Raw genomic sequence first — 63171 nt, 5'->3', positions numbered from 1 at the left:
TTTTTCTGTTGTAGGCCGTCATTGCACCCGCCACCGCTTCGGTGGTGGACGACGGCTGTAGTTTCGGCGCGCGTCTTTCTCTCCCTCTTCTTTTCCTTCCTTGTATACTTCCTGTCTTCTGTCCGCACGAGGTAGCGAAGGTTGCTCAGCTACAGAGCCGATAGCAGGCCTGTGTATTTTGTTTTCCTCGTTCCTACAGCCACAACAACAACAACCACACTCTAAGGCATCAGCGTTGGCTACGTTCTTGCAACACACAGTCATTTATACTGCTTGCGGTCTCACCATGTTACGCCGGCTGGTATCATTGTTAAAATTCGATTGTGTTCAACGCGCTTGTGTGACGTAACTGGCACTTTACCGGCATTTTGTTATTTCAGCCGTCCCGGACGAACCAAAGAACGTAAGCGCCTTAGAGGACAGCTCGTTGGCCGTGCTGGACTATTTCTGAAGGTAGGGCCGCTTGAGAATGCATTTGTTTGTTCAGCTGGCAATGGACATGTACGCAGAGAACTTGATCATGACACTACTGAGCGTAACGAGTACGCTTGTGCAAACGTTAATTTATCTTGTCTTATGTGTCGTTATGCGCCCCCATTCTACATTACGTACCTGTTACGGGCTGCATTTGCCAACATGCCTTCTCTGCCAAGCCTTCTCTGCATTCGTAAACTTTATGACCCTGAATGAAAGGTGGCGTTCGCTTTTATTAGGCACTCTCACATATGTAAAGAGGTTACCGACAGTCAACTCTTGTTTTCCAGATAATTTGGCAACTTTCAGGCTTTCAGGCAGTGTACGTTATGTCGTAGCAACGATGAATGGCACAGCAGTGGAAAATTATGCGAGTCTTTACGCGTTCTGTATTTACATATTTCTTTCGCAACAAAAAAAAAAACAAAGCTCGCAATGCGATCACTTTGGTCATCAATAACAGCTGTAAATTTTTCTGCAGTAAAAATCGCAGTACTTGTCACTACATGGTGACATCGTGTGCACGTCCACTTGACGGATGCTACGACACGTCGAACGAAATGTGTCGTGCTTCCTTAGTTTATGGCACAGACAACGCAATATGACGAGCATCCTGATTCCTGATACGCTAATTACGCGCAACTAAAGGTTTCCAGTGATGCAGGAGGAACAGTTAAGTAGTAAGCGCTAACGCTATATCCGTGGATTGAGAAGGCGGCGTTACAGAGGCTATCGTTGCAACACTCGCGGCTTTCGCTCTATTTTTAACCAGACAAAGGACGCGACACAGGGAAGAAGAGTACAGGACAAGGCTGGACTAGCAATTGAATGTTTATTGAACGAACGAAAACAACGAAGACTCCATCCGAGAAGCACGCGCACAACCCAACCGGTGATATGGCAGGAAATTGAGAAGATGATGAAGAAGAAGAAAATTCGAAGAATTCAAAGTCAAGGCCTAACTAACGACTTTTCTAATAGAGCTAATTCCTTATAATGAAAACTAACCGATGCCTTAGCCACACACTTGTCCTCAGCCTTAGCAATGCAATATGCATCAACCATCTCTCGACAGAATTGTTTACCATGCTGTAAACTACACCCGTATTACTGAAATCAGGCGTACAAAGAGACGGGTCATCCTCCGATATACACTCCCGGGATTGCACATGTAGCGCCAGATTATAATTCGCCTTCCCTCCCAGAGAATTAGAGTGCTCCGTCAGGCGCACATTTAGACATCTGCCTGTCTGCCCGTCCTCCTCCAGCCTTGTCCTGTCCTCTTCTTCCCTGTGTCTCGCCCATTGGCTGGTTCAAAATGAACCCTTACATACTTGCCCAGTCGTCAACCTTGTTGAATTTCGCTCTATCACTATAGGTTCAAGCCATGCTTAAACACCCCAATGTATTTCTTCAGTTCTTATTCGGGACCGAAGAGTCGTGTACAGTTCGATTCCTGTTCTTTCCTCCAGCATGAAATTAGCGGCCTGAATTGGCAGCTCCTGTGACTCGGCCATGTCATGCGCTCTCGTGACGAGTACGTTACAATCCATCAATGGCCGATCACGTGGACATTTTGAAGCGATAGCTTCGCTACGCTAGAGATAGAGAGATATATATTTTAATGGCAACAGGAGATGTCTGCCTGGTGGTAAGCCTAGCATGCTACTCCTGATGAGGGTTGAGGGATGAGGGTGACAGATTGTGGGAGGGGAAGGGGAAATAAATGAGAAAAAAAAAAGAGAATCGGTGTCGCACACTTTCACACGCACTTAAGCACACACAGATGAGTTTTAAAGGGTATTGATCAACCCTGTGTCCTTAAGAAAAGTTAACTTTCACACGCACATAATCACACACACACACACACGCTTTCCATATTCGCTACGCTAGGTAAAGCCAAACTCACCGTGTGCTTCCGATGACCTTCAAACAGCATTGAGGTCAAGTTGGAACTTAAACCGCAACCACTTTTGTTAGCTGCATTCCCACCAAAGGTCAAGTTCAAAGGTCAACTGATCTGGGAAGTAGCCTAAAGCGGGAGCAGCTGCGTGGAGAAACATGATCACTGAAGTCAGTCTCGAGTGTATGCCTATTGTATGTCATTTTATTGTATGTAATTTTTTGTGCTCACTCCTGCTTGGAGTCATGTAAAGACTCTGCAGTATTGTTATTAATTAAATAAATAGTATTGGTAATAAAGAAATTAATTTATATATATATATATATATATATATATATATATATATATATATATATATATGTGTGTGTGTGTGTGTGTGTGTGCGTGTGTGTGTGTGTGTGTGTGTGTGTGTGTGTGTGTGTGTGTGTGTGTGTGTGTGTGTGTGTGTGTGTGTGTGTGTGTGTGTGTGTGTGTGTGTGTGTGTGTGTGTGTGTGTGTGTGTGTGTGTGTGTGTGTGTGTGTGTGTGTGTGTGTGTGTGTGTGTGTGTGTGTGTGTGCGTGCGTGCGTGCGTGCGTGCGTGCGTGCTTGCGTGCGCGGAGAGAGAGAGAGAGGTGCCCCGCGCGCCTAAGCCGGAGGTTCGCTTCGCATTACGTTGTACCGAAGCTAAACCACAGCTGGTTTTTTTCGCTCTTGACTTCGGCGCCTGATTTTCATAACGGGACATTTAGAGCGCCCCGTTGCAGTGGCGCACCTGGTTAAGATGCTCGACTACTGCACCACACTACCCGAGTTCGATTCCGGCAGCCGGCGTCTGCGTTTCGATGGAGGCGAACCCGAGAAGCGTCCGTGTGCTGTGCAATGCAGACACACGCTACAGATCCGGACTTATTCTATAGCATCATATCTCAGTTGGTCAAAATTACTGTATAGTCCTCCACGACCACATCAATTTCCCTCTTCGCTTTTGCTCCCGCATTCCTCACATTCTCTTACGGTGTGACTCAGGTGTCCATAGAAAATTGTGACAGATACAGCGCTTTATTTTCATGTAGACAAATTATCATTATTATCATTTTAACGCTGTCGCATTAAAGTAACACTCAGTTCTATTGCGTAGAGTGAATTATTTATGGTTTCGGTCATTAACTTGAAAGGCGTCTTTACCCGCATTCAACGTTGGAAGTATCGACGCGTACCAAAGACAGCGTTTTGGTTTTTATGTGTAATACGCAACCGGGCACCTGGCTAAATGCGATAATTCATTTTAAATGGGCTACATCAGCATCCGCACAGGGAGGGAGTTGACCGTTATCAAGCGTCACGGATGAGTTACGGTGACCTGCTGTAAACCGAACGACGTTTTCATGTCATGTTTACTCACATTTGGCATGTGTTGATTTGATGCAGGTTCAGTCACTGGCGACGACCTCAACGACTGGTGAGAGAAGCCTCGCAAGATTCGACTTCGTTACTCATTTTCGGGTGCTTAGTTCTATTACATGTACGCACCTGCGTTCGATCGGATCACTTACATCGCAAAAGCAACTGCGTAAATAAAGATATGCAAACCGCCCGCGACTCTGATGGCGCACAACTCGTATTTAAGAAAGAGCTTCGTAAGTATAACTGATTTCCCAGTACATAATGATGCGGTTTAATACTTACGTGGTGGTTATTACCCTTTGAGGTAAATGTCACAATACTGTCATGGCGCAGAAGATGCAAGCCGACGTTGAACACCTTTGCAGGGCCGATAGTGCGTGCGCTGACATCGCACAGCACATTGACGCCTCTTCGTTTCGCCTCCATCGAAACGCAGCCTCCGGCGGTCGGTTGCTGTTGTGGCTATAGGAAGGAGGAAAAAAATGCACAGGCCTGCTACTGGATCTTTAGCTGCGGACATCGTGCGGACAGAAGAGAAAATAGAGATGAAAGGAAAAAGAAGAGGGAGAGAAAGACGCGCGCCGCAACAACAGCCGTCGTCCACCACCGAAGCAGTGGCGGGTGCAATGACGGCCTGCGACAGAAAATGCGGTGGCTCGCTAGCCCCCGCCGCAAGCGGCGTTGACCTACCGTCCCAGACCCGTAGAGCTAGGAACTGCCACCAGTGAAATAATTGACCATATTATACTCGAATGTAATGGTATCCATCCGGAAGTTGATGCAGGCGCAATCACTGTTCCTGAAGCTCTGGGGTTTAGAGATACCAGTGGCCGGGTGAATAAACCGGCGGTGGAAACTAGCAAAAAACGACTGGAAGATTGGTGGCTTAAAAGCAGAGAAGTGACATAATGTGAGTAATGTAGAAACAAAAATTTAATAAATATAATGATGGTTTAGTTAACCAATTTAAATCAATAATTAAGATATAGGGGGGGAAATGAGCATGATAGCTACTGCTACCACCCCGTTTCAAAGGGGACGCTCCTATATTCCATCCATTCCATCCATCCTTCCATACCGTTGAGGTAACGTTGCGTTGAGGGAACGGAATCACGTGCCCATGGGTTACAAAGGAAATAGTCATTAAATATTTATCATCATCATCATCATCATCATCATCGTCATCATCATCAGTAATGGTGTTGGCTGACTGCAACGTGACATAGGAAACACCAGGACAGGCTGAGTGATGCACTTTTTAATTAATTTGATATAAATGGCTGTGGCACACAGCGTTCGCCCCCGCGATGCAAAGGGATAGCCACAAGATCATCGTCATCACCATCGCGATGACTCATCCTAGTGAATGCCATCCTGCCGCTTGTCACGTTTCCGAACGACGCTCACAGTAACGAAGACCAGTACTTCTCTAGCCACTGTACCAGTACTTCGGACCTCCCACATACAGACGCAAGTTCGAACGCCGATATGCCGTCCGTACCGCCATCTCTCCAGCGTTGTCCTAAAGCATCTTCTTTGGACCCACCTCTGCCAAAAGCCTGGCCCTATACCGCAACATGGGATCCTGGTCTCATAGACACCTTCTGTCACATGGACGAAGTGTTTAGAATGTTTGGTCACGCTAGAACATTCGCCGAGTTCCGTTTAAATCAGCGCCACACATTTCCCTACTGTTATGACGGATGCATTGCGAACTTCAGCAACCCGGTCGCATTTGAGCGGTACGCCAGATGGAATACTATCCTGCAAGAAGATTGCATCTGGGGCTCGTTTGGTTGTCCCCCCTTCTGCGCGGACGAGTACTCCGACGGAGTCCATGAGAGCCTCGTGCGCGCCCTGGGTCACAGCGCAGCAGTGGCCGTTGGGAGGATAGGACTCGACTTCTCCCAGAAACCTACGGCCGTCTTCGAAAAGAACCAGAAGGTAGCCTTCAGAAGGCAGCTGGCTCTCGCTGCGGAGCGACGGCTGCCAGTGATTGTGTACTCCCGCAACGCGAATCACGAAACTGCAAGCATGATTAGAGAGGTAGTCAAATTTGATCACCCGATTCACCTACAGAGCTTTAATGGTGGATGGGCCGAAGCGAGGTTTTGGCTGCAAAACTTTCCCAACCTTTGCTTAGGCCTAACCCCCGCCCTGGGCTCCTCAGGTCATGAGCTTCTTGCGGAAACAGCCCGCAACGTTCCGTTGGACAAAATCGTCTTTGAGACGGCCGCGCCACAATTCCTGCCGCCGGTGGAAGCAACAAGGCTGCCAGGTTCACATCCCGGCATGGTTGTACACGTAGCTCATCAGCTGTCCGTCATACGTGGCATCGCAGCGGAAAACGTGGCAGCCGTCGTGAGGCAGGCAACTCGCCGATTGTACGGTATTTGACTTTATTCAAACGTATTCAAACGCAACTTTAATACGGTGCTTGTGTTTTGTAGTTTTGTGTGTGTGTCGCAATTTTACTTTCCGCGAACGCAGTTATAATACAGTGTTCGTGTTTTGTAGTTTCGTATATTTCGGCAATGGCTTTTGTGCGTTTCGTGAGACGATGCTAAAAAATAAAGCAAACATAGTTACTGGGAGTCAAGGCTACTGAAATGTGTCGTCCTGTTATAGAGTGAATAAATGATCTCGCAGAACAATAACAGTAGCGTACCCGCAACTTTGCGCGAAGGTAGTTATCCCGAAATGGGAGTGACGCCCGTGTGCAGTGCGATGTCAGAGTACGTTAAAGAACACCAGGTGATCGAAATTTTCGGAGCCCTCCACTACGGCGTCTCTCATAAACCGCGTCGTTTTGGGACGTTAAACTGCATAAGCCAGCCAAATGACCAATAATTGATTGATTTATAGGAAGGGAAAGGCGCGGTAACCGTCTCAATGTTACCCATGAGGCAATATTGAGGAACCTATCGGCCATAAGACCGGGGGGTAGAACCTTCCGATACATCAGATCGTTTCTGGAGGGTAGGACTGCGGAGATTACAGTCGGAGAAATGAAATCGGATCCCTTCCCATTGGGGGGCAGGGGGACACCGCAAGGGTCGGTATTATCGCCGTTCCTATTTAATCTCACCTTGATCAAGATACCACCCAGGCTGCAAGGGATATCGGGACTTAAACATACATTTTATGCGGATGACATTACTCTTTGGGTAACAAGAGGCAGTGACGCACATTTGGAAGAAACTCTACAGCACGCGGTGGATATTGTAGAGGAGCTCACAGGGGAAGCAGGACTCTCGTGCTCTCAGCCCAAGTCCGAGCTTTTTGTGCTGAGGGACAAACCAAGAGGGATACATGCGAGGCACTATGTGCCGCCACCGCCTTTAGAGGTCAAAGTGGGGGGAGTACCGGTCGCTGAGGTCCAAACGATCAGGATCCTAAGTATGTATCTGCAGGCTAACAGGAAGAATAGCGAGTCCTTGAAAAGGCTTGAAAATACGGTCAATGCTACCATGAGGCTAATCAGGAGAATCGCCAATCGTAAGAGAGGTGTTAAGGAAAAAGACTTGTGTAAGCTGGTGCAGGCGTTTGTGCTCAGTAGAACAGTGTATGCGGCGCCTTATTTGAAGTTGGACGCGACGGAAAAAGGCAAGGTGGAGGCTATGATTAGGCAGGCGTATAAAGCGGCCCTTGGGTTGCCTCACAATGCGTCTACCGAAAGGCTGCTGGGTGCACAACACCCTAGAAGAACTACGGGAGGCGCAATTGGTGATGCAGCTCGGTAGGCTTTCAAAACGAAAAGCAGGAAGGGACATATTGGAAAGGATCGGCATTGGAGTTGACGTTCCTGCTAGTAACACGAAAATTCAGATTAGGCGGGAAATTCACAAGAGCTTGTACATAAAACCTTTGCCCAAGAACATGCATCCAATACATCACGAGGATCGCAGGAAGGCAAGAGCCAAAGCTTTACATGCTAAGTACGGGAAGTACAACGGGGCAGTCTATGCAGATGTCGCCGAGTATAAGGACAAGAACGCATTTGCAATCGTGGTGGTGGACGGGCGGAGACGCTTGATCGCCTCCGGATCAGTCAAAACCCGCTCCCCAGAAACTGCAGAGGAAGCGGCGATAGCACTAGCTATCACTAGTAGTAATGCTGACCTGATCTTCGGCGATTCAAAAACAGCCATCCGAAATTTGGTGAAGGGAAGAATATCTGTCACAGCGGCGCGATTGCTGAATCGGGCCACGGGGCGAGGGACTACGGAGGCGGAAATTGTCTGGGTACCTGCACACTCTGGGAACCCTGGGAACGAGATGGCTCACATTAATGCTCGAGGTTTCGTCAGCCGAGTAGGTGAGCCGGACATTCCGGGAAGGTCCACGAGAGATCCTTTCATGACATTACTAATCATTTCAAACTTTAGCGGAGGATTTACCAACCCCTGGACAAGCAATTGGTGAAGGCGCAGGAATGCGTCTGGCGACGATTGCAGACTAGTTGTTTCTTCAACACATACGTGTTGAGCAAAATCTACCCGGACATTCAGCCGGAGTGCAAATGGTGTCAGGAATTGGCAACCTAAGACCACATATTATGGAGCTGCAGCATAGCACCGCTACCGGCGGATATTATGCGCGATCCTTCCCTCGAGCAGTGGGAAGCTGTGTCGGCCGGCTCAGACCCGGTCGTCCAGACCAGGGCCGTGGAGTGGGCCACCCTGGTCACCGTCAGCCATGGCTTGATGGCCATCTAACACGGAATCGTCCACACATTCTCTGACGAAAATAAAGTTTTTCCATCCATCCATGTCTCACTTGTTTTCTGTGGACACCTGAACCGCGCCGTAAGAGAAGGGAGGAAGGTGGGAGTGAAGGTGGAAAGAGAGAAAGAGGAGCCGTAATGGAGAGCTACGGAGTAATTTCGACCACCTGGGGATCTTTAACTTGCGCTGACATCGCACACCACACGGACGCCTCTTCGTTTCGCCACCATCGAAACGCAGCCGCCGAGGTCGGGATCGAACCCGGGTACTCCGGCACAGTAGTCGGGCGTCTTACCACTGCACCACCCCGGCGGGGCATGGAACTTTGGTAGGTTTGTACAGTCTGCCTTCGCAAAAGCGATTTAAGCTGTAAGAGACACCGTAGTGGAGGTCTCTGGAAAATTAGAATGTGCACTGACGTCGCACATTACACGAGCCCTTTGCTTCTGGATGATAATGTGACGAAAATGACTGTAATACAATGTTGAAGAACTAGAACTTGCATGAAGTTGACCATGCTTTATCTCTGACTTTTATCTCTGATGAGGAATGCTCGATACTCGCGTTTCCAAGGGCAACTACGAAACACGGCACCCAGGGCAGGTGTCTCCGGGGCGTTTTTTATCTTACACCAGTTAAACCAGTGTACAAAACCTGCAATAACTTTTGCTACGTTGGGGCAGCTGGTGTAGGTTAAAAAAATCTGCCGACGATTACGGTACTTCCTAATGCAAAATTTTAACGCAGCTTATCAGCTATTTCACCTTTTCGATAGACTGAGGCAAAGAGCTTGAGCAAGACATGTTTGTGCAATTACAGACAACGTTTTTTTTTTTTAATTTTTCACACGTATTCCTTGAAGAAACATTCCAAATAACAGTTCTCGACAGTCATGAAGGAAGCTTTGTGGTCGTCCGAAGCCTTCCACTACGGCACCTTTTTCTCTGTTTTTTCACTGCCACCTTTCTCCTTTTCTTTTCAGCTCGGTTAAGGTGTCCGCACACAATTGTGATAGATACAGCGCCTTTTGTTTGATGTCAACTAATGTTAAACGCCGCTGATGCCTGCTGTACTGCGTCTATTTCTGGAAGTGCTGCGTAACGCAAGCCCCGATACACAATTGGGCGCCTTAAACCACGCTGAAGAAGTCTCCGCAAGCCACCAGCTAACAGCCGCTTGGCTCTTCCACTAAGACCCAGTAACAGGAAGGAAATTTCCGGAGTCCTCCACTACGGCGTCTCTCATAGCCTGAGTTGCTTTGGGACGTTAAACCCCACAAACCAAACCAAAACCAAATTCAAGTGCTTTCTCTACAAAAAAAAAATAACGATACGAAGTATGCTACAGGTGTGGCGGACTTGCTCACCGCTCAGAGGTCTGTGACCATGAAGTGCCTAAGAGCCGCAGATATGGCATGACATCCCCCCCCCCCCCCCCGAGGGGCACCTGCACCTGTTAACACCGAAGTGTCCACTAGGCGGCAGGGAGCACTATACCGGGGATAAGAGGTGCAAAAATATCTTTCGCACCCCGTACATCGTTAAGAAACATCAGTGGGAGTCGAGCTGAAGAAGCGAAGAAACAAGGCCAGAGGAGCAGTCGGACTAAGGATCGATGAAGCAGCGCAACGAGGGACCAGTTAGCGTCCTTTCCCAGGCTACAAACCGGCACGGAGCCAGCTTCAAAGGTGAGCTGGTCAGCTAAAGTTTCCCAGGACTCCGACACAGTTAAAGAATTCAAAGAGCTCATTAAACAACAAGCAGAGCAGATTAAGACTCTCACTAAGTATATTAAGAAGCAAGAAAAGCGGATAAAAATACTAGAAACGGCAACTGAGAAAACTGCGGAAGTCAAACCGGAACAGGCACGGGCAACAATATATGCAGGTAGAACAGGATAAAAAAGCAGACGCTATAAAGATGGAAAAAGTTCCACCTAAAAAGAGAAGAGCCAAAGAATCATATCTCGAAACCAAATTCGAACAAATGAATGATAAACAGAAGCAGGACATAAAACTACTGAATGGAACGCTAATGCAATTCGTGAAACAAGTTAGTTTGTTTGTTTGTTTTGGAGGTTTAACGTTCCAAAGCGACTCAGGCTATGAGAGACGCCGTAGTGGAGGACTCCGGAAACTTCGACCACCTGGGGTTCTTTAACGTGCACTGACATCGCACAGCACACGGGCGCCTTACTTTTCGCCCCCATCGAAAAGTGGCCGCCGAGGCCGGGATTAGATCCCGCGTCCTTGGGAACAGTAGTCAAGCGCCATAACCACTGCGTCACCCCGGCGGAGTTCATGAAACAAGTAGCAGAAACTATCAGTGGAATTTGAAAAGCGAGACGCTACTCTCAAGGTAGATTTTGAGAGAAGGGACCAATGGATATGCGCGGAATTTCAAGCGATAAAAATGGCTTGGCTAAACAGCAGTAATGCTATCTGGCAATGGAACTGTAGTGGCTTCCTGCGTAAACGAGCTGTTTTACTATCGTTCTTTGCAAACGAAGACAAACCAGAAATTATAGCGCTACAAGATAGCGATAAAAATGCTAAGCTGTCTGGATACAAATCATACCCTGGCCTAGGGGACAAAACGCAGGTTGCCTCCCTCGTCAAACGAAACGTTACCGCACTGCAGCCCGAGACAGGACACGTCCAATTAGATCACACTCGCATTAAAATGATACGACGAAAGCGGCAAGAGAAAAGCTTATATGTTTTAAATGTATACAGCTCTCCGAAAGAGAGAAAGGATTGCGGCTTCGACAGCCTATTCGCAAAAACGAATCAGATTGCGGGCAAAAATTCAGTTGTCATTGTAAGGGCCTTTAACGCGCATCCCATGGGGGTACAAAATTACACACATTAAGGGGAGGGAACTCTGGAACAGCATTTTACAGAATGAGCTAACCTTAATCACTGACCCTATGAAACCAAGACAGGGAAATAGCGTGAGTAGGTACACTTGCCCGACTTAACACTTATCGGAGGCCAAAATAACCCGCCGGGGAGGCGCAGTGGTTACGGCGCTCGACTACTGTTCCCAAGGACGCGGGATCGAATCCCGGCCTCGGCGGCCGCTTTTCGGTGGAGGCGAAAAGCAAGGCACCCGTGTGCTGTGCGATGTCAGTGCACGTTAAAGAACCCCAGGTGGTCGAAATTTCCGGAGTCCTTCACTACGGCGTCTCTCATAGCCTGAGTTGCTTTGGGACGTTAAACCCCACAAAACCAAAACCAAACCAACCAAATAACGGCCAAGTGGTGTAACACGGGGGAGGACCTAGGAAACGACCACAAAATTATTGATATCGTGGTAGAAGCCGGATCGCCCACGCCGAAAGCCAAAAAGTTCGCAGGTGTAAAACGGATCTATTCAGTCAGAACTTCCACACAGAAGACGAAATTACAAACATAGCATCTTAGGGCACAGACATTCTCGTGGCAGTTAAAGAAGCCACCGAAGAGGTGGAAGCAGGCGAAGTGCAAGAAGGGGTAGACAAGCGCTTGATAGGTCTTTGGCGCAAGAAAAGGGAGCTAGAAGCAAAGCTCGCACAGAACAGGGGGAACAGGAATGAACGCAAGCTCCTGGCCAAACAGAACAGAGATATTGAGGAGCATGCGCTGTAATTAACTAGACTAAACTGGGGCAACATCTTCGAGCAGATGTACCGCGGAATCAGCAAAGCTAGGACGTGGAAAATGCTTAGACATCTTTTAGATCCGGATAAGACAAAACATGACGCACGACTACAGAAGCTCGTATATAAATACGAATGCACTAGTCATCAACTGATCTCTGAAGTGAGAGACAGGTATTTGAGATGGACGGCCCCCACACCCCTCCCCGAGTACAAGGGTGCAGAGAAGGCGCAGAGTCCTGGGAGGCTTTAATGATCAGCCAGAACAAAGAGGTCCATACAAAAATCATCCATCTGGCCCTGGACACCGCTGAATCCTAAGGGATTCCAGCCTGCTGAAAGGGGAGGAACCTTTTCCTTGATGGGTGTTAATAAAGTTATTCATCATCATCTCTCCATATATAAATGCTCTGTGGTGCGGCGTTCGAGGAAGCGCCTAATGTAAGGTGCCGCACGGACGCCTGGATCGAACGCCCGGCGGGGTCAGCTTCGTATATACGGGAATCTCCTGGTGACGTCATCACCAGTCATGACGTCATGACATCACGGCCGATGACTTCACCAGGTTACGAGGCCGACGGTGACGACGACGCGAAACGCAGTAATGCGTGCTAAAGAGCTGCGCTCTAAATGGCCCTTTTACTCCACGTACGTTTCGTAGCCCAAACCCATCTCAAGCCGCACTGAATACATCAAATGCGCCGTCAGTCGCGTCAACAGAGATGCGAACTAACAGAGCTCTTCAAGGACTGAAAAGGCAAAAAGCTATCTGGAGCGCCACGGTGGATCAGTGGTCAAGACCCCAGGTAGTCGAAATTTTCGGAGCCCTCCACCACGGTGCCTCTCATAGCCCGAGTTGCTTTGAGCTGTTAAACTCCATAAACCAAACATTTCTTCTATTATCGACGTCATTCCTTAAACATCGTCTTTTCAAGATGTTCCTTTATTGTACTTAAAATCCACGAACTTGAACTTATGTGCAAAGTTTCTGTTCAGTTCGCAATTTTTGTCTGTGTGCGTGTGTCAAACATTACGTGCTCTGAAACGTTGAACTGTAGCATGTTTCATAACTTCCGACTGTGGCATTTCATTTTATCTGAACTACCGTATTTCGCTGTTTTTTTTAGATATATATCTTCTTAGTCTAGAAAAAACTGCCCTACCATCTGTATCTTCTATGGTTTCTTGGTCTACTTATTTCTGCTAGCAGCTATTTTTCTGTTCTTGTATTGTGAATTCATTGTGGGTTTTTTGATGATTCCTCCCCCTCCTCCTCTAATGTCAACAAGGGACTTGGCGTTCTTGAAATAAATAATCAACAAAACGTTCTTCGGTTAGATTTGCAAATTTTTCTTCCCTTTCTTTCTTCCCTTTTTTTTTTTTTGTTCCTTCTTCGGCCTATACAGTTAAGGTGTCACTGCGAACGCCTTTCTAGTAGCTGCTTCGGGTTTATACTTCTCAGAACGAGGGGCATGAATGTCGGGATCCTCTGCATAAGGGCAAGTCAGTCGCCTCATCCTTGCATCGTTTGCTATCGCCATGCAAAGCTCGCCTTCGCAATGAGTGATGTGATGAAAACGCGGCAAGAATACGCAAAAAAGAACCCCACATGCAAGATATAAGAGACATAGCAGCGGTGCGGTCGGGCGTGCCCACGCACACGCCCGCGCGCGGAGCATTGATAAGACCACACGCCTTCGTCTCGGCCGAGGTCTCTTCAGTGAACTTGGCCTTCCGCCGGCGTCGTGTAAGGAGCGTTAACCCGCCGATGCGACTGGATAGGCGAGGTCGGGGAGGAGTTGAGGACGCGTCCGTTGACGAGGCTTGTACAGCTGATAACTGTATGAACATATGCGCCAGCCATCAACTTTATCTCTCAAAGCAGCTGAGACGGCCTGACCTCTACAGCGGCGCGAGTTTTCACTTTGTGGTCCACATAACGGATGAGATTAACCCTTGCAGCCAAGTTGTGTGACAACCCGGAAACGTTCCGCGTTTTTCCCGCCACACTTTCTTTGGAGAGTCTATCGTAAACACCACTTCGCTACTAAAATAATCGGTCGCTATACCGACTCCTACGCAGTTGAGGACTTGAAAAGAATGTCACATGGTTACTAAAGATTGCCACATGATCAGTATATAGTAAGCCCCGCCGGGGTGGCGCACTGGTTAGTGTGCTCGACCACTGTGCCCAAAGATGCGGAAATAAATCTCGCTTTTCGCTGAGAGTCGAAAAGCAATACACCCGTGTGCTGTGCGATGCCAGTGCAGGTTAAAAACCCCAGTTAGTCAAAATTTCCGGAGCCCCCCACCCAATAAACTAAACCAAATCAGTATATAGCAATTGCGTTTGAGAAACTTAACAATGTCAGTAGTCCCTAGCGACATTCGGAAAGTGTGGAAAAAGTGTCCACTGGGAGTCCCTCTCAGTGGACGCTTTTTTCTACAATTTCCGCAATTTGTTGAAATGAAGCCAGTTGCACCATGACGGCTTACACTTCCAAAGAAACACGCTGCAGCCGTTAATGGCTACGGCGTTTTGCTGCTGAGCTCAAGGTCACGATGTTAGATCACGCAACTAGCCACTGCGTTTCGACGAAGTTGAAAAGCACGAGATCCCCAGGTAGTGTGCGATGTCGGATCACGTAGAAGACCCAGAGTGGTCCTGCGGCGTCTATCGTGGCCCCCGTTTCTTTTCAGGATACTGTATTCCACGACCTTGAAGGAACTGCAGTTTCTGTTCGTTAGTTCCGCCATGTTGGTCGTTGTTGTCCACCTAGGGTGTACCGGAGTCACCCAACAATCGGTAAACAGTGCGACTCACATGAGCAACACGAACATGTTTATTACGACGCCATTTTAGCTTTATTCCCCCATCCCCCAGGACCCCACCACAGTTGCCAAACGCTTTAATTACGTCGGCCAACAATTATCATTTCCGCAGAAGCCGTATCCGTTTTGCCACCAGAAAGATTAATCTAGGTTCTTACAGGCAATCGTCAAGGCATATTCTTGGCGAGAACGTCTCATCAACATTCCAGGCAGTCATTAGCTCCCGCGTTGAACCTGCTAGAAACATACTATCGTGGTTCTTGTAATACATTTTAAAATTCTCCGCAAAAGCAATGCATAACGTTGGTATTTTGGATGATGAATATGTGTTGTTCATATACTACTTGCACTTGTACATTAAGCGCAGTTGTGTTCGTACCGCTCGTCAGCTCCTACTGGTGAGGGCTCTTTGCTGACTGTTCCCGAAAATAGACGGTGACGAGAATAGAGATGCACCATCCAGAAACAAGTGACATGACACATCATAATCGCCATCATCATCAGCCGAGCACATGTAACACTTATGGGGCTGCATATTACAGAATGAAGACAGTCAGAAAGCTGGAATCCGAATACTGTGGAAAAACGTGAAGGCCTAGCAATTGGCGCAACCAACCTTGTCAGCTCCGCAAAAAACTACAAGCAAACAAAGGACTGACGTGCAGTCTTTACCAAAAATACACAGTCCGAATACACAGTCTGCTTCTGAGCCTTGTAATGGTGATGAGAGTCATAAGCTTCAGTGTTGCAAATACGAGAATTTATCTTAGCTCCAAAAGACTCCAAATACTGGCTGCGCAAAACCAATGGCACAAGGCCAAAATGCAAGCTTAATGGTCCCTGCATTTTTGACAAATTCTGCACTATCATCGCTGAAATAAATGGACTTTAAAATGAATTTCCAATTCAATCCAATTCACTTCAATTTATTTATTTAGCATTTCTTTTGTTACAGAAACAAATGCAAGGGCAAGAACAAAAAGGTGCTGCATGAGCAGCTTGACAAGGTTCTTGCCCCTTACCTCTGAGATTGTGTAATTCTTATGCGTACGCAGATTTGCTTCACTTCAAATGAGCGGTACGTTGTTTAGTGGGGTTGAACCTAAAACCTCAGAGAATTTAGCTTGTCAAAGTGACCGCAAGAGGGGGGGGGGGGGGGGCACGTTGAATAAAGTCAAACCGGAATAAAACTGTGTTCCCATTTGGCCATTTCCTTGAAACTGAAGCGGGATTTCATTAAGCTCTAAGATGATCTCAACTTAGAGCTACCGGACTGTAATTGCGAGTGCGTCAGCCGCAAATTTCCACGGCCTTCGATGTTCGTCCTATTTGCCGCCTGTTACGACATAGCCGCTGCAAGCGAACCATAGCCGGCAGTTCGAAACACTTGGAGGCGTTGGCGTGAGCACTTGCACTTTACCGATGGAGCAGACGTCATTCCTCTTTCGTGCAAAGTCAAGCCCTAGCGCAAATGGGTCGACACAACTAATGGCTCCACCCCAGAGTGCGCACATTCTTGTGTGTGCAAAGGCTTTGTCCAAGGGCATGACAGGAACACCCTTTGTTTTCTGCGACGCTACGTGAAGCTCCGTACTTTCTCATCGAATACGTCCGGTCGTTCTGTGATGGGACGCACATTCGCGAGTCCGTTTCTATCGTCCTCGTGAAAGGGCGTGCATGCAAACAGGAGACTATCACCTCGTGTGCTGAGTCAACATCGCGAGCTTGGTCTGCAGATTTCCTGGACCTTCCATAGTTTGTTGATTTGGGGAGAGCTGTCTGAAGTCCCTGCAATGAAACTTATTTTCGCGCTCTTTTTCTAGGGCATGCCGGAAGCATTCCGCGCCGACTTAGCATTAGTTTTGTTATCACCCTACTGAAAAACCAAAATTTATACGGGGCAATAACCTCATAAAATCTCATCTAATCGCATAGACTCTCTTACGGTGCCCATCATTATTATAAAATCTCGTACACAATTTATGATAATGTACAAGAAACTATGAGACCCTATGCAATTATATGCGACTTGTATGTGATTTCTTATGTGAATTGAGTGAGATTTTGTAAGAAAATGTGAGGCTATTGCCTCATACAATTTTTTCAGTAGGGCAGTGTAACTAAATTAGTCCAGTTCATTTTTGCATTAAATATTGATTCGCTGCCTCTTTCTGGCTGCTTGTATGGCCGCTAAATACGCAGTTATCGCTGAGAAAACGAAATTTAAATGGCTTACCGTGAGCCGACTTAAATGAGTGACGTTGATATCTATAAGAATCGGCTGCCATCGTTTTCAAGCGATGAGAGGCACAACATAGTACATAAGACTGGCGACAAAAACATATGCACGCATTTTGCTTGGGACGTCAGCTTAGGAAGTCCACACCTGTATTTTATTTTCCGTTTTTTTTTTCTAGACTATGAAAGCTCTATTTTCGACTAATGCGGTCTCTTTGTGAATGGAATAATGTACTCAATAACACAAGCCAAATTCTCTCGGTCGTATGTGTTCCTTCACCTCCCTTCAATTTCAATCATTGTTTTAATTACGCACAACGGAACAATGCTGGAAGGCTCAGATATTTAATTGTGCGCATGAAGCAGATCCGCATGCTGGGAAACGCTTCAAAAACCTCAGTTCAGGTCGCCCAAATTAGCAAAGGGTGGCCTTTGATTATATAATAGCAATCCATTGTTAACGCAGATTATATTCTATGCTTTTAAAAGCGCTGCCAATGTGTTGCCGAAGAAGTGCTGCGGTTGCGAAAGAGACAATTTAGAAGCCCGGTTCAAGAACACTCCGACCGCTTGCTTGCTCTGGGGACTTGTCTACCAAAGTCAGATGATAAGGAGAACTCCTTCGACTATGAAGCCGATAAAGACACAACAACAACACGCACACTACACGCGTCATCATCTTCATATCAGGTGACCTCCGCACCCCTGCCCCTGACATCCAACCCCCTCCTCTCCAAGCCCTGCCGCTGGTATCTCGGCGGGCTCGCTTCTTCCGCACCGCAATTAAAGAGCGCCTTCCGTGCTGGCTCAGCAGCGGCAACGTCGACGACTCCCGGAAAAGCAGCGGCGCTTCCTCTATGACACGGGACACGCGGCTCGTTCTCCAGGAGGCGGAAGCGACGGCGGCGCCTCCAAGCGGACACGCCACGCACTTGACCCCTGTCCTGCACTGCCCCCTGCTGCCAGGAACTCGCGTGCGTGTCGCGTGCGCGGCCATGACAGTGGCGGCGGCGGCGACGGCGGCGGCTTCGGGTGTTGAAGCCGCTAAAGAAGAAGCCGCGGCGTGGGTGGCACGTGTAGTTCATGGCTTGCGCGGATAGCAGCAGCAGCGCGGCGATATCGCTCCTGACGAGCTCTTGAGAGATCGCTGAAACGTCGCTGCATTTTATGTTGACGGTCGTTTCTGGAGTCATTATAATGTTGTTGCTCTGGTACGGCCTTCCCCATCAGTTGGGCGCGCTCGAAATTGCTCGCTTCCCACGTTCACTGGGTACTTACACTTACGATGAATGATAACAGTAGGCGTTATGCAGGACATCTGCGATGGAGTTTAAATTTTGACGGGCCAAGTTTAGCAACTCTCATTTCCTTTCCGCTGCCGAAAGAGAGGGGACAATGGTAGTGGATAAACAGCAAAAAGACAATGCAGCTTAAAATTTTTTAACCGACTGCTACCTGCCTCCTCTTCGATCATGGACGCCGGCTTATTTCTCTCTTGTGCAAGAGATGGAGGTCATAGACCGAGGTACGTGCGTACGAAACGGAGGCGCTTACATCAATATTGTCTGCACTGAATCGGTGGCTCCACAATGTCCTGCCAAAACTCTTTTCTTGCCATGTAGCGTAACTTTCATGGCGTTAACCATCAGGTAATAATATTCAGGCCACAAAAATTGCGATTAGGCTATCTAGTGGGTCCTTTATAGCGCCTGCGATGCCAACAAAGCATTCTTGGCCTCAGCGTTCGGAAGGTTTGAGCTTCACAGGTATAGTAACCACTTCACTATAAGGCTCAGAAGCCGACCATGTATCCGAAAGGCATTTGCTTAAGGCTGCACTTAGCAGGCATCCTACATCATCTAATGTCAGCCAATGGGGCTTCCGTCGTGCTAATGGCAATTGTTTAGTTTGCTGGCATTTTTTTTTTCGACACATTCACGCATCGGGAAAGAAGTTAAGTCATTGAAACGTACTATTGCGTTAGCTCACCAGCAAAAGCAGTGGTGAAGGAAACATTGACATGCGAAAAAATGTAAAATGCAGATGCGCTTTGCGCAGGGTGCAAAAAATCAGCATCGACTAAGTTGACATCGAAGTACAACAGCACATTAGGCCACTTGTGCTTTGACCATGCATTATAGAAGAAGTGGGTTATGTTGTGCGTCACTACAATATACAGTCCATCACCTAGAATCAGTCATTTGAAAGACAACAATTATTTATTAAGGCGAAAGCCTTAATTGGCTCATACTGTCGGGGACGAAGTGGGTCCCGCTTCTGCGGCGGCTGTCGCGTGGCGTTCCTTGGCGCGCATTCAAGTGTGGGATTGCAGATGGCAGGAGCATTAGACAAGGTTAGACTTCTGGAAGAAGGCGCAGTATCCGTCAAACTTTCGACATGCGCACGTTTGGGTGGTACGCCACCGCTCCTGTCGCGTGGCGTTCATTGTGCATTCAAGTGTGGGATTGCAGATGGCAGGAACGCTAGACAAGATGAAACTTCTCAGGCTTTCGCCTTTCACTACTTTAGTCGCTAAAGTCCTTCGTAATTTTTTCCCCAACGCTACAAGTTCGGAACAAAAATGAAACGAGGTGAAACGTGTGGTATAAACATTGTTCAATAAGCATGTGGAGGAGCTATACAATTTGCGAAGCGCACGCAAGAATCTCACTCTCAGATTCATTGTTTCAACTGCACGCACTCAACACCACCGGCCATCGCCGTGAGTCTATTCGTCGTAACCCGACTGCGTCCGGCTGCCGGATTCCAGTCGTTTCCACGTGTTTCTTGGAGGCTTCTTTGTCTGCAGAAGATCGTTGGCGTGTCTCCTGGGCCTGTCGTCAGCATACGGCTTGGTGCCGGCGTACAGGCGGGAGCGCATGGGCCATTTCTGCGTAGCAAGAAAAAAGTTCCTAAGTACGTATTCCCGTGCTTGCATTCGCATTCCGAAGACATACACCTAGGATACGTACTAACCCACTCATTAACTGCCCGAACTTACAAAGGTAAAACTGAATCAGATGCTATTCTTAGACCATGCAGGCAGGTTCTCAGAGCCTAATCCTGTCAGGTGGTCATTTACACAATGTGGTGGGTTACAACTAACTGTATGCTAAGGACTATGTGCAAACCGAAGCCGAAACTGAAGTGAAAACCGGGCTACTACCCCACCGGATTCACATTTGTTCAAACCACGCTAAATCGGTCATTTATTTCGGTCGCAATGGTAGGTTGTCGGTGTCTACTTAGGTTTCGTTCATATACTTCAGCTGTAGTCACTGCCTGTCCATCGCCAAACTTATTATCGCGAAATCAATACTACGCCAGGTCTAACCGCTCGTCGCTGTGTGCAGTGTTCGTGTACGTGTCCGTGGTCCCTCAAAAAAACAAATCAGCCTGCCATGACGTCTGAATTCACGTTACCCCTATGCCACGGGCAGGAGCTGACAACTCGGGTCGCTCCTTTCATACGGGAGGGTGATATCAGAATCAGCCTGCCAGAACCGTTTGCATTCTCGTTACCCGTATACGACACGCATGCATGCACATAGGGGAATAATGTAGCAGGCAAAAGAAGCTTCCGCCGTTGCTTTGGCAATTCAACTAGGGTTCACCAGAGCTACATCACAACTATTTTTTTTTTTTTTTTTTGTCCAGGGCGTTTCTGGCGCTTTGGCTTCGTGGTAGCCAAACTGTATATTTCCTTATTTGTAAATACGATAACATTGGGTTCTCGTCATCGAACTCAGAGAATAAATTTTTAACTGGTTGATTGATGACGCCAAAGAACTCATTTGACCACAAAGCATAAAGTACAGACCACAACCTGCTGAAGTATATTACTAAAAAATTGTCTCCTTGGCCGCACTTGAAAAAGTAGGATCCTATCTTCCCTGCACACAAAACTTCCGCTGCCATGAGGGACAAAACTCCCTGATTGTTCGAAACGGTGATTGCGTCACAAAGGTCACGTGAACAAAAAGTACCAATTACAGCGCGCTAGTCATAGGAGCCAAATTCAAAAGTATTTTCCATGGAACACCCGAGAAACAACCTCGCGTTTGACCAATGCAGCAGCAAAAATATCACCAAAATACATTATGTAATTGGAGCAGACAGCTCGAATGCTGTCGCGCTCTCTCCTAATGAGTCCTGATTGATCGAATTGTTTTTTGTGCGTTTTTCACGTGATCAGATATTTTTATTTCGCCCCACCGTACTTGTATTTCTCCGTTTTTTTTTAACGACGAGATTTTAACGGCATTTGGCTGAGAGCCAAAGCACGTTATCGTAATGGGCGCGGAGACAGGAATGTGGTTAAACTTAATTGCACTGTCTTCAGTTAAAGTTGTCACTGAAGTCTGGCTTACTTTGCCATTTGCTTTAAATACAAAAATTTTCTGCTACTTTTGCCCTTCTTTTGAGATGACGTGGCTTTCTTCAGTGATGGCCAAAGCATATGAAACCGCAGGGCAGCGAGACAGTTCCTTATTATTATGCATTTAGCTTATAGAGTACACGCGTCGGGTCACTATACAGAAACTGGCGTGACTTCATCTTAAGAGCAAAGCACAGGGTCATCTTTTTTCTTTTTTCATCTATTTCTTTTTTGTACTTTTGCTCCTCCTCTCAAGATCGTGCTGCTTGTTTCCTTTCAGTTTCATTTGACTTGCATTTCCTATAAATTGATTGGCTTCACCGTGCAGTCAATCGTCCTTATGAATATATGAGGGCCTGTTGGTTTATTGCTGAAAGCAAACAGATCAAGCGTTGACATAACCAGACACCGTTCTCCGCAAATATAATGGATAGGGATTTTCGCGTGGCTCCACCGAATTACTCGTCGCAGCAAACTGCGCATATTGCTTCTTCCTAGAAGCGCAGCTGTTTTCGCCTTTGCCCTTTCCGCTGCAATCCGCATGGTTTTCGATCGACCAACGGCCCGGAGCGCACGCGTCTCTGCGTGCTGTCCGACTTCTGCGTGAATAAATACATGCAGTATTGTAAATACTATGCTCTGTTCAAGACGACATTGTCGCCTTTGAGTGAGAAAGCGATGCCTAGCTTTGACAGTGCTTTTTTGAACTTTGGCGCGGTATGGCGTCGTCCATGGCAGTTTTCAGCCACGTGCTCGAAAGTCTCAGCACTAGCTAAAGGCCATTCCGCCATCGTTTTACTGTGAAACCACTGCATTACACGGTAAAACCCTTTCACAAATCGCGCCTGACACGTGACCTTGTGAGTGTCCTTGAGTATAGCAGCCAAGTCATGTATTGCATAGCTAACTCCCTGCCCTCCAAGGGCCACTCAGGTTGATACTGCCCAAAATGGTGAAAATCACCCTTGACCGTTGACGCTTGACCTTTGACCTTCACTCCTGCACGTGAATTTACCGGCTTAGCCGAGTTTAAACCACGACCAAATTTGGTCACCCACACTGGAATGCAACACCGGCTTATTTCAACAATATGTTACCTGTTCAGAATTTGCGTAGTGCATTGAATGCACTATCAAGTAGTATAAAATGCTTTAAAATTACATACAACGTACAAAACAATAATGAACATAAGTAAGCGGAAATTGTTCGACTTCCTATTCTGATGGCCTGCGTCTGAGCAGCGAGTGTTATCAACGGGTATGCACACGGTAATGATAATAATGCGCATTTTTACATTCCAAAAGGCAACACAATTTTTGTGAGGTGTTAGCGGGCTCGGGAAAAAATTCAACCACCACGAATCCTTCGACGTCAATGACACGGCACATTACATGGGAGTGTTTTGCGTTCTGCCACCATAGGGATGAAACTGCCGTGGACATTGTTCCGGCGTGGGAGAGCCGAGCAATTTAACCGCTCATCCTCAGTTATGGGTGGACTTCCATCGGAAGACAGGTACACTGCAACCGCATTCGTACCTGCGAACTCGCTCTTGATGCCAGAACGCCGTAGTGTTTGTGCCACTGTAGTTAGCAGTTTCACAAATGCTCACTGAATTAAGAGAATCTCCTCTCTTGAGAGATATCGAACTAATATAGACCTCAGCTCATGCTGGGAATCCGGGAAATGAGGCTGCCCACCAATACGCTCGATAATTAGCCGGCCGAGCGATGGCGCAAAATCAGGAACCGGGGCGCTTCGGTGAGTCAGTCGTATCATACCACAAACTCACCGCACATTACAAAGCAACAAGAAGAACACTCCTACCACCCCGTAAAACACTGACCAGACGACACTAAGTTATACGGAGAAAGCTACAGACAGGGACCGTCCCCAACCCAAACTACATCTTAAAATTTTAAATAACGCTATGAATTCCTTCTGTCGCTTTTACGTGGGAAAGACAACTTCGATCATATTATCTGGGCGTGCAAAACCCATAAGCCTCGCTCAGAACTCTTTCCTGATCCCTCTAAAGTTAGGGTCATCGCTGGACCTTAGCTTATCTCAAGAAGCTTGGGACAAGCTAAGGTCCAGCGATGACCCTTATATTCAGTTCAAGGCCATCGAATGGGCCGGCGTCGCCAAAGCTCTGCACGGCCTTCGGTACGCTAGCTGACTTCCCCCGATTTCTCCACACTTATTGTGAATAAAGTTTTATCGGCCTCAGAAAACTAACGAAACGTCAGTTAATCATAACAAGCAAAGAAGGAAAAAACAGCTCGCTTTCTACCCTCTCAACGCCTGACGTGAGCGTGAACAGGCGAATCATGGATGTCCCGAAACAGAAGACGTCTGCAATAACCTCCAGCGTGCTGCATGCTTTTAGTAGGAGAAAACTTAGTCGAGCGTCCTCGAGGCCGGCGACCTAGAAGATGGCTTCGCGCATGGGGAGACGCCCACTCTGGTCACGTCAAGAAATGCTTTTGTCCGCCACGAGTCGATAGGGGTCTGGGCAACGGTTTAGGAAACGCAAAGGGCGCTTGGCAATGAACAGCCGCCTCGCTGTTTCGGTTACACTGCCTGCTATTCGACACATGGCGACGCAGAAGTCTTGCTACACAAAATCTTTTTTAATTTCTACCAAACGTCGGCTCTCCTTTCTTTAATTTTAGCTTGACGATCTATTTAAGGGAGTAATTTCGCCGGGCAATCGTGGAGTCGAAATAATAATAATAATAATAATTGGTTCACAAGAAAGGAAAGGCGCGGTAACTGTCTCACTTGCTTTCTGTGGACACCTGAACCGCGCCGTAAGGGAAGGGAGGAAGATTGGAGTGAAAGTGGAAAGAGAGAAAGAGGAGCCGTAGTGGAGGGCTACGGAGTAATTTCGACCACCTGGGGATCTTTAACGTGCGCTGACATCGCACAGCACACGGACGTCACTTCGTTTCGCCTCCATCAAAACGCAGCCGCCGAGGTCGGGTTCGAACCCGGGCACTCCGGACAGTAGTCGGGCGTTCTACCTACTGCACCACCCCGGCGGTGCACACACTTGTTCTGTGGGCACTTGAGCCGCGCCGTAGTTGTGCCGCGCCGTAGAGGGAGAGAAGTAGGTGGGAGAGAAAGTGGAAAGAGAGAAAAAGGAGTCGTAGTGGATGGCTGCGCAGTAATTTCGACCGACTGGATATCAGAACCACTTGCTCTCGGGTGTAATCCTCATGATAAAATAGTGCTGCAGGAGACTACCATTGTTGCGATTCTTGGACAGCGTCACGACGCTTTAACCCGTCGTTTGCTGGCTCCTAATAAAGTTATACATACATACATACTAACATGCATACATACATACATACATACATACATACATACATACATACATACATACATACATACATACATACATACATACATACATACATACATACATACATACATACATACATACATACATACATACATGCATGCATGCATGCATGCATGCATGCATACATACATACATACATACATACATACATACATGCATGCATGCATGCATGCATACATACATACATACATACATACATACATACATACATACATACATACATACATACATACATACATACATACATACATACATACATACATACATACATACATACATACATACATACATACATACATGCATGCATGCATGCATGCATGCATGCATGCATGCATACATACATACATACATACATACATACATACATACATACATACATACATACATACATACATACATACATACATACATACATACATACATACATACGTACGTACATACATACATACATACATACATACATACATACATACATACATACATACATATGCTAATATGCTATCTGTAATTTCAATAAAGAATCTGTCGAGTTGCTGGGCTTTATCTGATAGGAATTATGTGCTCTGGTATCTTTATCCATATACAACCGAGTACACAGTAATGGCATGAAAGCTGTGAACATGCTTGTAAACCATGTGTGAGAGCTTCGTGTATTTTTCACTGAAATCTCTTCAGGGCGGTGCAGAACAGTGTAAATGAAACGATCAGTATTATAAACCAAATTAGAAGTGGTGGTGAAATCTGATGACTAATTATGTTGCGTGAAACCGTATTCGATGCTCAAGCCAAGTTACCAAGTCATTTACCCTCGCAGAAGGCACCAAAAGTTCTACGAGCAGGTTTCTTAGAGTGCTGTGAATTTGAACATCTTACATGTACTCAGTTGACATCAAGAAACGGACACGCAAGGATGGGTAACCAAATTGTCCTGTTTGCTTATTCTTTCAGTAGATTTTAAATCAGCAAGTATTCAGTAATGATTTTCGCTAATTTAGCGGTGGCGCAGTGGTTACGGCGCTCGAATACTGTTCCCAAGGTTGCTGGATCGAATCCCGGCCTCGGCGGCCGCTTTACGAAGGAGGCGAAAAGCCAGGCGCCCGTGTGCTGTGCAATGTCAGTGCACGTTAAAGAACCCCAGATGATAAGTGGGAGGCTTAGCGCGGAACAGACAAGGACAAGAGAGGCACACAGGACGAGCGCTCGTCCTGTGTGCCTCTCTTGTCTTTGTCTGTTCCGCGCTAAGCCTCCCACTTATCATGTATTACCAACTAGCCCAGAACTCTACTTTGCTCAAGAGCCCCAGGTGGTCGAAATTTCCGGAGCCCTCCACTACGGCGTCTCTCATAGCCTGAGTTGCTTTGGGACGGTAAACCCCGAAAACCAACCAACCATTATATCTTCATAAGCAATCGTCGGGTAATATTTTTAATACTACACAGCTATACACCTCTACGCACTCTCGTATAGTTTCAACACGTTGCTCAAAATTAGTTGTTTACAGATTGTAATACAACTTGCGGTGAATCACTCGTGAAACCGATCTGCCAAACTTTCCTTTATGTTTCAAGACCGAATTTGAAACAAGTTCAATGGCGAAAAACGCTATCTGCACTAAGTTCATGTACTAGCATCTCGTACGCACCTCTCTCAAAATAAGCATTCGCATTGCGAAGCACACTGAATTGCCGTTCAAGTGTTCAGTTGGAGGCTAATTTGCTCATTTGTGGACAAATATTGTAATCACGTGCTCTACACGGTTCCGCGTGTCGCTGCCCACAAAAATACCTCCCACTTCCTAAGCGCTCTCATTCTAAGTGGTTTCGGGCCTACGGCATAGGCTTCGGGCTGGTGAGCAAGAGTTCAGGGGTTCAATCCTGGTTGGACGGCGTATCTTTAGGAGCAATATCTTCCTACATTGAGCCCGCTCCTACGCTTTTCATCGCAGCTACAAATTCTCGCGTAGCCGAAATTACTCCACAGCCGTTTTCCAAAGCGTCCTCCATAGCCCACACTGTCGCCCGTAAATTTCATGAACAATCATCCATTTCAAAACATATCCACCTCTCTGAAAACTGGAACTCTTGAACAATCACGAGGGGCCCTGTACTGAGATCGCTTATAGGTCATGTTCACTGCAGATGAGTCGACCCGTTTGAATCTCTTCCAGCAACACGGTTAACGCGTCTTCGTCAGCTGCTTTTATATTGCAACCTTTGTATACAGTACGGTGTGCGGCGAGGTGATGTCTTTGTATGCGTTAATCGTGTATAGCATTTTGCTGCAAGCTGCCTCTTCTGTGTTTTGTAAAATGCCTCACGCTATTTTTTTTTACCTTAGTTACATTCAGCAGGTACTCATCATAACAGTTTTATGATTACGCGGATAGGCGGCAGCTCAGTTCCCGCTACGCGCATGCGCGCGAAAGCAGAGTTAGTACAAAGTGACGGCAAGCGGAATACTTGTCGCGGTGTCTCGTTTATGGAATATCAGAAAGAATCTCCGATGACAACTTGAAACGACACCACAGAAAACTAATAAAGGATTTAGATGGTTGTAAAAAAGAGAGAAGTGTGCAGCACAGGACGCCGCTATATGTCGTCTAGAAACGCGCTGTGAAAAGAAAATTCGCTACTCGCGTGTAAGTACACATCTGCGATCATTCTGCTGTCGGAAGTTGTTTTGGTTCCTGCAGACACTGAGTGCACACTGGACCGGCGCCTCGCGAAGATTACATATTGACGTCCGTCCCACTTTTCGCCGGTTCGATGTGTTTTCGTGGGGTCCGTCCGCACGGCAACGCGTCTTTGGAGGTCGCCACCCCTATCATCATCATCATCACCGTAATGTGGCCTCGGGCTGTTCAACAGCTTTTTCTTTTCTCGAGGCTAGTGCTTGCGATGCACGTAAAGTGGCCTCAGTGGCCCGTTTATGTGAGACAAGTGTTGAGGGAGTATCGACTTCTGAGTTGTTACTTTTTTTAGGCAGTATAAAGTCAACTGGTATTACATCATCGTCGGATCCTGGTATTATAATGCTAGGCTTTTTTTTTTTTTTTTTGCCTTCAAGAAAGACCAATATTTTTTATCCTTTACGCATAATCTAAAGTACCCACCGGTGCCTCCCAAGTAGTCACCTTTCTAAGAACGCTATATCAAAATGGATGTTTTGAACAGCCTCCAAATTTGGTTGGTCCACGGCCGTGGTTGGTCACTCCAAACTATACCGCCTACCGCTGCTTCAAACTGCTGACTCCCTGGTTTTCACCGTAGTATTACTATTTACAACTATACTTTACATCTGTATTCCTCCACTTGTGCATTTAAATAAGCAAGTTTCATGGAAGCATCTTCGCGCGTTTGCAAATGCAGATAAAAGGACATGCAAAAATGCAATATAGAAGAAACAGTCGACATAACAGGCATTTTTATACTTTCGTGAGAACACCTAGATTTGAGAATGTATTTTGAATAAAGCGCTACTAAAATGAACTTCTCTCAAGATTGGCGCGGGTACTCAAACGAAAATCCAAAAGGCATTATTTCCCAACTACAGCTCGGTTTCCATCCAAGTCCGTAAACTAGCTTGAATTCTTTCGCGTTACCGGTGCGGAAAGAATTGTCGGCATCAGAATATGAGGTGGGAGAGAGTAACTGTTAATGATTCTAGCGGGGGGGGGGGGGGGGGGGGGGGGGGGGGAGGACTGTACTGGCAACCTCACCGTCGTACGTTAAATCGTTACCTTTCATATGTTCATTCAAGTTGAGCTGAAGCCAGAAGTCTATTGAGGTTCATGTTGAACAAAAGGTTGTGTGTGTGTGTGTGTGTGGGGGGGGGGGGGGGTTAGGCGAAACAGCTGCTGACGAGTCTTCGCGCGTCGGTCAGAGGCTGTGATGCAAGGTTGATGGAAGGTATTGTCACCGCTGAAGGTAATACCAAATAGATATGTCTTCCTACTCAAATAGTGAATTCCAGTCTTTATAGCTTTATTTTTAAAAAAATCTTTCTCTCATGCGAGGCGAAAAATTTTTTCAAGAAAGTAAAACCTAGTCAGAACAGCTCATATATTTCTTATGCCGAAGCCTAGGACCACAGTGTAAACAGATGTTTATTTTATTTATTTATTTATTCCTCAAAAATCCGGGGACATTACACGAGGAGTGAGCTGTGAAATTTAACATGAATACAAAATATCTTCGATGGCGGTTTTGTATTGGCTGAAGTTGGTGATGGTTGCCACTTAAGATGGAAGGCCATTCCAGTCTCGAGCTGTTTTCAAGAAAAAAGACTGATAATAAGTATCGGTGTGGGCTTTCATTGGATAGACGGCGTTAGGGTGAGAGTTACGAGAAATGCGATGAGCACGCGTGATAGTAGTAGTTTCAGGATCAAAGGTATGATAAAATTTGTTCCTGACCGGTACGCCGCTTGACTAATACGGAAGCGTCTATGGCTCGAAGAGAAAAGCTACGCGCTCTGGAATGCTTTCTTTATGGATCCAAATACCGCCTTTTCTTATTCTTCGGCTACTTTCTTTCTCCCGCAATAACAGTTTCTCGGCACGGAAATTGCGAATTGATCCTGTATTCAACGGGGCAGTGTATTTAATTACACTTGAGGGCGTAATTAGGATCCGGATAATGTTATCACAACAATGAACGATCTTGAAACGACGTCAAAATGCTTTATTTTTATCTTCTTTTTCTGCAATAGCGCGACTGATTTGCAAGCATATTTACACCAGCTTCACACTAGCACTAGCACTAGAGTCGAAAACGATGAATCAATCCCACAGTGTTTTGCCCATCTTACATTAACTTGCCCTCATTTCCATCCCTATATTGCTCAAGTGGTTACATTCTTTGGGGACACAAATTTTAATCGGTAATATCGTGATACAATATTACAATTCTAGCTTGAATCTAAAGACGCCGGTTCAAATTTCCACTGAGGTGACCGCGTTGAAGCGGCGGCAAAACGCAAAAGACGCCGCAGTGCGATGTCACTGCAAGTTAAGGAAACAAACCCCTGTGGGCGAAATTAATCGCAAGCCCTCCACAGCGCCATATATTACTGTCTCTCTCTCTCATTTCATCCTCTCAAAGCATGACTCAAGTGTTCACCATTATTAAGACAGTTACGCACCTTTTCATTCCTGGTGTATTATTATTAGTAGCCGTAGTATCACTACTACGCTACTACGAAAGAGCACAGAGCACGAGCAGAAGGGGAGCCTGTGTTCACATGGTCGAGCCAACATTTCGACAAGTGGACTTGTCTTCGTCTTGTCTTCGACTTGTCTTGTCTTGTCTTCGACAAGTGATATTGTCTTCGAAGACAAGTCCACTTATCGAAACGTTGGCTCGGCTTGCAAACTGAGGCTCCCTTTCCGCCCTTGTTCAGTGCTCTTTCACACTGTGTAGCCACATTGCCACCTTCTTTATCTCGTTCTACCTTGGATTACGCTGTTTAGTTTGTTTCATGTGCCTCCGATAATTTAGCGAGTGAGTGACATCGCTCGTTCTATATCTATCAATCGTGACCTCATCGACGGAAGCTGTCTCTGATTTGAGCGTGAAAAATAAATCGCGTAATAAATCATTACAAAATGTTTAGCTCGCAAAGCCCATTACTGCACGGGAATTCGCGTTCTGTGCGCTCCTTCACGATCAGCGCGCACGCGCGCGGCGTCCGCTTTCCGTCGATTGCAGCCACGCGCCAGCCCGGAGATCGAAACATGCTTGCGTGTCTCGCAGAATCGAAACGCCGTTCGCTGTTTGTAGCGAAAAACAATGACGGTGTACGCGACCTCGCGTTTAATGCAGAATGTGGGGGCAGTAGGTGGTGTCTCCATTAACGCTCACCGTTATCGCGAAAGGGTGTAACGAGATAGCGAACTCCGCAAATTGATCCGCACTGGTCTCACTGATGGTGAAGCGCTAATGCAACTAGGCCGCCGGCAGCAAATGAAAATCTTCAGCATTGCGTATAGCCGCTTATCGTGGCCGCCGGTAGGCAGCGAGCGAGGGGACGTTGCATACACTGGCCGAGTAGATGCACCTGGCGCTACCTGCACGTGAGAACACTTTTAATCTGGTTCCACGTAGGTTCCAGTTATAAGTGGAACATTTAAAAAAGTTCAGCTTATAAGTGAAAACTTTTTAAAAGTCGCACCTAATACCGGAATATATGTGGAACCAGATTGAGAGTGCGGCTGCTGACCGCGATTGATGGTAGACGGTACTCAATATATGGTAAAACTTCCTGATGGTGCAGAAGAGTAGCGCAAGAGCCTAGAAAGAAAACGCTGTACGGGAGTGCATGAAACCTATCATGCCCTGATACCCTCGAAAAGTACGCTTGCCTTTGCTTTTGTCAATGTTCGTTATGAGAAAACCAACCACTATTTCAAAGTCCATAGTTGGACATCTACAGATACCAGCACTACATCTGCCTCACCTGTGTCGGTGTACACGTTTTAATCAAGTGAATATGAAACTGCAGATCTGCAGTCATCAATTCGGCGCGCTTACCTTGACGGGATGGAGGTAGCTTCTGCTGTTGGTGGAGTCAAGGTCCCTCCCCGGAGAGTCGTCCGGAGTGCTCTGTAAATTGTTAAAGGCACAAATGCGTCACCTAAGCAGTGCGTCTTATAGCGTATCTATATCATATTAGGAAGGTAAATTAACCTGACCTAGCTATTAGACTATGCCAGCCTTAATTAATGGTAGCTTGATGCATTTATAAGGATACGATAGGCTGCTAAACTTTTCGTAGTGAATTTTTACAACCTCTTGCCTAAGAGTACAATTGAAACTATGTAAGCACTTGTTCACCAATGTATGACGTGTCTACCCCGCCACGATAAATAACACAAATAATTGCCGCCTCTCGCAAGTTGCTCGTCACAAGCATATGACCCGGGTGCGCTTGTTTTTTTTTTTTTTTTTTCACATCACAAGCAGGGCTAGACTTGCAAGCACTCAATGCTGCCATTTTCAGTAGTGCGTGTTAGCAACGAATTAGGGCCCGGATAAGTGCGGTTCTCAAGCCATCTGCATAGAGCTTTAGCTTATAGTGACTGTACGAATTACACCACATCGCTTCCTTTCTTTAATTTTTGCATGCTACTTGCATATCCTATTCTACGTGTGGGACAAACTGGAACAAAGTGGACAATATCAACCATAGGAACGGGTGCATGCTGTTGCTAATTGATCCGCCATGCACCGCGACACGAATTTTTGTAAAGAAATGAGGACATGCCCTTGCGCTAAATGACCGCTATCAATAAATCACCATGCGTATGCAACCAATCGCTCTGAGTAAAGCCATTGATTTGTACCTGGTAAATGTGTACAGTGGCTTGCGTAGTGGTGCTAGTCCGGACCTGATACCACAAGGTCGGCTTTTATGAACTACAGTGGTGTCTTTCAGACACTCAAAGTTCCGAAGACCGCCTCCTGAGACTTTCCAGAGGTATAGGATTAGAGGAACTGCTTAAGTCTAGTTCCACTGAATAGCGCTCTCTAGAGTTTAGAGCACAAGCGGCGACGAAAATAAAGAGAGAGAGAGAGAGAGAGAGAGAGAGAGAGAGAGAGAGAGAGAGAGAGAGAGAGAGAGAGAGAGAGAGCGGTTGGTGGCCTGCTTTACACATCGTTTGGTACAAAGGGCAGAAATCATTTTCAAGGGTACTTTCTTGCCCAGTTTATGACACAGTGCTAAAACAAGTGATAATCGCCCTTTTCCCAGTGTGTTCGACGGTCCCTGACACGCAAAACAGCTCACTGCGAAACGAAGAGGGCACACTTCCAACGTGCGTAATATTCAAGAAACCAATATGCTTAGTACAGTGGGCATTGATAACAAAGATAGTGTTTATAAAGTCTCGACGCGCTAGTGCGACGGGGACTTTGTAAAAGTGAATAAGCGTAATTAGATTTTTGAAAAAAAAAAAAGTGACATAATTCAAAGTTTTATAAAATATTGCATTTTAGTTTACCTTTAAGCAGAAAGTATACGAAGCGAGGAAAATATACAATAAATTTCTACCGCAATTGAACAAAACAAAAAGTGACAAATATAAAACAACTACTCTACATGGCAGACGACAAGTGCTGCCTCCAATCTTTTTAATACTATCGTGCGATAGTTCTAGTCAGCTCATGGCACAGCGCAAACAGTAGATCTTCGTGTCCGTCAAATCCACTGCTGTCTATTCTAGTGCAAAAAACCGTGTAATGTCATCTAGTTTTTTTTTTATTTCTCTCCGTCGCGAGTATCAGAAAACAAGTTATTGACTCATACTAAAAATCGCAGTAAAATTTTGGAAATTATATACTATAAAAAAAAATGTTGCAAGCACCATACACTAGAATAAACGGTTGCCTGCTGCATCAAAATCATGTAGTCCCTAAACGCTTGTGAAGGGGTCTCAGATTCCTTGTCAATACTAGTGGGCGCTTAGAGAACCCCTGAGGCCTTTCTGAGTTTAGACACTCTTCAAAGCGATTCATGTGATCTGAAAACATTTTGGCCCAGGCTGTGCTCGCTGCGGCCAGTTATGAATTCAGAGACATCCTCGAAGCCTGCACTTACCACGTACAAATAAATGGTCTTGCATAGAAAGTTATGCAATTTTAAAAGCAAGTAATAAAAAGAAAGCTGGATAGGCCAGTGGAGACTTCTACAGACGACTGCTAAGCTACTGGACCTCACCATTATACTGTGGAAGAACGCTAAGCGTACTGTTGATAAGATATCGACTGCGCTCTTGACTGCCAGACTACACCACACGCCCAAGTAAATCATACGATGAGCACTACTGAGCAAACATTAACACGATTTTCAAGAATTTCGTAAGGGGCATATTTACATCGATGAGTTTGAGCGTGACTGCAAATGCATGTGCGGAGATAGTGTGATGAACGCAGTGACATGGATAGACGAAATCGTCTTTCTTACAAGCGCTCCTCATTTTCTCGTCTAGACAAATCCCCACGCGAAAGTAACACAGCTTCGCGTACAGTCGCGTCTATTTTTAAGAGCGTTAGCTCTTGCTACTTACATTTGTCGGTTTTTCGTCCGTTTCTCTGTCGCTCTCAGATTCAAGATGGCGGCCAAGTCCCGTGATCATAACTACAGCATTGCAAATAATTTCTGGTAGTCACTGATGAGAAATAGTCTATCTTTCTGAACAGACTTGCACTGACTTCATGTGTTTGGGCTGCATCCAATGACGGGGTTCAATGCGGGAACGAATGCGAGTGCACAATTGTGCGAATGTTTCAGATGGAGGTAAGTTACGACCAGCGTTTTAGTGTGTGTGTGTGTGTGTGTGTGTGTGTGTGTGTGTGTGTGTGTGTGTGTGTGTGTGTGTGTGTGTGTGTGTGTGTGTGTGTGTGTGTGTGTGTGGTGTGTGTGTGTGTGTGTGTGTGTGTGTGTGTGTGTGTGTGTGTGTGTGTGTGTGTGTGTGTGTGTGTGTGTGTGTGTGTGTGTGTGTGTGTGTGTGTGTGTGTGTGTGTGTGTGTGTGTGTGTGTGCGCGCGTGTGCGTGCGCGTGCGTGTGCGTGTGCGTGTGCGTGTGCGTGTGTGTGTGTGTGTGTGTGTGTGTGTGTGTGTGTGTGTGTGTGTGTGTGTGTGTGTGTGTGTGTGTGTGTGTGTGTGTGTGTGTGTGTGTGTGTGTGTGTGTGTGTGTGTGTGTGTGTGTGTGTGTGTGTGTGTGTGTGTGTGTGTGTGTGTGTGTGTGTGTGTGTGTGTGTGTGTGTGTGTGTGTGTGTGTGTGTGTGTGTGTGTTCAGAGAGAAAGATATACAACCAAGCTACCCACCGTGCCCCCGTCCTCGCCGGGCTGGTGCTGCTCGTCGTCCGACAGCAGCGCTCCCAGGTGGGCTATGTAGTTCGAAGCCAGTACCAAGATGTCCAGCTTAGATAGCTTTGTGTCTGGAGGCACTGAGGGCAGCGAGCTCTGTAGCGCTTGGAACGCGCTGCGAAGGCTCCTTACGCGGCTGCGTTCCCGAGCAGCATTGCGCGACGTGGCTTTTGCTTGGCTTCTGGCTGCTGACGGCGAGGGTGGCTCGTTGCAGACTGTGACCGAGTGCACCACTCCCTCCTGTGTATCAACGTCTGCACAGCTGTCGGGTGGGGCTGCCTGCAACAGCTGCTCGCAGCAGTCGCTCGTGGGCACGGTGGGCACTTCCAGCAGAGGAGACAGACCTGCGTTTCGACAGACAGTGTTATAGAGACGAAGGGTAGTGTTCTTGGACGAACATTTCTTCTAGGTACTAGCAGCTGTGTGGCCATTCAGGTAGTCCCCGGTTACAAGGAGAGTAAACTTTGATAATTGAAGGAGAAAATTTTCTTATTGTTCGAGGAGACTACATGCACACCCAACACCGGTTACGATTAGTCTGTGCATCATTTGAAGTCACCAGATAAGACCCCGTCGCGACTTAAATCGACAACTTGGAGCAAATAGAATGTGTTTACCAATAGAGTGTGTTAATTCGAGGCGGGCAAAAGATTCCCAGCGGCGCGGCATCAAGTTGTCTCACCCATACGCCATTTATGATCGCCACCTGCACCAGCTGAGCAACCGGTGCAGGGTATGAGCAGTCATAAGAGAGTTTTAGCTTACCGCGATCCGCTATCATTATCCGCCAACGCGTTCTACTGCGCATGCCCAGATCCCTTTGACACCGATAGATAGCGCCACATACCGAATGTCGGCACATGGGCCTGCCGCGTCGGAACCAATCAGCTTGTGCGCCCCGCCCACGCACGGTAGAGGGTCTTGGTGGCAGATCACGGTAAGCTAAATCTCTCTACAGTCTGTTAAACAAGCTGTCGGCAATATTTGCCGGCAATAATTGTCCACCACATTTGCTGAATCGGGTATAATCGTTCCTGTCAAGACTACTCAGTGACCGCACTGACAGGGATTTCACCTTGTAATGTAAAAAAAAACGAAACAAAAAAAAAACATCTGCCTCCGCTCCTTGTCATCTTGAGGAATGGGAGGATTCAAAGGGGGGTGCCTAACAGAAATTTAAGAGCAATTCAAAGGATCTAAATACTCATATTCTTTTTGTCTACTATGCCTTCCTCTCTTTCCTAAGCACGTTTTTTAATGTTTTTTTTTATTTAGTGCAGACAGCAGACCATAACATGTACCAAGCAGGACAGTCACAGCTGATTAAATGTTCAGGAATAACAATACAAAAGAGAATTGCACAGATATGGAAAAAGAGCTCAAGCACTGAGAAAACTGTAAGGTGATTCCAATCTAACATCATCTACAGCAAAAAAGATTATAACAGTCAGTTTTCGCTAATAATGGTGTCAGTGAATGTTTGTGATCATGTCGGGTATGTCGCATGGTTAGCGAAGTCAAGTATAAGGAAGGGTCTAAAGCAAGTTTACAATTAAGTATAGAATACAGGAAATCAAGGCGGCACCTCCTTCATGCTTCAAGTACGTCAGTATTGCTGGTCGCCATGAGGTCAGTAGGAGGATTTGATACTTTGAGTAAATGAATCGAACAGCTTTTCCTTGAAGTTTTTTCGAGGATTTTACTATTTTATTTAGTAAAAGGAACACGTACTATGGAAGGATATGCCAGGTTCGGTCAGACATATGCTAAATATGTCAGGAGTTTTACATTTAGGGGACATTTTCTAACTTAATGTTTTAAAAAACATAGTGTACGGAATGGTGAGCAACATATGTTGTCAATGCGCAAGTGCCAAGAAAGATGGTTAGTTATAGTCACACCTAGATACTTGTAGCTATTAATTTGTTTTAGTGGCGATAACCGAAATTTACACGTGTGCTTTCTGGATTCTTCTTGTGTGTTATCTCGAGGAATACAGTCGTTTTTCGAGGTACACATATATTGAAAAAACGTTGCGCCATTCAAGCACGTTGTCGAGACTGGAGTGTTGTGACTAGAGAAGAACGGAATACAAGGCCTGTTAACTGGCTCTGACTGAGCCACCATCGCTACCTCGTGCGAACAAAAATTTGAAAGAGTAGCAAGAGGAAAGAGAAAAGTTACAGAGGTTCAATACAGCTGAACAAAATTTGGAGCGAAAGCTTTGGCTATAGTAGCTAGAACGGGCTGTTCCATCCAGCCCAGGTATGGGTGGCAGAGCGTTGCATCGAACACAACCAGCGGCGTTCTATGCAGCTCACTTTCATGCCCGGTGCATGCAATGCTGGCAGACTATTTCTCTCTCCTCTCGGTCTCCCTTGCTTATTTAGTCGGGTAACTCATATAGCATGTGCTCCAGACCAGGCTTTATCATTATTGAGATGGAAACGATCTCATGTCCCCCTGCATGTTTGGAGTTTGACCTGGCCTTTCTACACAAGACGTCTTCCTACAGCTGAAACATTGCATTATCGAATGCCAAAGCTATGACACCAAAGCTGTACTCGATAACGTTACGCACTCATCTATCCTTCAGAATGTTACAACCGCTGCAGCCGGCACCAGGTTGTGCAACTACTTCCGAACACCAGCTACGCACCCTATCGAGATAGTCCATTTCTCGTCTCCTCCGCTTTAACCTCAACATACCACCCATCTCCAAAAGCATGCATCCTGAGCGAGACGGGCACCGAAGGATAGCAGGACCCTGTCCCTTCACAGACAGTATAGCGAGGAGCACGAGGCGGTCTACGTGGACGCAGCGGAATATACGTCAGGTTCCCGCATGGCCTTGGAGGTAGCTGACAATCAAGGAAAGCTACCCCCCGCTCAATAATTACCAATTCCACCACAGAGGCAGCAGAAGCAGCCATGGCGCTTGCTCTCATCTCTACACCTGGAAACAAAATTATCTCAGACTTTAAATCTGCCATTCTCAGATACGTCCATGACTACTACTTATGCCACACTGCTGCTCGTTTAATACGCTTCTGGCAGCCCCGGCGCCAAATAAGCCTAACCTGGACGCCAGCCCATGCCGGCCTCCCTGGCAAAGAAGAGTTAATTCCTTAGCCCGTGGACTTACATTTCGGGCTGGAGGAATGGAGCCCCCTCTACAGGCCGGGAAGTGCCTGCTCTCCTGCGGTGATATTACCTCGTACTACTAAAGCAAGCGAAGGGAATGCATCTCTCATCATAGCGCAGGTCTCGCACTGGCGGCGGCTATAGACTCTGACTACTTCATACATCATACTACTTCATTCCTGACACCCCGTCCACGTGTATCCCTCATGCAGACTTTCCGACAAACCAGAAGACTTTCTATATGTCCTCCTTACATGCCCAACCTTCCCTCATCCCCCATCACGGGACGTCGCAGAGCCTTACTGGGAGACTCTTATGGTCAGGACTTTCACTCAAGACCAGCGTCGGATAATCCCCAGTGTCATGAAGAGGATTGCGGCTCAAGATATTTTTTAGACTGTAAGGGTGTCTTTCACAGTGAGAGAGCACCCGAGTGCCATGCAAGGGCTTCACTCCCGCCTTTTGTATATTTGGCAATTAAAGTTTCTTCCACAACCGGCCACCTCTCTGCGGCGGCGCACGCATGCGCAGTGCTGAATCTACCCTCATCTTCCTTTCCGCGCAGGTACGCATATCTGCTGGGACACCGCTGAACTTATCCACCCCTCTGTGGCGAGCACCACGAGGTACCTGAAGAGTCACTGAGTGACTCACGTGGCACAAATAGCGACAGCACGTGGGAAGGACTGTCGGCGCTGTGGCGTAGGTGACTGGGCAGCGCACAGCTATGGAGGCGGCGCCTCCCGTTAGGGATCCTTTATAAGCCTTATTTGATATTCAGGTACACATGCGAGTGAAGTGGAGCGTCGCTCGAGAAGTGTGACAGAGCATCCCCGCCGCGGTGGCTCAGTGGTTAAGGCGCTCGACTACTGAATCGGAGTACCCGGACTCGAACGTGACCACCGGCGGCTGCGAAAATATATCGGTAGAGATAATTCCCTGTTTATGTGTGGGAATGTGAAAGTTTTTTTCAAAGGCTGCGTTTCATTGAAGAGCTTACCATCTTTCGGCTAGATTATCTATCTTGGTTTGTTGTGCACGAAAATCAGCACAAGTTCGAAACATCGAACCACACAGTGATGATATGAAATAAATTAGTCTGGGAGGAGTTTGTTCTCAGGCGATAAGGTCTTCAGTGTCAAAAAATTTCAATGGAGCACTTAAGACATTTTACGCGCAGCAAGGCGAAGGCCTCTGGACCCCCTACTGGTATCATTGGAATGGTGCGCGGTAGCGGTAGACGGCCGCGGTAAGCGGCAGCGCTAACCTAAAGGTATCTAATCTGCGTGAATGGCCGCAAAGGAGAGCGGTGAAAGCTTTTTGCGTTCTCATAGCCGTCACTGCGCAGAATTTTTGATAATGCACTTGTGCAGCTGGAAAAAGGATGCGTCACTTGTTCTTGAAAACGTTGGTGTAAACCAATTAAACTCGTACAAAAGAAAAGTTGGAAATTCTAAGCAGTCTCTCTATATCTGTTTTGCTTAATGGAATGGAGTGAGCCACTGGAGCTGCGAAGTACTTTCAGTAACAGTAATTCAAAGTTTAAGCGTGTGCATGTTGTGTGCTTCCTAGCTTGGCATTAGTTAAATGGTCGTTGTGCTGGACAGACCTGCAGATTGTTTATCATTGCTTGATATTGTTACGGCGCGCGCCGAAGAGCCTCTCACTGTCCAACAATATATTGTTGGACAGCGTGTATATCAGCATGTATTCTCAGTTTTGGAGTTAAACTTCTCTTAGTGTGTCTGCTATGCGCATAATGGGCGCACACGCTCACCATCAATTGATAGTTTTCCCCATCACCTCATAGGCCAGAGGGACAACGTGGGCTGACCCCTTATTTTGTGCAGGCTCGGTAGTCACCGACACGTTCTCGTGGCCTCGGCAACAGTGGCCCTGCTGCAGATGTTGCAGCCGTACGAATGTCCACTCAGTTAGAGGAAGCCTTCCCTGATGAGGATTGGAAAAGCATGACTACGCCGCTATTGTGCGAGGCACTCTCGCTGAGCACGCTCCCACTTAGCCCTAACTCAAGTGTTCTCTCCAGTTCAACATGGCAGCACCTTGATAGTTCCATGCTATCTGACGCGGTAAAATATATCCGCTGGCTCATCGCGTGGGGAGTCTTTCCAATAAAATATCGCCTTGGAAGCTGGGGGTTGTACAGGATGACAGATGTGTCCACTGCGGCCAACCAGAGATGAACAAGCTTGTACTAGAAGAATGCGTCACTTGGACGCAGGGACCTCATCATCGCTCACTTCTGGGCTTCATAAAATCGGCCAACCTTTTTACATTCGTTTAATCATTTATTCATCCTTCATCTCATAACCTACTGATGCCCTGAGGCAATAAATATCGATTTAAAAAAAAATGCGTAGTGGCGCGAACGCTCCACCGCTTGGCTACGCAGGCGTTCACTGTGCCCTTGTCGAGAGTAGTCACACCACGGGCAGCATTTGAGCGGCTCTTGAACTTCACGATCCCGATAGTTGTCTAGAACCGCAACGTGGCTGCCCTGGTACTGACACCGCTACAATTCATGCAACCTCTCGTGAACAACCTAGCGGTGTTCATGCAGTGCTTTCTCGATGCACAGCTTATTGATCTTGGTGGTAGGTGATAGATCGATCTTGCATGATAGATAAACTTTCGCATCCAAGTGAGGAAACTCGCTAATCCGCAGTAACATACGCGTCATATGCGGATTGCCCGTACTTTAAATGTTTGTATTTGTTGCAGCTATTGTGACGCTGCTTAAGTTCGAGTGTTTTCTGGCCTGTGCATACTGCTTGGAGCATGGCATCCCGGCAGGGCGCTGGCGGATAATCTGTGAAGATTGTACGCCATTTTCACTTCTTTTTTAAAGCTCTGAAATTCCTGATTTGTTTCATTGAACAGACATTGGACTGCATGCACCTGTATCTGAAACCTGTGGTTTACCGCGTCACGAAGCAACTCCGTTGTCGCTTTTATATTGGGATGATAGCGCAGTGTGTATGTTTTATGACTATGCAAGAAGAAATTTATGTTGTTGTTTTTTTAAATAGTGACACACTGTTTCAGTATATTTTCTTTGAAGTCCCGTGTCGCAGAGCAGCCGGTGTCGGCATTGTTCTTCATTGTAAGACTGAAATTTGCGAGGAAGCAAAGAAAGAAATAAAGCTCCGAACGTACGAAGAATCAACTCCGGCCCTTGAGCTTGCGAGACGAGCACGGGACTGATACACCGCAGAACGACGCTGCTACACTGAAGTAAAGGTGCCTCGTTACCCTTTGCCGTACTAACGTATGACAACGATCAGCTGTGTCATTAGAAAGGAACCATTATAGAACTAATAACTAAGCGATAAACAAAGTACATTTCCATTAATTTTGCACTTTGCTTGCATGTAATTTTAGCACTAACTTGCTGCGCTCATAGGAAACCCGAGATCGCACTGCGCTCTCGCAACAGATGGCGCGCAACCAGTATAAAATCTACGGTGTTTTCGTATAAATGGACGCGGAGCGGACGCTTTCCTTGAACTACATGTGCGATTTGTGCGATGGATGCGCTGCCATCTAGAAGCGCGGGACATTCGTATGAGTCGTCTTCTACGAATGCGTAGACCCTGCTCGGCAGCCTTCTACGGGTGCGACGATGCCGGCCAGGTAAGTGTGAAGCCGAGAAGGTGGGGACGAAGACTAGGCCTGCAGAGGCGATGAGGGTTAGGTGGCGCGAAAATGCTGAGTTTCGGGCACGAGAGGCGGAAGCAATGCGACAGAAGCAGGCCGTACATGCAGATTATCTCAAAAAGCGCGTTCTAATTAAGACAACATGCGCATGTGTGTGTGTGTGTGTGTGTGTGTGTGTGTGTGTGTGTGTGTGTGTGTGTGTGTGTGTGTGTGTGTGTGTGTGTGTGTGTGTGTGTGTGTGTGTGTGTGTGTGTGTGTGTGTGTGTGTGTGTGTGTGTGTGTGTGTGTGTGTGTGTGTGTGTGTGTGTGTGTGTGTGTGTGTGTGTGTGTGTGTGTGTGTGTGTGTGTGTGTGTGTGTGTGTGTGTGTGTGTGTGTGTGTGTGTGTGTGTGTGTGTGTGTGTGTGTGTGTGTGTGTGTGTGTGTGTGTGTGTGTGTGTGTGTGTGTGTGTGTGTGTGTGTGTGTGTGTGTGTGTGTGTGTGTGTGTGTGTGTGTGTGTGTGTGTGTGTGTGTGTGTGTGTGTGTGTGTGTGTGTGTGTGTGTGTGTGTGTGTGTGTGTGTGTGTGTGTGTGTGTGTGTGTGTGTGTGTGTGTGTGTGTGTGTGTGTGTGTGTGTGTGTGTGTGTGTGTGTGTGTGTGTGTGTGTGTGTGTGTGTGTGTGTGTGTGTGTGTGTGTGTGTGTGTGTGTGTGTGTGTGTGTGTGTGTGTGTGTGTGTGTGTGTGTGTGTGTGTGTGTGTGTGTGTGTGTGTGTGTGTGTGTGTGTGTGTGTGTGTGTGTGTGTGTGTGTGTGTGTGTGTGTGTGTGTGTGTGTGTGTGTGTGTGTGTGTGTGTGTGTGTGTGTGTGTGTGTGTGTGTGTGTGTGTGTGTGTGTGTGTGTGTGTGTGTGTGTGTGTGTGTGTGTGTGTGTGTGTGTGTGTGTGTGTGTGTGTGTGTGTGTGTGTGTGTGTGTGTGTGTGTGTGTGTGTGTGTGTGTGTGTGTGTGTGTGTGTGTGTGTGTGTGTGTGTGTGTGTGTGTGTGTGTGTGTGTGTGTGTGTGTGTGTGTGTGTGTGTGTGTGTGTGTGTGTGTGTGTGTGTGTGTGTGTGTGTGTGTGTGTGTGTGTGTGTGTGTGTGTGTGTGTGTGTGTGTGTGTGTGTGTGTGTGTGTGTGTGTGTGTGTGTGTGTGTGTGTGTGTGTGTGTGTGTGTGTGTGTGTGTGTGTGTGTGTGTGTGTGTGTGTGTGTGTGTGTGTGTGTGTGTGTGTGTGTGTGTGTGTGTGTGTGTGTGTGTGTGTGTAACGCTATCGCATCATACCTTTAACAGTGGAACTTGTATCCCCTAATTTTCCCTTGCTGTGGAAGAGGCATTGGGTCATCCTGCCAACGCGGCAGCGCCTCCTCGCTTTATGGGGCATCGTGCCTAATGATCGATGTCGTAACTGATGAGCGTCGGAAATCCTCCAGCATGTGTCGACACCAACACGGTAGATTTGAGCAACTCGTTGTATTTCTTTATTTGGCATTGTGGCACTGCTGCTTTATGGCTGAGACCCAGACGACAGAACAATATATCCAGCGCTGCAGAACCCGCGCGTCCTCTTATGGACATATATTTCAGGCATATTAGAACTAGATGGAGAGGCACAGTTCTTGGGGCACTGGCACACCAGTTTCTTTGTTGTACAGGATGGCGGGCTTTTTTATCCTGCCATCGAATATTAGCCTACCTTATCCCCTTCCTTTGCATCACCTGCAATTTTAAACCTGCTGATAGGAGCGCCAGTTGATGCAAAGGAACATTTTTTTTTCCTTTTGTTGCGTTTGCCTAAATTCTTGTGTCCTCCAAAGGTCTTGGTTGTATATAATGATTTGCTCCGGTATGGAGATAATGAAGTTTCTGTTTATGTGCTTCATTCCTTACTTGTCAGTCCGTATCATGTTCATAAAAAATGATTTTTTTTTCCTTCTAATTCGGTCGAAACCCGTCAGAGGCGCCTGCACCATGTGTCGGAAATAATCGGGGGTTGGATTAAAAAAAATCGTATGATGATAATTTGTTAGTCAGCCATATGGAGTTTTATGGCGCATAAGCAACTGTGGCTATGGTGCGTAAAGGAAGGCACTACCGATCAAGAAAAATAAAACAAAATGAAAAAGTGAGAAACATCGTCTGTGTGTGTGAAACGCTATCGCGTCATACCCATAACAACGGTGCGTGAGCGTCTCCGTAATTTTTACTTATGGTTTCTCTGCCTGTACCTTCTTGCCATTTTCTTGTTACGCAGCTGGTTTATGATCCTTACTGTCATGTGCACTTTAGTTTGGGCCATTGAACTGCTCGAGTAAAGCGATAGTTTGCAGTCTGCTGTTTTTTATCGTAGTCTGCTAGAATCAGTGACTTGGTCGGAGAGCAGCATGTCCGAGGCCGGAAATTAATTAATACAAGAATGAAAGTAGAGGTGTGTCGCAGTAACCAAGACAGCCAAGCAGCTACTGCTGCAAAAACACTGCGGTCGAATCCGCGTAACATCAGTGTTAATCAACTGCAGAAATGCCTAATTACAAGATACAGCACAAGGGTGGTCGTCGCTGAAGAAAACGTTTTCTGCAGTCTGATTTTCATTACACCGCTTGTAAGCGGTCACGTAACAGTAGCGATTACATACGGTTAGTTTTTATAGACCATGCTCTACTGCTACCATCCCCATAATCATTCATCTGTTCAAGCTATAGGGGTATTGCGCATGCGCCACTTTTTTCTGCTCCTTGCCACAGCTGCACCGCGCGCTCGCTTATTCAGCTTGCAATCGACCGAACAGCGCGTGACGTAAGCCTCGCAATCGCATGACCGCTAGGTATGCCTAGCGCTCCTCCTCCGCCTCGTTGCTGGTTTAAACGGGCTCTGTCACCGCCGCATAACATCTTCTAATAGAAGGTATATAAACCTCTTAACAGTGCCTCGTCGCTTCCTCTGTCTAGCGAGGCATCGTGCAATGCCTGAGCCGTCGAGTCCGCACTCCGTCGCAAGCGTAAGGCTGTATCAGACCATCCTGCTGTTCTCTAGCCCATCGCGAGGTTCAGCCGGCCAATTTTTCCTATTCAGCTGTATTACTTATTACAGGTGAGGCAGATCCCACTGATGAAAGCACCGAGGAGTCTGTAGCGTTGGCACAGGCCACCAGATGCATTTTATGCACGGGACCAAGAAAGCTACCGCGAAGAACACTCGCGAGGGAGAATACGAAAGAGTGCTCGAACGCAGCAAAGAACATGCAATAATGAAATCATTCGCGTTCCGAAATAACAAAAGGCGATGTTTTCAAGAAGTTCCAGATTTGAACATTTTGCGGGGATATCGCACATTCATAAACGGTATAATTCCTTCTCATATTGTGCCTCTTTTCTAAATGTTTGCTTCAAGTGTTAAACACGATTGCGTTATTGGGTCCCTTCCGTTCGCATCGCACATTCGCTAGGTCCACTCTAATTCACTCGAACCAGCTAGCCTTTGTGGTGTGTGAGTAACTTGCCCGTCTTGCAGTCTGAAGGCCTTGAGTTTGATTGTAACTTTCTCATGCGAATGGCAAAAAAAAAATGATTGCCCATGGCAAAAAAGGAAGAAGCAGAAGCAACTGACCGACGTCTTTGTAAATAAATGATTTTGTAAGGTGGAGACAATGCAGTTGAAGCTGACAGGCTGTCTACTGAACGAATCGAAACTCAAATTTCGCTCACGTATGGTACCCTGATCACGGAAAACAGCTACGCGAGATAAGTAGACAAAGCTGATTGGAGAATGAGTGCGTGTTAAAAGCACCTCACGCTTCAGAACGAATTCTGGTGAACCTTCAACTTGAACCCAACCGCAGCGGCCACGTTTGGATGGAGGCGAAACTCAAAAAGCATCTGCGTGCTGTGTGACGTCAGTGCACGCTAAAAATCTCCAGGCGGTCGTCGAAGTTTACCTGGAATCCTCCTATACTAAGTCCCTCACAGTTCGAGCCGCTTCGGGATGTTAAATCCCACAACTCATACCATACCGTACGATACAATTATTAGAACTTTTCTTTGTACCATTGAAATCAGCGAAGTTTCTGAACACCGTAACCAGACCGCACACTCACCGAGAGATGCGTCGTCAGATGAGGAAGTGCTGAGGCCGAGGTCAGACACAAAGTCCAGCTCCAGAAGCCCGTCGAAATAACACGTCTCCTGCTCGATGTCTTCCCATAACTTCCACGAGCAGTCTGCCGCGTCAAAGTCCAAGGTGAGGAAGTCTTCCATCGCTGACCAGGCGCTTTCGTTATGCGCACGAGAGATACAAGTATCGCAACCACACCCCTAAAACGCCTCACTTCCTGGCTGTTTCGAGTGGATCAGCCTCAGAATGAGTCAGTTAATCAATAGGAGAAGATAAAAATGCGCAAAATGTATCTAAGCTTGGACTATTTCTTGTGTCCAACTGGCGCAAGATACGGTAGATACAATTTTTTCCTTTAGCTAAAGTAATATACCGTTTCATTACCGTCTCACCAGCAATATGCGGTAGCCACCCATATTTAGGTACTCCGTGCAGAAAGATGCCTAGTAATCCTTCCTCTGAACTCAGCAGCTCATCGTTCCCTTAGTTTGTCTTATATGTCTCATGACAGTGAATTCGCTTATAGATATTGTTAAAACAACAGTGCAGTCAATTCACAAGTTGGCCACTCGCACCGTTAATGAATTCCTTGTCCAGCACACCGTCACCCAGCACTGTTAAGAAGATCCAGAAGTGTCTCTCCTGCTACAGGCCAACAGCTTCGATTCTTTGTCTCGTGTAGCTATGGATGAGGCGTTCATTCCATTCATCAACAGAGGAGTCAGGTTATTTTGCGAACGTATGACGCACACGCTGTTTCGAACGGCGATGCAGTCGAAGGCGTTATCCTGTCACTGATGCGATCTAGCCACTGCACCTGCTAAAGCTGTTCTTCTGCAGCAAAGATGTTGAAGATGCCGCGACTCAAACTTTCCAAAGAGGCGACGTTGTGACCTGGTATCAAAATGGCGTCATCTGAACGTTGGATGTAGTCACGACCCCAGAGACTGAGGAAACCGCGGATTTCACGAGTAAACGAACCCGACCGCTACAACTGTTTACATGGTAGAGCAAGACATTTGTGGGCAACGGAACTCACGGTGCTTTTCGAACACGTCTTCAAGTATAGAAGTTAGAGATTCAAACTCGGCGACGCTGATGTCTCCCTTTAAAGACCGGAGCGAGGAGCAGGAAAAGGAGGAGAAAGGCGGTATCAGTTCTAGCCGGCCCTCCAGGAGTGGATGTCCGAAGCAGTCACGCAGTGTGCGCCGCCTCTCAAAGAGGTATCCAGTTACGTACCGCCCCCTAGTCTCCTCGACATGGTGGAGCGCACATAGATAACGATGAGCAGAGAGGGTAATCGGAGTGTAAAAACAGCGATATCGTCCGAGCGGGTCGAACTTCCTTATCACCTGGACGCACTTCGTTTTGGGTGCATGCAGGGTGTTTTAAACGGTTCCTAACAGCTGGCGGCAACTATCATGCATTCTTGGGCCGCGCTTGAACCAATTTCAATTTGTGCCGTCACACATGTGACATTAGCATTGGACTCTTCTAATGGCTAGTATATTCTATATACGATAAATTACTGTAGACAGATGGGTCTAAAGTTGAGGGCGTCATGGTTTATGTAGAGGGGCCCATATTGCCCAACAACTTATTGATCAGTACTAATAAATAACCTTGCCCGTTATTGGTAGTTTGTGAACCGAAAGGCGTGTAAACTATTACGAATGCTTACACATGTGATGAGCATTTGGCCATCGCGTGCATTCCAAGCCAGGAGATGAAATGGTGGTGAGGAAAAATCGGCACACAAACAAATGACTAACCAGTTCGCGATAAGAGCGATCGAGGCAGGAAGTCCCGAACCAGCCCTCGACGGTAACCATCACGCTTTTTCCGGCGTGGGTTTCAGTTTAGTATAGTTTAAACGTTGTAACGTTGCGAAACAAGGAAGTAGCTCTACGCAACCGCAGATTTTGTGCGGTTGACACGCGTGACTCGTGCGTGAGCCATTTGAGCACTTCGGTATATATTTTTACCTATTCGGGAGCCAATTCAGATTTTGTTATTGGCCACGGTGGCATTCGGGTAATTTTGCTTGTTTACTTATTTCGCAGGAAGACGGGAACCCTTAGCGCCGCATAGTTATAACAGGCAACTGGAATAACGAAGAGAAAACTGTAAACGCCATCATGAAGCTTCTGATGAATATGAGATTTAACATTTCATAACGCTGCTCACCAGCACTATAACACAGGAGAGTGCATAAAGAGTAAATGTCTTTGTAAGGAGTCAATTAGAACCTGAGCAAAAAAATCGCTGTCAGCCCCCGGAAACGTTGTGTACAAACTAGAGATGTGAAGGCTGAAAAAGAAAAACTGAAGATTAGAAAAAAGAAAGTAATTTTTTAACGAAAAAAAAAACTCCCAGGTAGAACATTTTTAATGTGATTTTAAGGTTTTACAGCTGCTTGTTTTCATTTTAGGTTTACTTATTGCTCTGAATACTGCTACAGTGTGCCTCAACAAAAAAAAATGGTAGTGGATTAGCACAGCTATGTCAGGATATACGTAGCGAGAGGTACAGTCTTGGCTAAAAGTCCTGAAGTCAAATAATTTTCGTCTCAGCTGCACAATGGAGGCGTCACGCCACCATTATTTTATTTATTTATACTGTAAGCCTTATGACAGGCTCATACAGAAGTGGGTAAAAGAGTCACACTTTTACAGACAGTCTACAATGCATCCTAGAAGACAAAAAAAAAGAAAACAACGGAATAACAAGGAACATTGAACAACAAGAAACATTAAGTATTTCGCTTAATACCGGCGATGTATGCACATGAAACACACTCAACACACTCCATGATTTGTTAGAGCCATCCGCATAAATACCTCTGCTCACATTGTTGCAGTTTGCTGGGCAAAAAATATTTCTACTTTGGTGTTGAATGCATCTGCAGATGTGGAGACAATGTCGAGTGGCAGATTATTCCAGGCTTCTATGATGAACGTTTGTTTTTTTTATTGCGCAAGTTTCTATGATGGACGGGAAGAAGGAATGTTTAAACGTGTTACAGCGGGTGATAAATGGTCTGATCGTCCTGTCATGGTTTGTTCTGGCTGAATATTTGTATGGTGGTTTTAAGTATTCTTGTTTGTTGATTTTAATACTGTCATGATAGAGAAGGTAAAAAAATTTTAAAGAAGCAATGTGTCGGCGGTTGTTCAAAAATTGGACGTCTGCATTAAAGGCCAGAGAGCGTTCAAGATGCTAGGAAACGCTTTCTTATTACACCAAGCAACCATCTCATAACATTTCACGGCCATTTAGTCTTTAATGGCGCCGTAATGGCTTCATTTTGCGTCTGGTGTGAAAATCACTTGCCTTCAGGACATTTGACCAAGGGTGTACGTTTCTCTGGCTGAACTTTTAGTGGTCTTGTATGTTTAGCAATGAGAGACATTGGGTATACACATCTTTTATTCATTTTGCTTGACAAAGAAGAAGACTGCCCGATGATCTGCAAAGTAGCATGTAGCTGTCTCAGTATTTTGATTTGGTAGAGTCTCCAAACACAAAGTGTCATACATTGGATTACTCACCGGTGTCAAGTCCATTTGGGGCCAGAGTCTCTCGCACACACTACACATGTGCCAAACGGAGTGTTCACAAAGTCTGCTTCAAACGTCCGGATCGTAGATGCTCAGTCTCACCGAAGACGAAATCATAAACTTCCACCGAATCAGTCGCATGAAATACGCAGTCCCCATAAAGACCTCACTCGCCAGGGTCAGGGTTTCACTGTATGGTGAAACATGCAAGGCGGCGCACTACCAAGCCTAACTCGACACAATAAGATTTGGCTCGCGCAATACTCCACGAATGCATGTCCGGCCCGCAGAGAAATTTTGACATCATCCACATAGTTTGGAACTGCCCCGAGCAACGAAAAGCGTGCAGGTTACAGGAACAGCTTTGAGCAGTGGGAGGCGAAGCCGGATAACACAGAGCTCCACTTTCAGTACCAGCTGATCGTTCAGGCCTGGAGGGCTGTATTTGCCAATGGTTTCTCGAACCTGGGTGAATCATCCGCGTAAGTACTTTATATTAATAAATTTGTTCTGTATCGCTCTCGCTCTCTCAGTAGACAAGAGCCTATGTCATCGCCTGTTAAAACTGCGTCTTCGAGAAGTTCGTACTACGAGAAAGTGGGCTGAAGGCAGGTCACACTGATAAGCAAGACGGAACGCAATAAATCAAAATTATTGCTCTACCTCACTGATTAAGTCAAACAAACTGGCCGAACGCGTTGAGCGTCATGGCACAAAACCACAAATACGTTAGACCACTTATGCTGCTTCATCCGAAAACAAGTCGTCTTGCGGGTAACATTGGTTGCTGCATGGGCTCTCTTCGGCAAGTCTGTGCAGTAATTTTTGCTAGGTATATTCGCGCTATACAATCTGATAAACTTTTAAGAAACTCCAGGTAAACGCTGCAGCTTATGATGCAGCGTAGTATTGTCATGTGTACTCACGCAGAGCAAACAACCGAAAGAGGGAATTTGTAGTGCATGAGAGTTGATTAGTTTGGTATACTACTGCAAATATTGAGAAAAGCTCGCCGCGGTTTTAACGTATGGAAATACTTGTGTGTGAAACCGCTACCACTGGAAAAAAAAAACAGGGAGCAGTATGCAAGTCCCATAACGTTGAGAATGTATTTCCTAATGCGACGCGTTTCACGGGGCATCTGTTGTGTCAGGAAGTTCGGCTGGCCATCGAGGAAATTTACGCGAATAAAAAACAATACTAAGCATGCGAACTGTTTATCAGCACAGCCATCGCCTGAAACAAGTGCGCCGGTACTTTGCACACACACAAAAAAAAAACAGCAACCATTGCCGAAAAAATCAAGAGAGCTACGTCTCTTCTAGGCTGTATCGCTCCGGAGCTGAAACGCCAAACTGACGCTGACAGCTCAAGTTTCTTAACTCCTGAGTGAAGATCGAAATGCATGCTAGGAGAAGGGAAAATCTTTATACAATGTAAATGCAGTCATATTATTCCCGACCAATGAAGCATCATATTGAGACCTTGAAAAATGCTTCACGTCTGACACTTTTGACAGATGGTAGCGAACCATTATTTATTTTTCGTGGCTACGCCAAATTAATTGTTCTACTATACTGAGTCGGAATAGGCAAGAATTGTCACACTGTGATGCATACCGCTGAAGAGATGCGCAAAGTGAATGAAACGCTTGGAAGTGATAACGTTGTGTCGCTTATCAAGGACCAGACCAGCAACACAGAAGCAGTCTTCAGTACTGTTACAAGTAATTTGTACTTGTTAAATGCGTCGGCTATGCGCCTCACTTGCTTAGCCTGCTTATTAATAATCCGATAAAGGTAAATGCATTATTTATGCAGTGCTTTTAATAATTCAGTCTACGCTGTTCTTGCCCTGTGTTTCCTTTTTCCGAAAATCCTCATTTTTAAAACAAATGAATGCAATCCTTTTTACTGCAGCCATTAAAAATTTTCGGAAGTTTTACATTTTAAGCCAAACACAGCTACATGTGGATCCACTGACCGGTGCAGCGCTGACCACCCATTGGCGCATATCGCTGTGAGCATGATATGTACTCATTATTAAAAGAGTGATCGAAGTTTCCGAGCACATTGCACAGCGCCCGTGCGGCAGAATGGCTTGCTGTGTCACTCCATATCTACTACAGCACTGACCGACAGACTGGACATTCTCTGATACTGTTTTGCAGTGTTATGCTAACGCGGACTCTTTTGAACTTTCAGTGAACGTTGGAGGGAATACCAAAGTAGTCACCTTAATCACTGTTCTAAGAGACATTTTCTGACCATGCAAGGTGTTCATGAAAAACTAGTCGCGAAAGATTTCACTCCACGACATCCGCATTCCGGAGTGTGTTTCATGCAAAATTTCGCCATTTCATTGTTCTGTCTTTTGTTGAGAATCCTCGCATTGAAGGAACCTCTTGCGATTGGACAATCCTCTCTTTATTTATTCATTTCCTCACATTTCCGTACAAGACCAACAAAGTTTGAAAGGGCGTACTCTCTGCGGTTAACCTGCAGTTAACAGCCAACAACAGGGTTCGGAATCACATAGTTATCAACGGATTATTCCAAATATTTGAAGCCCACCTAAATCCTTTTCGACAAACCATCTTTCTTCATAAGAAATTGATGGTCATGGAGGTTTTCTTTTTTATCTAAAAATGGTTTGTCATATAGAAAGCAAAGAATGCATTTGTAAGAAACCGGCGATATCATTTGATCATTAACTAAATGAATGCAACTGTGTTAAAGAATAAATTCTTGCACTTCAAAAGCTAGCGCCAGGAGATGCAACAAGACAGGAGCCCGATGATTAAAAAACTTAAATCACTTAAAGCAACTGAACAAACTTTCCAGAACATAAATGAAAAATTGTTCCTAATCATTAATTTTCTGACCTGGAATACCATAGCTGGAGGGGAGGAAGAAGCACCAGAGAAAATATGGAACTTCAACTGAAGGTGATCGTTACCAGGCTGCCAACATAACATAGCACACGCAGGCCCACTAATAAGTGTACAGCATTGGAGTTTATTCTTATGGACACTGTGGCGCAACAGTCCCTACGGGTGAGTGTTTTTACTGATCTCCTCCCATTTGGTTGCGATTTTCCAGTATCTTGCAATGAAAGTTTCTTTTATGTACGCCCCCAAGAGTTGAGCATGAAAAAAAAAAGTCAGTTTACTGACTTCACTTCCTCCTATCAGGTCTGCAAGATTTTTCCTTAAAAGCGAACCAACGAACTATTTAGCCCCCTAAAGGTGGGCCACTTAAGCACTGGTCGATATCATCTCCTTCCTTCGGGTCGAGCAAACTTCGTTGCGGGCACTGTTTTCAGACGTCCCTTGGACCTACAGGGTAAACGATTATATGTTGCAACCACGTAGTCAGGTATGTTTTTGGTCAGTAAAAGAACAATATCTAAATCGCAGCTCTGCAAAAAAATATATATATTATCTCATTATCTTGATGAAAACGTAGTTCTACTGTCCAAAATAACATCGAATGATAGAGTAACGATTGAGAACAGCTTGTCCGACAGTTAGAAGAAGAAAGAACTAGACAGTATAATAGCATAATTAAATGCACAGTGTATACCTGAACCATTGCTTCTTCATCAATTCAGTAATAGTTATTATACTTACAAAATTAGTAGTTCTACGTTCATATTAACTAATCTATCCCAGTCGCACTTTCCAGAAAATGCGAAGGGCAATTTATATCGGAGTATTAAAATAAACAAATACGAAGGCAAAAAATACTCAGGGAAAAGAATTATAAGGAAAAAACATCCTTGTCTTCAAACATCTCAGCCTTTTCGAGCACAGAATAATACATTTTTTTTAGTTCTTATCAGTTTTTCAGAGGCTGTCAAGACAGATTAGCAGTCGACTATCAACAACCAGCCCCGACAATCTGGCCAATAGAAGAGCCGAGAGAATAAATCAGCCAAGAACTAATCCACATGCAAGGCTATATACCTATGTGCGTCAAGAACTCAAAAGCAGCACTATGAGTCAAGGAAACATCGTCAAGAACTGCACCAAATATCGTGAGGGAAGAAAACACTGTCAGTCAAAAATCAAGCATCGTATAAGCTCTCATTCTATGAACCTAAAAACTAGAGAGCTATTAGCCGCATAATTATACTCATTTCTAAAACAATGCCCCACCTCAACTCGAAGTTAATAGTGCTGTTAGCTTTGACGAAGCAATAGATTTCCTTGTTTGCCATCTTTTATTTCGTATTGGATAAAACCTGTTGTGTTTTAGGCGATGTGGATTGGGCAACGTGCGTTAATTTTTATTTCGTTTTATTTGCTCGCACTGTGAAGAAGGCTGACCGCCGAAGAATTGACGCGTTTGAATTGTGGTGCTGGCTGAGACTCTTGAGAGTTCCTTGGACTGCCAGAAGATCAAATCAGTCGATATTGTCGACCATAAACCCTGACTGCTCATTGGAGGGTCAAATTCTAAAGTTAAAGCTCAGCTACTTTGGCCATCTGATGAGAAGAGAGGAGTCGCTGGAGAAAGATTTGATGTTGGGAAATGTTGAGGGTCACCGGAGAAGGGGTGGGCAGCGAACGCGATGGTCAGATGGCATCCTCGAGGCGCTGCAGATGGTTATGTGATGTTAGGAAGATAGTGAGAGACCGGAAAGCGTGGCGTGATATGGTCCATAGGGTCACGAAGAGTCGGACACGACTGAACGACTTAACTGAACTGAACTAATTTCAGTACCTTTAGTGAAGCTAGATGTATACGGAGCGTGGCACGACGTAGTTTGAGACATGTGGAAACACAGCATGTGCTCCAGCCTGTATACAGCGTTGGCCGAAAGTCTTCGCGACACAAGGTTCGCTATCAAACGGCTCAGCTGGACGTTAAGGCAGCCGCATACAGATAAATCTGGGAGATGGAAACTATACCGTATGTATTCTTCTTGAAATGGGTTTTACTGAGGGTTCAACGGAATATAGTCCTCTGTAAGTTGCACGGCGAACAGCACAGGAACACAGTTCGTCTAGGCACACACAAACCAGCGAGCTCGAGCAGCGCAGCGGCACTTCGTTGCTCTCTTCCTCGTGTTTCGTGACATCCGCTCTTCGTTCACTACAATTTCCCCGGGAGCGTTTTGTATGTGTGTGATTTAATGGTGCCGCCGATTCGAGGCTCAAGGGATCAGTGCAGGGGTGTGTCTTGAAAGGAGGAAGATGGGGACTATAAATCCCCCTCACTTCAAGCGAAAAAAAAAATACGCAGGAAAGCAATGGAGAAAGCCATTTTTGCGACCACAAAGTCAATGAAATACACGGTTCAAATGTGACCGCCTTTCCATTAGCGACCCATAAATCTTTACCCACCTCATCCCCGCGGTCTCAACGTTTGGTAACTGATACTGAAGACTTTTAACCACTAACCAATACTGGGCTTGCGCGCGTTTTCTGACCTGCACCCTGCATAACGAATGATAAGTCGAGACCGCAGCCTCCGGCAGACGCCACCCATGTTGCATGTCAGTGCTTTCATTCAAAGGCACTTTTTTGTGAGTTGCAGTGTCCAAATAAAGACACCCTAGCCACATAAAAAAATCAGAAGATGTTATGAACGAAAAAATAAGCTTCAGCAACCCTGCCTACACTTACCGATGGAAAGAGTCCGGCTGCTGGTCTCCATTTAACGCAGACTGCACAATCTGCGACCAACTGACCCTCGCAAAATTTATATAACCTGAGTCTCATCCGCACACCTGACTCAAAGTCGCCTCTTGCTGCGCCCGTTTTCCTTCCCTTGGAACTCACTCTGTTCCCACCGATTATGTATTCGCCTTAACGCATGTCTTATAAGTGCTCCCGTTTAAAAGATGTATCGTTTTTTTTTGTTTTTTTCCGGTTTCTTTCTTAAGCCACTCTGTTCTGTTCCTGTCCTGTAGAGTAATATTCACCATTCCAGTTCCTTTTCACTCGCTTCTTTTTGCTCAGTTTAATTTCAAACGTTTGATTTCCTCCATATTTCTGCCCAACTGGGGAGGACCTCCAATTTTAAACTATAGCATACCTGCCAAACGTACATTAACCTACTATTACATTCTTTAGAGATTTCTATCTCATATTTCACAACAGTAGCTCTACATTTTTTTACATCAATACATCTCCAATTTCTCATACTTCGGGGCATTGTAGAAGAAGGTCTTCCACCCCGGCTATCACATTATTTTTCTGAAAAATAACCTTTAGATCTTAGGATTAGCACATACAAAGTCGGCGGTACCAAAGTCAGGTTACAGTGTATAAGGCCACACTCTACAGATTAATATTAGACTAAATAAAGAACGACAACAAGATAACAACAAAAACAAAGATAGCGATAAAGACAGGTACGTAAGCGATAATACCAAGGCTAATCGATAAATTACATATGCAACGGTGACAAAAAACGTGTACAGCAAGAAAATAACAACTGCTATACACAGTCTCGCACAAAATATAAAAAAATGAGGAAATTGGAGGGCAGTTACAGCAAACTCACTACTGATTAATAGACGTATGCAAAAAATCACAATAGCTGGAAGACTATAAACGGCACAGCTATCAGTGTAATATAAGAAAAGAAACGGTAATATTCAGCCGACAAGTTTCCACGAAATAATTTAGGACTAGGAGCTTAGAAAATAAAGGAAAAAATATGTCAATTCTAATATTGCTGCAAAATAAAAATGATAAAAGAAGATTTATATATATATTCAAGGACGTGGTAGTGTTAAACTCAGCTGTAAAACTCTAGTGTAAAACCTTGGGGTGGCAAAATATTTTCCTTGCGCAAATTTGCTACCAATAAATGAAGTATTACGTTAACGTGATAAGTTAGGCGAGTTGGTATTCATGCTAAACGAGCGCGAAATAACAAACACGGAAGAGAAGACAGCACAACACTGTGTTAGGCTGTCTTCTCTTGCGTGTTTGCGCTCTCGTTTAGCATGAAAATAAAGTATTATCACTTGCTTTAGATGTATGTACAACCAATCCTCAACGGGGGAAAAAATGAAGTCTGCACCAGTTCTATTGGTTATATGCGGTACATTTTTGTTTTTGTTCCCATCGCCTCCAAAGTGCGATTTCGAATTTGAGCTTTACGGAGAATTTTCTTTCCTTTGTTTTTTGGGCTTCCAACCGCCGATGACTGAAGGAAGGGTGCAAGTTGGTGGAGATCGCCTTGACGGCTGTGCTGGGTCCGCATCGAGGATGGAGTCCCTTATGTGGTAGATGTATTTTACCGTTGGGGGCCTTACAGTGAAGACTGCAAGCACGTTCACAAGCACACACACACGTGCGCGCACATCGGCTTTTTGTCGGGAAGAGGACCACATGATAACGCAGCCGAAAAAAAAATATATAGACGTTACAAATGCGCAGTGTCGGCCGTCCCTCCGACTATGCGAGGAGGGCTGCTTGTTGCCCATTGCATGTCGCTCACACGCGGCCGCTGGCTCGTCTCCGCGCCGAGTCTTCCGCCGGCACGTGTCCGCTGTTCAAAAACATATCGACCAGCGTGGCAGATAAGAGTGAGCAGAAGGAAACCGCGCGCGCGGTCTCCGGGTGCCGCAGCGTATCAGATCTCGGCGCAGGAGGAAACCGTTAACAAGAAGCGACACGCGACCCGCCCTGGTGACGACGCAACAAGCGGCCTCCGACCCCGCCCCCTCGACGGGGTCGCCTCCTCGCGTGTCCTGGGCGCGTGCCGCTCAGGCGGTGTCCAATGTCCAGCAGGCATGCCCGTGACGTCACCGGTCGACCGCTTCTGGTGTCCTCAAGCCCTCAGTATTGCGACCAGACGAAAACGTAGATGGCCGAGGGTGCTGTATGAGCCTCCTTCAGTTACGGCATGTTGCAGCCGGAATGATGTAAGGAAGGTTACCACGAAACGTTGTTTCCCTTACGTCTGTACTTAGTCGGACTGAGTTACCTGGCTGTGTGTGTAAATGAATAAATTTATTAAATGAAAGAATACTCTGTGGCCGGTTTTGGAAAGTGAGCAGGCGTTGTATATACTGAGAAGAGAGGTCCCTGTACCTTGAGCGGGAGCAGACCTTATGTATGGAGAAGCGAGCAGATGTTAAATATATATATATATATATATATATATATATATATATATATATATATATATATATATGATGTGATCGGCCGGGGACATGCGCGCCGTTTGCCTTAATGGTACACAAGTGTGCACTATTACTTTTCCCCATTTCAAATCAGGCTCAGCAAGTTAACATCTCAATAACTTACCGGCACAACGCGATACCCCAGGCGAGCTCTATAAAGTACCTCGGTGTTACATATGACCCCTCTTTTACTTGGCAGACTCATATAGAGCAAGTTACAGCGAAAAACGTCAAGGCTGTTGGAATGCTTCGTAGACTGAGCAGCCCCCGCTGCGGTATGAACAGACACGCTTGTTTGATGATTTATAAAATGTATGTTCGCCTAGAATTTGGCTGTGTCCTGTTTTATTGAGCCGCTGCATAAGCTCCGTCCTCTCGTACTAGAGAGAAAAACTCTTCGTCTCGGGGACTCCCTAAGTTTGTGTCCAACAATGTTTTATATCCTGAAGCACGGTCGCTCTCCCTTACCTCGAGGTTTCGCCTTCTGGCGGTCCAAGCATTCTTGCAGTTAGTATGCGATTAGGAGCGGCATATAACCAGGTTGATTCCCCCTACTTATCCAGGTGAATTCTTGTATAGTGTAGGTGGTCTCGCTTTCAGACTCCTCAAATTTGTTTCGTTGAATTCTTGCTGGGGCCACTAAATTTACGAATGCCCGAATTTATTCCGGAGGGATCAGTCCCCTCATTTGTAAATATAACTGTCGATTACATTTATCCACGCAATGCCAAATTTCTGCCTTTCCCCTTAGTAAACTGCATGCTATAGGACTACTTGATGACCTTTCGCTCACATGTTATAATTGCGACAGATGCCTCAGTGTGTGAAGAAAAAGCGGGTGTGGGCATTTTCTCTCGGTCCCTTGGCGGTCTTTTCCTCTCCGTCTTCCAGATTTTCCCTGTATTTATTTGGCGGAGTTACTAGCAATAGTTCTTGCCCTGCGCAACCTTCCAAATTCTTTTTCGACGGCTTTAATACTTACCGATTCATTATCTTTGTGCACTTCCCTATCTTAGTCTAATAAGTCGCAATTAGTTCGCACATTTAAATTTCTTATCCCTGTTCATATGCACTCGATTAGGATTTCTTAATTGGGTCCGGGATCAAAAGGGCTTTCATTTGAAAGAGTCTGCTGATGCTTCAGCGAAAGCAGCCCTGAGTGGTCCAATCTTTGACCTCCTTCCAACCTGTGCGATCGTCACGGCAGCACACTTTCTTAATTATATTTTAAAGCGAGAATTTGGCACCCCTGTACTTACTTCTCTGGGTGATTTTCATCACCTTCTATTCCCTTGGAGGAGTAAAGCCAGGAGGTCTCACAAACTTGAGGTGTCCTTCACGCGACTTCGTTGTCCTGTTCCTCAGCTAAACTTTTACTTTCACAAGCCTGGTCTTGCAGCCTTTCCTAGGTGCCAATATTGTGGTGAGCCAGAAACAACTGAGCATTTTTTGCTCATCTGTCGCCGATATACATCGCTAAGGAGGCGGCTTTTTGAAATGCCATTACAGAAAATAAGCTTGCACTTGTCATCAGCGGTTTGTTTGTCTCCTGGCGCATGGGACGTGCCGATGGGAATGTATGCTCTGCCGTACAAAATTTTCTTCTTGAATCAAACCGTTTTCCATCATAACAAGTTATAATTCCTTGTCATTTACTCTTGATATTCCTTTTGTTATCCCTAAATATGTATTCCTTATTTATTTATTATTATTATTTTATTAATCTCCAAAATTTAAGTTTCAGCAAGCCCATGCACCATCCGCAACCATCACTGTCAGTGAACCGGATTTGCTCAAATTTCAAATCTAAGTTCTGCAGAAAGAAAGAATCTGTATTCATCGCCTGGTCGTGGCCAATCCTCCTAGGGGGTGGTTTTTCTTAATCAAGGATTGCAATGGCTTGGGCTGCCTCTCGGGCCCTTGTGAGCAGCTTCCGCTGCCTAGAGAGACCAGTGTGCGCCAGCTAAGCCTCCCACTCCGATTGGTTGAGTGCACGAGTTTTGTACTGTTGTAATCTTTGTTTCCAATTCCATATCATGAATGATTTCAGAGACCTCCAGATTGGCGCATGTGTTGTTTTTGGATTTTTAGGGCCAGATTTTGTGGTACTTTTCTAGGCCTGGGAAGGTCCTAGCCTGCAAGTACCTCCAGGCTACTTCCTCCTGTTTGCTGAGGTCTTCGTGTGGTTCCGCCTTCGTTTCCTTCCTGATTAGTAGTATTCCATTTGTTCCCCATGTTCGATAGAGGTTGGCGTCTTTGGGGTAGCTGGTGAAGGTTTCCGGAAAGTATGCTGTCAGGATTTACTGTCGGCCGCCTCATTGCCGTCGATTCCCTTGTGAGTCGGTATCACAGAATTGCATGTTTCAAGTTGCCAATCTTGTTTTCCTGCTCCATTATTTGGTGCGACTGTTTTCATATCTGCCCCAGGCGGAATGCTCGACAAACCTTTTGGGAATCGTTGAGTACTGTGTGTTTTCTTCCTTGGTTGTTGGCACGTTTAATTGCAAGGGCAATGAAAATTTTCTCGGCATCTTCTACATATAGCTATTGGTCTGAAACGTGACCTGGGACAGGTTCAATTTCAAAATGCGGCTTCAGCGCTTACCGGTAGCGTCGTCACCCTGACAGGCTATATAAGGGTAAAAACATGTCATATGCTTAACGGCGGAGCTTAAGTGCCCCCCCCCCCCCCCCTATTTTTGTAGCAAAAGCTTAGCTACACTGGGCAAGGTTTGCGCATTTCGCCGGTGCCTTCAAAAGGTGACTGCTGCGCATACGGCATTACCATGGCAACCTATTCAACCAGAGTTGAGCGTGACCGCCGCCCGACCGCCGACTCCTCCGCTGCGCCCTGCGTGCGTAGAACTAGCCGTTACTGTACATGCGCCGTAACCATGGCAACCAGCTGCGCCGTTCCGCAGGTTCCGCCGTTACGCCCGCTACAGAGAGGAGGAGGGTAGTGACATTCTAGCTAGGAGGATAAAGCGCGGTGAGGAGGTTGTGCTACACTCGTGTAGCGCCATGATGGTATTCTATTAATTATTTTTGCTTTATTTGCTCGCACAAATAACTAAAAAGTAGATTTATAAAGCATTAAAGCTCATAAAAATGTTTTTACATTTTATTTTCCTACAGTTGTAAAATTTACGTGATATAAAATCTGATAAAAGCGTACTTGCGATTCATTCATTCATTCAAAAACCTTTATTTACGAGGATGACCTGAGGCCCAGAGGAGAAGGGGGTGCGTTAGGTAAGGTTGAGGGCGCCAGACTCCGACATGAAGTCTATCAGGGTACTTGCGATAGTTTCGTATCGTTTTGTCTGCTATACCTAGAACTAAGGGGAAAAATAACTGTGAGTTGAGCTAGTTGGTGCATCATTTTGTAAAAATACACAGCGCAACAAACATAGGACAAGCGTGTAGACGGGAACAGCGCTGACTATCAACTGCATGATTTATTGAAAGAACACGAATATATACAAAAATGCTCTGACAACCAAGTGCGCATGTTCGCACATGCGTAAGCACCCCATCTGTTATCATTCATCCCCGAGAAATCTCATATCTTGACGAAACTGGTTGAAGTGAATTGTTGTTTTATCTGCGAACATGCGCACTTGGTTGTCAGAGCATTTTTGTATATATTCATGTTCTTTCAATAAATCATGCAGTTGATAGTCAGCGCTGTTCCCGTCTACTCGCTAGTCCTATGTTTGCTGCGCTGTGTATTAAAAAAAAAAAAAAAACTAAAGGGCGCTGGCTGTACGCAGCTGTAGTATGCGAAAAGTACCATCATGGATGCGAACACGATTCACAAAGGAGTGGAGAGGGTTTACATGGAATTGTATTGCAAAACATTTATTTCGTCGCTCAAGCAGGTCTAAGGAGAGACGTACTAGATGGCCGCTAGTCCATGGCTGGTGGCGACATTATTAGCCCACTCGATGGCCCGTAGCGGCATCTTCGAGTCCGTGCTGACCAGCACGGCTTCCCACTCTTCGGGAGAAGGGAGCTGTATTAATTCCACCGCAGGTGGATCATTTGCGCAGTTCCAGAGAATGTGATCGTATGTCGCTCTTTCGCAGCATTTACTGCAGTTTGGGTGGTACTGGCCTGGGTACATCAGGGCAAGCACCACCGGATTTAGGAGAGAGCGTGTTTATAGTCGGCGCCAGGTAACTTCCTGAGCTTTTGTTAAAGATTTGTGGGGAGGGGGGCGGATATGTGCGCCTTTCCAGCCTGAAGTGATGGGTAATGTCATGAAAAGAAATTAACCCGTCCCTCGTGAAATTCGGGTCGGAGGGTGCGCTCATTGCCCGGTCGACGAAACCTCGGGCTTGCGCGTGAGCCGCCTCGTTCCCCGGATTAGGTGTGTGGGCCGGGACCCAGATTAGTTCAATTTCCCTAATCGGAGCAGGGGTGCTTTGGAGGATGCGAGGGAGGTAGACGTGATGCGGCCCCTCACGAAATTGCGAATGGCTGTTTTAGAATTACTGAATATAATATCGGCGGATTGAATATAATATCGGCCGTCTCGGAGGAGGTGGTTGCGATTGATGCGGCCGCCAACGGGGAACCGTTCCCATTCACAGCGGCCAGTGCTGCAGTCTCTTTCGCTCTAATTAACTCTATAATCCCAGCAGATGCGCGCCGGCGCGAAGAAGAGCAGAAGATAGTTTCCGCACTGGGTATGGCCATGCTGCCGCGGAGAGCTGGCAGAGTGAAGCAGGAAAGCAACTGCCGGCATCGAATGCATAGAGAATGAAAGTGGATAAAAAAAAACCGCGCCGTAAGGTAAGAGAGGAAGGTGGGAGTGAAAGTGTAAAGAGAGAAAGAGGAGCCGTAGTGGAGGGTTGCGGAGTAATTTCGACCACCTGGGGATCTTAACGTGCGCTGACATCGCACAGCACACTGACGCATCTTCGTTTCGCCTCCATCGAAACGCATCCGCCGAGGTCGGGTTCGAACCCGGGTACTCCAGCACGGTAGTCGGGTGTCACCACTCCACCACCCCGGCGGGGCATTCAGCGGAGTAATTTCGCCCACCTAGGGATCTTCAGAGAGAGAGAGAGAGATCTTCTAGGCCTTTTCTAGATGGCGCTGGGGAGGGTCGCAAGGGAATGCCGGCTTGGTTAAGGCAGCGCAATCTAAAACGCTGGTCAAGGTGGGTGACGTCACGGAAGGAGCGTGTAGGCCTTCTTTTCTAGATGGCGCTGGTGCAGCCGAGTGAGTGAGATTCTTGTTGGTGTTGTTGTGGCTGTAGGAAGAAGGAAAATACAATGCACGGGCCTGCTACTGGTTCTGTAGCTGAGCCACTTTCGCTGCCTCGTGCGGACAGAAGAGACAACAGAGAAAGAAAAGAGGAAGAGAAAGCCTCTCGCCGCAACAGGCGTCGTCCACCACCGAAGCGGTGGCGGGTGCAACAATAGATAAAATAGGTGGCAGGTTGGCCTCCACCGGGCTCTCCCCTGATGGGGTTGGTACAGGTGGGTCACCGCCGCTTGCGGCGGGGGCTAGCCTGGCGCCGAATTTTTATCTGTTCTAGGTCATCATTGCACACGCCACCGCTGGTGGTGGACGACGGCTGTTGTTGCGGCGCGCGTCTTTCTTTCCCTCTTCCTTTTCTTTCTTCTCTATATTCTCTGCTATCTGCACGAGGCAGCGGGGGTGGTTCAGCTACAGAGCCAGTAGCAGGCCCGTGCATTTTCTTTTCC

General features: G+C 46.3%; 1 protein-coding gene across 1 annotated transcript; it reads right to left on the bottom strand.

Annotated features, from left to right (window-relative positions):
- Positions 1-19817: 19817 nt before the first annotated feature.
- LOC146181332 (uncharacterized) lies at positions 19818-46812 on the bottom strand. The gene is made up of 4 exons (XM_084577877.1): positions 45730-46812; positions 34767-35152; positions 31473-31544; positions 19818-20087 (listed from the first exon to the last, which is right to left on the bottom strand). Exons 1-4 carry the CDS (start codon positions 45887-45889, stop codon positions 19926-19928), a joined length of 780 nt encoding a protein of 259 aa, XP_084434003.1. The 5' UTR covers positions 45890-46812; the 3' UTR covers positions 19818-19925.
- Positions 46813-63171: the final 16359 nt, after the last annotated feature.

Source organism: Amblyomma maculatum, chromosome 8 (assembly GCF_055883805.1).
Source record: "Amblyomma maculatum isolate TAMU_Amacu chromosome 8, ASM5588380v1, whole genome shotgun sequence".
NCBI classification, from domain to species: domain Eukaryota; kingdom Metazoa; phylum Arthropoda; class Arachnida; order Ixodida; family Ixodidae; genus Amblyomma; species Amblyomma maculatum.
The sequence above is the reverse complement of the archived record's forward strand: the minus strand, read 5'-3'. Positions and strand labels throughout refer to the sequence as shown.

Excerpts from the sequence above, each read along its gene's own strand:
- LOC146181332 (XM_084577877.1), bottom strand. The coding sequence starts at position 45,889 with ATGGAAGACTTCCTCACCTTGGACTTTGACGCGGCAGACTGCTCGTGG. Across the intron at positions 35,153-45,729 it reads ATCTGACGACGCATCTCTCG|GTCTGTCTCCTCTGCTGGAA; the intron begins GTGAGTGTGCGG and ends GTCGAAACGCAG. Across the intron at positions 20,088-31,472 it reads GCTACCTCCATCCCGTCAAG|AAATGGCCCATGCGCTCCCG; the intron begins GTAAGCGCGCCG and ends CTTGCTACGCAG.